Raw genomic sequence first — 72,089 nt, 5'->3', positions numbered from 1 at the left:
ATGGGCAATGGCAGACATTTAGAGATCGCATGGATGAACTACAACAATTGTACATTCCTGTCTGGCATAAAAATAAAAATGGAAGGTGGCTCAACCGTGGCTATCAAGGGAAATCAGGGATAGTATTAAAGCCAAGGAAGTGGCATACAAATTGGCCAGAAATAGCAGCGAACCCGGAGACTGGGAGAAATTTAGAACTCAGCAGAGGAGGACAAAGGGTTTGATTAGGGCAGGGAAAATGGAGTACGAGAAGAAGCTTGCAGGGAACATTAAGACGGATTGCAAAAGTTTCTATAGATATGTAAAGAGAAAAAGGTTAGTAAAGACAAACATAGATCCCCTGCAGTCAGAATCATGGGAAGTCATAACGTGGAACAAAGAAATGGCGGACCAATTGAACAAGTACTTTGGTTCGGTATTCACTAAGGAGGACACTAACAACCTTCCGGATATAAAAGGGGTCAGAGGGTCTAGTAAGAAGGAAGAACTGAGGGAAATCCATATTAGTCAGGAAATTGTTAACGGGAAATTGATGGGATTGAAGGACGATAAATCCCCAGGACCTGATGGACTGCATCCCAGAGTACTTAAGGAGGTGGCCTTGGAAATAGCAGATGCATTGACAGTCATTTTCCAACATTCCATTGACTCTGGATCAGTTCCTATCGAGTGGAGGGTAGCCAATGTAACCCCACTTTTTAAAAAAGGAGGGAGAGAGAAAACAGGGAACAGCCTGACATCGGTAGTGGGTAAGATGATGGAATCAATTTATTAAGGATGTCATAGCAGCGCATTTGGAAAGAGGTGACATGATAGGTCCAAGTCAGCATGGATTTGTGAAAGGGAAATCATGCTTGACAAATCTTCTGGAATTTTTTGAGGATGTTTCCAGTAGAGTGGACAAGGGAGAACCAGTTGATGTGGTATATTTGGACTTTCAGAAGGCTTTCGACATGTTCCCACACAAGAGATTAATGTGCAAAGTTAAAGCACATGGGATTGGGGGTAGTGTGCTGACATGGATTGAGAACTGGTTGTCAGACAGGAAGCAAAGAGTAGGAGTAAATGGGTACTTTTCAGAATTGCAGGCAGTGACTAGTGGGGTACCACAAGGTTCTGTGCTGGGGCCTCAGCTGTTTACATTGTACATTAATGATTTAGACGAGGGGATTAAATGTAGTATCTACAAATTTGCGGATGACACTAAGTTGGGTGGCAGTGTGAGCTGCGAGGAGGATGCTATGAGGCTGCAGAGTGACTTGGATAGGTTAGGTGAGTGGGTAAATGCATGGCAGATGAAGTATAATGTGGATAAATGTGAGGTTATCCACTTTGGTGGTAAAAACAGAGAGACAGACTATTATCTGAATGGTGACAGATTAGGAAAAGGGGAGGTGCAACGAGACCTGGATGTCATGGTACATCAGTCATTGAAGGTTGGCATGCAGGTACAGCAGGCGGTTAAGAAAGCAAATGGCATGTTGGCCTTCATAGCGAGGGGATTTGAGTACAGGGGCAGGGAGGTGTTGCTACAATTGTACAGGGCCTTGGTGAGGCCACACCTGGAGTATTGTGTACAGTTTTGGTCTCCTAACCTGAGGAAGGACATTCTTGCTATTGAGGGAGTGCAGCGAAGGGTCACCAGACTGATTCCCGGGATGGCGGGACTGACCTATCAAGAAAGACTGGATCAACTGGGCTTGTATTCACTGGAGTTCAGAAGAATGAGAGGGGACCTCATAGAAACGTTTAAAATTCTGATGGGTTTAGACAGGTTAGATGCAGGAAGAATGTTCCCAATGTTGGGGAAGTCCAGACCAGGGGTCACAGTCTAAGGATAAGGGGTAAGCAATTTAGGACCGAGATGAGGAGAAACTTCTTCACCCAGAGAGTGGTGAACCTGTGGAATTCTCTACCACAGAAAGTTGTTGAGGCCAATTCACTAAATATATTCAAAAAGGAGTTCGATGTAGTCCTTACTACTAGGGGGATCAAGGGGTATGGCGAGAAAGCAGGAATGGGGTACTGAAGTTGCATGTTCAGCCATGAACTCATTGAATGGCGGTGCAGGCTAGAAGGGTTGAATGGCTTACTCCTGCACCTATTTTCTATGTTTCTATGTTTTCTATTCCCCCGACACCATTCCTCACCCAACCCCACCTCTTCAGTATCATCACCTTCAGCTTCCAAAGCAGCTAAGCCTTTCTTCATTACAATGTTATGCAGTACACAAGCTGCAAGGATTCTGTAGATTCACTAGGGTAAGTGTGGGTTTGGGAATGGGTGGGGGAAATTGATAGCGCATCAGGGAGCAGCTCCAACCCGCCAACTTCTGCATTTGACAGCAGCGGTTTAGGCTGCGTGTGAGCAACCCCCTCGGGAGAGGCGGGTTGTCAATTTCAATGTGTTATTCGTGCAATTAAAGATATATTAACATGGCTTTTGGAATTTAACTGTGGGTAAGCGGGTTTCCCGGGCTTCCTGGAACTCACGTGAAAGCAAGCCGAGAACACAGTGGCAATTGCGGATCCTGAAGGCATGACAGGGAAATATGCAAATAAGTTTTTTATTATTCATTCATAGGATGTGGGTGTTGTTGGCAAGGCCAGCATTTATTGCCCAGCCCTGATTGCCCTTGTGAAGGTGGTGGTGAACCACCTTCTTGAACCGCTGCTGTCCATGTGGTGAAGGTACTCCCACAGTGATGTTAGGGAGAGAGTTCTAGGATTTTGACTGAAACCTCACAGTTTCTTTCTTGCTTGATTGTGTGAAAGGCTTTGTTTACAGCACTTGTGCTGAAACATTACTTTCACAACTTTGGAGATGACTTTCACAACTTTGGAGGTGACTTTCACAACTTTGAAGGTTTATATATCAGATCTCCACTTTGGAGCTGTGATCTATTACATCAGCATGGGCACTGCTTATGCGATTTTACTTTGGACCTCAGATGCGGACCAAGATGACCAGCAGCATCAACAGCACCAGCGGCAGCAGGAGCAGCGGCAAGAGAACCAGCTGGAGCTGCGACAGCCTGCACCTCACATACCATACAGGAGAGAGAGGATGAGTAGAAAGGTGCAGCTCGCAGGAGGCCGTACGCGCAACACAGGGTGTACAGGCAGAGGATAAGCTTCCTTGACACGTCGGAACACCAGTGTTTCAGGAGGCTCAGGGCCTGGCATCAGGTGGTGGCAGACATTTGCAGCCTGCCATAACAAAACTTGCTGCCAAGTGAACCATGGTGGCTATGCTTTATTAGTTGCTATCAAGGTCACCACTGCCCTCAATTTCTTTGCCTCCAGATCCTTCCAGGGCTCTGCCAGAGACATTTGCAGGACCTCGCAGTCAGCAGCCCATAAATGCATGAGACAGGTGGCTGGTGGCTTGTTTGCCAGGGCAGGCAATGGTGTCAACTTTGATACCAGTCAGACTGAGTGGACGCTGGGGTTTGCGGCTCTAGTTGGCTTCCCACAGGTGCATGGCGCCCTAGACTGCACACATGTGGCAATTAAGGCACCCTCATATCAACGAGGAGTATTCATCAATGTGAAGCTGGTGTGCAACTCCAAAAAGATGTTTATGCAGGTATGCACAAGTTTCCATGATGCAACTGCCATGATGCATTTGTCCTGATGTAGTCCATCCTCCCTGATCTCTTTGCACTTCGAAGCAGAGAGACAAGGGATACCCACTTAAAACGAGGCTGATGACACCCATGAGGAACCCAGCCAATGAAGCTCAGGAGCAATACAATGAAAGGCATATGACAACCAGATATGTCATTGAGCAAGCCATCGGCATGCTGAAGATGCGCTTCAGGTGCCTGGACAGATCTGCAGGTGCACTTCAGTATACACCAGCCAGAGTTTCCAGAATGGTTGTGGTGTGTTGCGTTCTGCACAACATTGTACAAGAGTGAGGTTTGGACCTTTCGGAGGAACAATGTACCGAGCATAGAGCCTTTTAGAGGATTCCGAGGAGGAGGCGGAACATGATGTGGTCAAGGCATGCCCGGGATGCCCTCAATATTGCAAGGCTCACTTCGGTTCCACCAGTCCACCCATCTGACAGCCACATGCAAAAGCCACTACCCTCCCTGTTCCTCTACACAATACAGTCCTGCAAACACCCACGCATCCCTTTCACAGTCCCCCATTGCTTGCCATTAGTTCTTGTCTTACCATTCATCACAAATGAAAAGCCCATATGCCAGATAGCAACCAAAAATGAGCAACACAGGAAAGTGGTGGAAATAAATAGATTTTGAAAGTAAACTAGCACAAAATATTTTTTTTAAAAAGCAAGAGTTTCAAAAGGTATATAAAAAGGAAAAGAGTGGCTAAAGTAAACGTTGGTCCCTTAGAGGACGAGACCAGAGAATTAGTGATGGGGGAACATGGAGATGGCAGATACTCTGAACAAATATTTTGTATTAGTCTTTATGGTAGAGGACACTAAAAATATCCCAATAGTCAAGAGGCCATAGGGGGGGAGGAACTTAACACATCACAATCACTAAGGAGGTGGTACTCAGTAAGATAATGGGACTAAAGGCGGATAAATCCCCAGGACCTGATGGCTTGCATCCTAGGGTTTTAAGAGAAGTAACGGCAGAGATAGTGGATGTATTCATTGTAATTTACCAAAATTCCCTGGATTCTGGGGAGGTCCCAGCAGATTGGAAAACTGCAAATGTAATGCCCCTATTTAAAAAAGGAGGCAGACAAAAAGCAAGAAATTATAGACCAGTTAGCCCAACATCTGTGGTTGGGAAAATGTTGGAGTCCATTATTAAAGAAACAGTAGCAGGACATTTAGAAAATCATAATTCAGTCAGGCAGAGTCAACATGGATTTATGAAAGGGAAGTCATGTTTGACAAATTTGCTGGAATTCTTTGAGGATGTAATGAACAAGGTGGATAAAGGGGAACCAGTGGATGTGGTGTATTTAGACTTCCAGAAGGCATTTGACAAGGTGCCACATAAAAGGTTACTGCACAAGATAAATGTTCATGGGATTGGGGGTAATATATTAGCATGGATAGAGGATTGGCTAACTAACAGAAAACAGAGAGTCGGGATAAATGGTTCATTATTGGGCTGGCAATCAGTAACTAGTTGGGTGCCGCAGGGATTAGTGCTGGGACCCCAACTATTTACAATCTATATTAACAACTTAGATGAAGGGATGGAGTGCAACGTAGCCAAGTTTGCTGACGATACAAAGATGGGAGGAAAAACAATGTGTAAGGAGGACAAAAACACCTGCAAAACGACATAGACAGGCTAAGTGAGTGGGCAAAAATTTGGCAGATGGAGCATAATGTTGGAAAGTGTGAGGTTATGCACTTTGGCAGAAAAAAATCAAAGAGCAAATTATTATTTAAATGGAGAAAAATTGCAGAGTGCTGCAGTACAGTGGGACCTGGGGGTCCTGGTGCATGAAACACAAAAGGTTAGTATGCAGCTACAGCAAGTGATCAGGAAGGCCAATGGTATCTTGGCCTTTATTGCAAAGGGGATGGAGTATAAAAGCAGGGAAGTCTTGCTACAGTCATACAGGGTATTGGTGAGGCCACAACTGGAATATGGCTTACAGTTTTGGTTTCCATATTTAAAAAAGGATATACTTGTTTTGGAGGTAGTTCAGAGAATGTTCACTAGGTTGATTCCGGAGATAAGGGGGTTGACTTATGAGGAAAGGTTGAGTAGGTTGGGTCTCTACTCATTGGAATTCAGAAGAATGAGAGGTGAGCTTATCGAAATGTATAAGATTATGAGGGGGCTTGACAAGGTGGATGCAGAAAGAATGTTTCCACTGATAGGGGAAACTAGAACTAGGGGGCATAATCTTAGAATAAGGGGCCGCCAATTTAAAACTGAGATGAGGAGGAATTTCTTCTCTCAGAGGGTTGTAAATCTGTGGAATTTGCTGCCTCAGAGAGCTGTGGAAGCTGGGTCATTGAATAAATTTAAGACAGAGGTAGACAGTTTCTTAACTGATAAGGGAATAAGCGGTTATGGGGAGTGGGCAGGGAAGTGGACCTGAGTCCATGATCGCATCAGCCATGATTGTATTAAATGGCGGAACAGGCTTGAGAGGCCAAATGGCCTACTCCTGCTCTTATTTCTTATGTTCTTATGTTCTCATGTTAAGGTACTGGATGGGGTGTCGATTAAGCGGGCTGCTGGATGGTGTTGAGCTTCTTGAGTGTTGTTTGAGCTGCACTCATCCATGCAAGTGGAGAGTATTCCATCACATTCCTGACTTGTACCATGTCGATGGTGAAAAGGCTTTGGGGAGACAGGAGGTGAGACACTTGCCACAGAATACCCAGCTCTAACCTGCTCTTGTTGCCACAGTATTTATGTGGCTGGTCCAATTAAATTTCTGGTCAATGGTGACCCCCAGGATGTTGATGATGGGGGATTTGGTGATGGTAAAGCTGTTAAATGTCAAGTGGTGATGGTTGGACTCTCGCTTGTTGAAGATAGTCATTGCCTAACATATGTGTGGTGCAAATGTTACTTGCCATTTATCAGCCCAAGCCTGAATGTCTCTAGGTCTTGCTGTATGCGGGCATGTATTAATTGTGCAAATAGATGTTAACAAATATGATGTGATTGGGATTACGGAGACGTGGCTCCAGGATGATCAGGGCTGGGAACTCAACATTCAGGGGTATTCAACATTCAGGAAGGATAGAATAAAAGGAAAAGGAGGTGGGGTAGCATTGCTGGTTAAAGAGGAGATTAATGCAATAGTTAGGAAAGACATTAGCTTGGATGATGTGGAATCTATATGGGTAGAGCTGCAGAACACCAAAGGGCAAAAAACGTTAGTAGGAGTTGTGTACAGACCTCCAAACAGTAATAGGGATGTTGGGGAGGGCATCAAACAGGAAATTAGGGGTGCATGCAATAAAGGTGTAGCAGTTATAATGGGTGACTTTAATATGCACATAGATTGGGCTAGCCAAACTGGAAGCAATACGGTGGAGGAGGATTTCCTGGAGTGCATAAGGGATGGTTTTCTAGACCAATATGTTGAGGAACCAACTAGGGGGGAGGCCATCTTAGACTGGGTGTTGTGTAATGAGAGAGGATTAATTAGCAATCTCATTGTGCGAGGCCCCTTGGGGAAGAGTGACCATAATATGGTGGAATTCTGCATTAGGATGGAGAATGAAACAGTAATTTCAGAGACCATGGTCCAGAACTTAAAGAAGGGTAACTTTGAAGGTATGAGGCGTGAATTGGCTAGGATAGATTGGCGAATGATACTTAGGGGGTTGACTGTGGATGGGCAATGGCAGACATTTAGAGACCGCATGGATGAAGTACAACAATTGTACATTCCTGTCTGGCGTAAAAATAAAAAGGGGAAGGTGGCTCAACCGTGGCTATCTAGGGAAATCAGGGATAGTATTAAAGCCAAGGAAGTGGCATACAAATTGGCCAGAAATAGCAGCGAACCTGGGGACTGGGAGAAATTTAGAACTCAGCAGAGGAGGACAAAGGGTTTGATTAGGACAGGGAAAATGGAGTACGAGAAGAAGCTTGCAGGGAACATTAAGGCGGATTGCAAAAGTTTCTATAGGTATGTAAAGAGAAAAAGGTTGGTGAAGACAAACGTAGGTCCCCTGCAGTCAGAATCAGGGGAAGTCATAACGGGGAACAAAGAAATGGCGGATCAATTGAACAAGTACTTTGGTTCGGTATTCACTAAGGAGGATACAAACAACCTTCCGGATATAAAAGGGGTCAGAGGGTCTAGTAAGGAAGAGGAACTGAGGGAAATCTTTATTAGTCGGGAAATTGTGTTGGGGAAATTGATGGGATTGAAGGCAGATAAATCCCCAGGGCCTGATGGCCTGCATCCTAGAGTACTTAAGGAGGTGGCCTTGGAAATAGCGGATGCATTGACAGTCATTTTCCAACATTCCATTGACTCTGGATCAGTTCCTATGGAGTGGAGGGTAGCCAATGTAACCCCACTTTTTAAAAAAGGAGGGAGAGAGAAAACAGGGAATTATAGACCGGTCAGCCTGACCTCAGTAGTGGGTAAAATGATGGAATCAATTATTAAGGATGTCATAGCAGTGCATCTGGAAAATGGTGACATGATAGGTCCAAGTCAGCATGGATTTGTGAAAGGGAAATCATGCTTGACAAATCTTCTGGAATTTTTTGAGGATGTTTCCAGTAAAGTGGACAAAGGAGAACCAGTTGATGTGGTATATTTGGACTTTCAGAAGGCTTTCGACAAGGTCCCACACAAGAGATTAATGTGCAAAGTTAAAGCACATGGGATTGGGGGTAGTGTGCTGACGTGGATTGAGAACTGGTTGTCAGACAGGAAGCAAAGAGTAGGAGTAAACGGGTACTTTTCAGAATGGCAGGCAGTGACTAGTGGAGTGCCGCAAGGTTCTGTGCTGGGGCCCCAGCTGTTTACATTGTACATTAATGATTTAGACGAGGGGATTAAATGCAGTATCTCCAAATTTGCGGATGATACTAAGTTGGGTGGCAGTGTGAGCTGCGAGGAGGATGCTATTAGGCTGCAGAGTGACTTGGATAGGTTAGGTGAGTGGGCAAATGCATGGCAGATGAAGTATAATGTGGATAAATGTGAGGTTATCCACTTTGGTGGTAAAAACAGAGAGACAGACTATTATCTGAATGGTGACAGATTAGGAAAAGGGAAGGTGCAACGAGACCTGGGTGTCATGGTACATCAGTCATTGAAGGTTGGCATGCAGGTACAGCAGGCGGTTAAGAAAGCAAATGGCATGTTGGCCTTCATAGCGAGGGGATTTGAATACAGGGGCAGGGAGGTGTTGCTACAGTTGTACAGGGCCTTGGTGAGGCCACACCTGGAGTATTGTGTACAGTTTTGGTCTCCTAACTTGAGGAAGGACATTCTTGCTATTGAGGGAGTGCAGCGAAGGTTCACCAGACTGATTCCCGGGATGGCGGGACTGACCTATCAAGAAAGATTGGATCAATTGGGCTTGTATTCACTGGAGTTCAGAAGAATGAGAGGGGACCTCATAGAAACGTTTAAAATTCTGACGGGTTTAGACAGGTTAGATGCAGAAAGAATGTTCCCAATGTTGGGGAAGTCCAGAACCAGGGGTCACAGTCTGAGGATAAGGGGTAAGCCATTTAGGACCGAGATGAGGAGAAACTTCTTCACCCAGAGAGTGGTGAACCTGTGGAATTCTCTACCACAGAAAGTAGTTGAGGCCAATTCACTAAATATATTCAAAAGGGAGTTAGATGAAGTCCTTACTACTCGGGGGATCAAGGGTTATGGCGAGAAAGCAGGAAGGGGGTACTGAAGTTTCATGTTCAGCCATGAACTCATTGAATGGCGGTGCAGGCTAGAAGGGCTGAATGGCCTGCTCCTGCACCTATTTTCTATGTTTCTATGTTTCTATGTTTCATTATCTGAGGAGTTGTGAATGGAACTGAACACTGTACAATCATCAGCGAACATCCCTGCTACTGACCTTAAAATGGAGGGAAGGTCATTAATGAAGCAGCTGAAGATAGTTGAGCCTAGGAGATTTCCCTGAGGAACTCCAGCAGCAATGTCCTGAGGCTGAGATGATTGACCTCCAACAATCACAACCATTTTCCTTTGTGCTAGGTATGACTCCAGCCAGTGGCAAGTTTTCCCCCTGATTTCCATTGACTTCAATTTTACAAGGGCTCCTTGATGCCACACTCGATCAAATGCTGCCTTGATGTCAAGGGCAGTCACTCTCACTTCACCTCTGAAATTCAGCTCTTTTGTCCATGTTTGGACCAAGGCTGTAATGAGGTCTGGAGCCGAGTGGTCCTGGTGGAACCCAAACTGAACATTGGTGAACAGGTTGTTGGTGAGTAAGTGCCACTTGATAGCAATGTCGACGACACCTGCCATCACTTTGCTGATGATTGAGAGTAGACTGATGGGGCGGTAATGGGCTGGATTGGATTTGTCCTGCTTTTTGTGGACAGGACATACCTGGGCAGTTTTCTACATTGTCGGGTAGATGCCAGTGTTGTAGCTGTATTGGAACAGCTTGGTTAGAGGCGCGGCTAATTCTGGAGCGTATGTCTTCAACACGACAGCCGGGATGTTGTCAGGGCCCATAGCCTTTGCTGTATCCAGTGCACTCAGCCATTTCTTGATATCACGTGGCGTGAATCAAATTGGCTAAAGACGAGCTTCTGTGATGGTGGGGACATCAAGAGGAGGCCGATATGGATCAGCCACCTGGTGCTTCTGGCTGAAAATGGTTGTAAACTTTGAGCACGGGGATATTCATGGAGACTCCTCCTCCTGTTAGTTGTTTAATTGCCCACCACCATTCACGACTGGATGTGGAAAGACTGAATAGCTTTGATCTGATCCGTTGATTGTGGGATCATTTAGCTCTGTCTATAGCATGCTGCCTTCGCTGCATAGCATGCATGTAGTCCTGTATTGCAGCTTCCCCAGGTTGACACCTCATTTTTAGGGATGCGTGGTACTGCTCCTGGCATACTCTTCTGCACTCCTCATTGAACCAGGATTGGTCTCCAGGCTTTATGGTAATGATAGAGTGAAGAATATTCTGGGCCATAAGGTTACAGATTGTGGAGTACTTTTCAGCTGATGATGGCCCACAGCGCCTCATGGACGCCCAGTTTTGAGCTTCTAGATCTGTTCTGAACCTATCCCATTTAACACGGTGGTAGTACCACACAACACGATGGAGGGTATCCTCAGTGTCAAGACCGAACTTTGCCTCCACAAGGACTGTGCGGTGGTCACTCCTACCAATTTTGTCATGGACAGATGCATCTGCAACAGATAAAATGGTGAGGATGAGGTCAAGTAGGTTTTTCCCTCATGTTGGTTCTCTCCAGCTGTGTCCTTCAGGACTCGGCCAGCTCAGTCAGTCGTGATGTTACCAAGCCACTCTTGGTGATGAACATTTAAATCCCCCACCCAGAGTACATTCTGTGCCCTTTCTACTCTCAGTGCTTCTTCCAAGTGGTGTTAAACATGAAGGAGTACTGATTCATCAGCTGAGGGAGGGCGGTTGGTGGGAATCAGCAGGAGGTTTCCTTGTCCATGCTTAACCTGAAGCCATGAGACTTCTTGAGGTCCGGAATCAAAATTGAGGACTCCCAGGGGCACTCACTCCCAACTGTATACTACTGTGCCACCATCTCTGGTGGATCTGTCCTGCCGGTGGAATAGGACATACCCAGGGATGGTGATGGAGGAGTCTGGGACATTGAATAAAAGGTATGATTCTATGAGAATTACTATGTCAAGCTGTTGCTTGACTAGTCTGTGGGGCAGCTCTCCCAGTTTTGGCACAAGTCCCAAATGTTAGTGAGGAGGAATTTGCAGGGTGGACTCGGCTGGGTGTGCCATTTTCGTGTCCGAAGCCAGTGCCAAGGTCGATGTCGGGTGATCCGTCGGTTTTATTCTTATTATTGTTTTCTGTCGACGTTTGGGGCTAATTGATGATTATTCTGATTTGAACTTGCCTGCAGGCACTAACCAGAAACCTGGGCCAAGAAATTGGCCTCCTTAGCGGCTCCCGTTATCGCCTGTGGTGGGGGCGCGATAACGGAGTGCTAACCACTTACCGAGTGGCCTGGGCGAGAAGATCGACTCTCGCTGAATTTGGCGGGAGGTTTGCAGCGACGGTTTGGCATTGCTCCCCGATCTCTTTCCCCTGGAGATCGTGACTTTATCACCATGCACATCGCCCCAGTAGCACCCCAGACCCGAACTTCGATTCCGCCCACGGCAGCATCGCCCCTGAAAACACAGGCAGCTGCAGCAGGCAGTTGTCGGGAGGCCTGGCGCATCAAGGGTGATACTTAAAGGTGAGGTGGCCGAGGTATATAAAAAAAATTCTGAAATGCTCTTTCTCTTTTTGTTTCCTTTGTCTTTGCCAGCGATCGATCAGCCCAACACTCTGTTGCAGTGCATCGGGCTGATCGGGTTGATCACAGCTGCCGTTAGGGACCAGATAAGTTTTAGCCATGCAGAGCCTACAGCGTTGGCTCTTCCCTTTAATGGAGGGAAGGAGCTTTCCAACACGGCAGCGCTGCATGGCCCGTTGTGCAGTGCTGCACGCCTACTGCCCGCCTGCTGCCTGTTGCGCTCCAGGAAGGAAGTGAAGCATTTGATTTAGCGCTCCACTTCCTCCCTGGAGCCCAACCCCAAATTTTTTTAAAGTTGATAAACAATAACGCCCAGTGCTAATTTTTCCAACTTTTAAAAGTTAACATCCCAAACGGGGCACTCCTGAATTTCTCCTCCCTGGACGTTTAGCACTCAAGTTCTGATTAGACACAATTTTCATGGAGTAGAATATGTGGGCTCCTCACACACACTTCCACTGAAGATGTGGAGTGCTGTGGCTGGCACATAGCAGCACATTGCAGGATGGCTTGGGAACGAAGAAGCGGACGCACAAGTTCTCAGAGATGACACTGAAGGCCCTCATGGAGGAGGTCCAGAGGAGGTATGTCCTGAACCCGCCACCTCGGCATTACTCATCATCGCCTCCTCTCTCCTGCAGCAACTGGTGCTGCTCTGCCTGGTCTCATGTCCTCCTCCCATTCCTCGTCCAGACCAATGGGGACCCCTAGCAAGATGCCCATGACCAAGCACTCCCTTTCTCCTGGTGAGTCATATAAGGTGGAGTAGCACAGCACTTACTCTTTTTAGGTGAAGTCCTCAGACAATTTCCAGAATAAATGTTGTTCGAGTGTTGGTGAAATCTTGATAAAGTGTCCCAGGAAGTCTTCCGATATGCTTCATACGTCCTCATCATAGCTCCAGCAGCAAGTGAACATGAAATTATATGTATCCCTTTAAGTGGAGTGTATTCCTTTAAGTAGCACTTGAAATGAGTGCTAGCAGGCATTTTAAGTGGCAATCAGCTGTTTGACAAGCCTGTGGACGGTCATTCCTAGTGATGGTTTCAACTCCTTTACCAAGAGGGCATCTTGCACTAAACATGGGCTAAACAAACATTACAGCTTAAGACCACATCTTGGCCTCCTTATCTCTTTAGTACCTAAAGTATTCAGTGAAAATCATCCCCTCTTTTTCTGTAACTCAGTGAGTGAGTACTTACTTGCATGTAGGGAACAGACATCTCCTGTCATACCTCACAGTAAGAGCTTCCAATCTAGCCTCTTCCATCTGTTCATCCTCCTCCTCCTCTTCTTCAGAACATAGGTATAAAGGGATTCGCAATGGGAAATCCATATCCAAGTTCAAAACCTCTATTTTCCATAGAGACTAAACAGGCTAGTGAAAATCCTGATAGTACCTCGAGAACACCAAATAACAAATTGTTATGCAGCCTAAGTAAAACCACCTTAATCAAATAAAGTACATTTCTCAAAGTGCTATCTGCCTGATGGATGCTACTCTGCAGATCATACTGCCACATAAATACTGGTGGTAATAATTTGGAGCAGAAGTTGAGGAAAGAGGAGCTGTGTTATTAGCGGGACAGCGTACTGACAAGCATTAAATGGGAAGGTCTTTTTTTATTCACTCATTCTCGGGATTGTGATATATTCCTCATGGCCTCACAACATCTGTCATCTGATGTCTTTATTGCATTTACAGCAATGGCTGCATTACCACAGTAGTCCACTGGGTGGAGCAGTAGTCCATTAGGTGGAATTATATTACACTTTTCCCTCCTTAATGAAGAAGTAATTATAACAACAATCATCATACATAACTTGCATGGTTAGACATAACAAAAGATATGGACTTATTTTGCCATATCGACAAATCAAATTTAACCACTGGTTTTCTGTTTCGAAGAGGATACCTTTGCTTGCGAACAGAACTTTCAAACATAGTGTTGAATTTAGTCTCATTCTAGGCTGATCCTGAGGAGAGTTTATCTCTAAGGGATGCCCTTGATTTACATTTGAACTCTCTACAACTTCAGACTGTTTGTCTGCCTGACTCGGACTCAGACTTAAATTATGACTTTTTCTTGGACTTGTTTCTAGTGCATCTGATGTAGGATATGCTTCTAGTACTCGACTTGTAATAAGGCTATCTGATGAGTCAGAAATAATCAAATCATTCCAACTTCCAACTCCTTCCACATCTGTAGGTAAAGCATGATCAATGTGAACAAACCTAACCTGTCCATGATCAAACATCTTGACCAAATATGTGCGAGGACCACATATCTTCCTGGTAACCACTTTAACCAGTTATGATGATGGTTCTTCACTCTCACCTTTTGATTTAATTTCACACTTCTCTCTCTTACTCTACCTCTATCATGATTCTCTTTAGATACGTCATAGTGAACTAACATGGTGCTCTCTACCAATTGGATTTTACACTCCTTGAATGCTGCGTCACATTCTTCTGACCACTTGCACTTGACCTGTTTTTTCAACAGCTTATTCTGTCGATGTAACACTGTAGCCAAATTCAAAAGACCCAAAAATGATTGAAGTTCAGTGACATTCTTGGGAGTGGGTGCATTTCTGATTGCATCCAGTTTTCCCTTGGTTGGATGTAAACCATCTTTGTCTACTCTGTATCCGAATTACACCACTGAGTTTTGAAATAACTCACACTTGTGAGCTCTCACTTGTACTCAGTGCTTCGCTAGCTGTTTGAACACTTTATTCAATATGTTATTATGAATTTACCTATTTGGTGCTGAAATTAGTATGACATCTAAATAACATATTACCCCTTCAATGCCTTGAAAAATCTGGTTCATCACCCCTTGGAATATGGCAGGGGTGGAAGACACTCAAATGGTAGCCTATTAAATTGATATAGGCCGAGATGAGTATTTATAGTCAAGTATGGCTTGGACTCCTCATCTAATTCAAGTTCTAAGTAGGCATTTGTAAGATCCAAACTTGAGAAGATCTGACCACCTGTCAGTGTTGTGAACAAATTTTCTACATTTGGCAATGTATTGGAGAGATTACCCTCCAGAACTTGGTTTACGGTTATTTTATAATCACCACACAACCTTACCTTACCATTTGACTTAGGTACGTACAACAACAATGGGTGTAGCCCAATTACATAGAACTATCTTAGAGATAATGTTCTCAGGGCTAAACTTTCAGGTTTTTATCATTCAATTACCACCCGATTTAATGCCCGTTTTATTGTTTGCATGACCTTACCGCCCGATTTTAGATCGATATGCAAATTTTCGCCCATACACTGCCCGATTACCGCCGGAGGTACTTTCGGGTTCAAATGATCGCCAGCGCTAAATCCAGCTAGCCGCCCAGCAGATGGTATCAATTTTCCCTCATGAATGTCGTGCACCGCCAGTTTACCGCCTGCAAGACCACCCAGCGCTATTTTCGGATTTTTAAAAAAAATCGCCCAGAATACCGCCCGCTATCAACATCGCTATGAAAAGGGTCCACTTAATGCCCCTGACCCAGCGATGTGGATGCCATTTTATAATCAGAGCTGCAGCTGTATTAAATTGCAGGTTAAACTTCCATCGTTTTGTGGAGCATTTTATTGTTGTTTTTCAGAAATACTTTTAATTTCAGGGATTTATAAAAATATTTTCTTTAAATTTGAGGAGAGATTAATTAAATTTGATTAATTTTAGAACAATTTACGGTAAATTTATCTTTAAAAAAATGGGGCCTGTAAATTCTCAACCAATGCTGGCTACTAATTACATGCTGCAGAGTGAATCTGGAAGAAGGTTTATTGGAGAGCATTCATCATCATCATAGGCAGTCCCTCGGAATCGAGGAAGACTTGCTTCCACTCCTGAAGTGAGTTCTTTGGTGGCTGGACAGTCCAATACGAGAGCCACAGACTCTGTCACAGGTGGGACAGATAGCCGTTGAGGGAAGGGGTGGGTGGGACTGGTTTGCCGCGCGCTCTTTCCGCTGCCTCTGCTTGATTTCCGTATGCTCTCGGCGTTGAGACTCGAGGTGCTCTGCGCCCTCTCGGATGCACTGCCTCCACTTAGATAGGTCTTGGGCCAGGGACTCCCAGGTGTCAGTGGGGATGTCGCACTTTATCAGGGAGGCTTTGAGGGTGTCCTTGTAACATTTCCACTGCCCATCTTTGGCTCATTTGCCGTGAAGGAGCTCCAAGTAGAGCGCTTGCTTTGGGAGTCTCGTGTCTGGCATGCGAACTATGTGGCCTGCCCAGCGGAGCTGATCGAGTGTGGTCAGTGCTTCAATGCTGGGGATGTTGGTCTGTTGGGGGTGGAGAACATTATGTGCCCACTCAAAGAGGTGGCAGACTGCTGAGGAGGAGGAAACCCTACCCACAATGAATTTACAAGGATAATCGATTAAACCTGACTTTTCCGAGAACACGTGCGTTAGAAGGCTGCGCTTCCGAAAGGAGGTCATCAGTGAGATATGCCAGCTCATTAAGGGAGATCTGCAGTCTACCAGCACCAACAAACCTCACTCTGTCCATTGAGGTTAAGGTGACTGCAGCAGTTTTATACCATATATCAGGCTCCTTTCAGGTATGAGCTGGTGACATACGCAGCATCTCTCAGCACTTCACACATTACTGCATTTGGCAGGTGACACTAGTGCTTTACGCACGAAGGTTTGACTTTATAAACTTCCGAATGACCAAGGAGGCACAGAGTGAAAGGGTTGTGGGATTCTCACGAATAGGAGATCAAAAGGAAAAGAAAAAGAAGAAAATCTACTTACCAATCACAAGCCAATCACTTACCCCCTTGGCTGTGACGTCATCCTTTGATTGCTTTTTACTTCTTTTTTGCCTTCTCTCCCTGCACCAGCTAGCCTCCTCGATCTCCTGCTGCTCCGACAACTTTGGGCCTTTTATAGGCCTCCCCCGAACTCCAGCGCCGCCTCCTCGATCTCCCGCTGCTCTGACAATGTTGGGCCTTTTATAGGCCTCGCCTGGACTCCCCCGCATCGCGTCCTCGATCTCCCGCGGTTCCGACAATGTTGGGCCTTTTATAGGCCTCCCCCGGACTCCGCACCTCCTCCTCGATCTCCAGCTGCTCCGACGATGTTGGGCCATTTATAGGCCTCCCCCAGACTCCCGCGTCACCTCCTCGATCTCCCGCTGCTCCGATGATGTTGGGCCTTTTACAGGCCTTGCCCGGACTCCCGCGTCACCTCCTCGATCTCCCGCTGCTCCGATGACGTTGGGCCTTTTATAGGCCTCCCCCAGACTCTAACGCTGCCTCCTCGAAGCGGGCGATTGAGGAAGTGGCGCGGGAGTCCGGGGGAGGCCTACAGTCGGAGCAGCGGGAGATCGAGGAGGCTAGCTTGTGCAGGGAGGCAAGGCAAAAAAGAAGTAAAAAGAAATCGAAGGGTGACATCACAGCCAAAGGGGTAGGTGATTGGCTGGTGATGAGTGAGTAGTTTTTCTTCTTTTTCTTTTCCTTTATCAGTGGGTAACCTTGACATTGTTGCCAAATTAAATTAATTAAGGGTTAAGTCATGGCAGGAGAGCCCAGACCCATGTCATGCTCCTCCTGTGCTATGTGGGAAGCCAGGGATGCTCCCAGTGTTCCTGACGACTACATGTGCGAGAAGTGTATCCAGCTGCAGCTCCTGACAGACCGCATTGCGGCACTGGAGCTGCACATGGATTCACTCTGGAGCATCCGCGATGCTGAGGATGTCATGAATAGCACATTTAGTGAATTGGTCACACCGCAGCTAAAGGTTACTCAGATAGATAGGGAATGGGTGAACATCAGGCAGAGTAGTGGAAGGAAGGTAGTGCAGGGGTCCCCTGCGGTCATCTCCCTGCAAAACAGGTACACCACTTTGGGTGCTGTTGGGGGGGGTGGGGTTTGACTCACCAGGGGAGGGCAGCAGCAGCCAAGTTCATGGCACCGTGGGTGGCTCTGCTGCACAGGAGGACAGGAAAAAGAGTGGGAGAGCTATAGTGATAGGGGGTTCTATTGTAAGGGGAGGTATAGATAGACGTTTCTCTGGCCGCAATCGAGACTGCAGGATAGTATGTTCCCTCCCTGATGCAGGGGTCAAGGATGTCTCGGAGCGGCTGCAGGACATTTTGGAGGGGGTGGGTGAACAGCCAGTTGTCGTGGTGCATATAGGGACCAACGATATAGGTACAAAATGGGATGAGGTCCTAAAAGCTGAATTTAGGGAGCTAAGAGTTAAATTAAAAAGTAGGACCTCAAAGGTAGTAATCTCAGGATTGCTACCAGTGCCACGTGCTAGTCAGAGTAGGAATTGCAGGATAGCTAAGACGAATACGTGGCTTGAGGAATGGTGCAAGAGGGAGGGATTCAAATTCCTGGGACATTGGAACCGATTCTAGGGGAGGTGGGACCAGTACAAACCGGACAGTCTGCACCTGGGCAGGACCAGAACCAATGTCCGAAGGGGAGTGTTTGCTAGTGCTGTTGGGGAGGGGTTAACCTAATATGACAGGGGGATGGGAACCTATGCAGGGAGGCAGAGGGAAGTAGAATGGGGGCAGAAGCAAAAGATAGAAAGAAGAAAAGTAAAAGTGGAGGGCAGAGAAACCCAAGGCAAAAATCAAAAAGGGCCACATTACAGCAAAATTCTAAAGGGGAAAAGTGTGTTAAAAAGACAAGCCTGAAGGCTCTGTGCCTCAATGCGAGGAGTATTCGTAATAAGGTGGACGAATTAACTGCGCAGGCAGCTATTAACGAATATGATGTAATTCGCATTACGGAGATATGGCTCCAGGGTAACCAAGGCTGGGAACTCAACATCCAGGGGTATTCAACATTCAGGAAGGATAGACAGAAAGGAAAAGGAAGAGAGGTAGTGTTGCTGGTTAAAGAGGAAATGAACGCAATAGTAAGGAAGGACATGATCTTGGATGATGTGGAATCTGTATGGTAGAGCTGCGGAATACCAAAGGGCAGAAAATGCTAGTGGGAGTTGTGTACAGACCACCAAACAGTAGCAGTGAGATTGGGGACAGCATCGAACAAGAAATTAGGGATGCATGCAAAAAGGGTACAGCAGTTATCATGGGCGACTTTAATCTACATATTGATTGGGCTAACCAAACTGGTAGCAATACGATGGAGGAGGATTTCCTGGAGTATATTAGGGATGGTTTTCTCGACCAATATGTCGAGGAACCAACGAGAGGGCTGGCCATCCTAGACTGAGTGATGTGTAATGAGAAAGGACTAATTAGCAATCTTGTTGTGCGAGGCCCCTTGAGGAAGAGTGACCATAATATGGTATAATTCTTTATTAAGATAGAGAGTGACACAGTTAATTCAGAGACTAGGGTCCTGAACTTAGGGAAAGGTAACTTCGATGGTATGATACGTGAATTGGCTAGAATAGACTGGCGAAAGAGACTTAAAGGGTTGACGGTGGATAGGCAATGGCAAACATTTAAAGATCACATGGATGAACATCAACAATTGTACATCCCGGTCTGGAGTAAAAATAAAACGGGGAAGGTGGCTCAACAATGGCTAATAAGGGAAATTAAGGATAGTGTTCAATCCAAGGAAAAGGCAACAAACCTGAAGACTGGGAGAAATTTAGAATTCAGCAGAGGAGGACAAAGGGTTTAATTAGGAAGGGGGGAAACAGAGTATGAGAGGAAGCTTGCTGGGAACATAAAAACTGACTGCAAAATCTTCTATAGATATGTGAAGAGAAAAAGATTAGTGAAGACAAACGTAGGTCCCTTGCAGTCAGAATCAGGTGAATTTATAATGGGGAACAAAGAAATGGCAGACCAATTGAACAAATACTTTGGTTCTATCTTCACGAAGGAAGACACAAATAACCTTCCGGAAATACTAGGGGACCAAGGATCTAGTGAGAAGGAAGAACTGAAAGAAATCTTTATTAGTCAGGAAATTGTGTTAGGGAAATTGATGGGGTTGAAAGCCTATAAATCCCTAGGGCCTGATAGGCTGCATTCCAGAGTACTTAAGGAAGTGGCCCTAGAAATTGTGGATGGATTGGTGATCATTTTCCAGCAGTCTATCAACTCTGGATCAGTTCCTATGGACTGGAGGGCAGCTAATGTAACACCACTTTTAAGAAAGGAGGGAGAGAGAAAATGGGTAATTATAGACCGGTTAGCCTGACATCAGTAGTGGGATAAATGTTGGAATCAATTATTAAAGGTGAAATAGCAGCGCATTTGGAAAGCAGTGACAGGATTGGTCCAAGTCAGCATGGATTTATGAAAGGGAAATCATGCTTGACAAATCTTAGAAACATAGAAACATAGAAAATAGGTGCAGGAGCAGGCCATTCAGCCCTTCTAGCCTGCACCGCCATTCAATGAGTTCATGGCTGAACATGAAACTTCAGTACCCCCTTCCTGCTTTCTCGCCATAACCCTTGATCCCCTGAGTAGTAAGGACTTCATCTAACTCCCTTTTTCAATATATTTAGTGAATTGGCCTCAACTACTTTCTGTGGTAGAGAATTCCACAGGTTCACCACTCTCTGGGTGAAGAAGTTTCTCCTCATCTCGGTCCTAAATGGCTTACCCCTTATCCTCAGACTGTGACCCCTGGTTCTGGACTTCCCCAACATTGGGAACATTCTTTCTGCATCTAACCTGTCTAAACCCGTCAGAATTTTAAACGTTTCTATGAGGTCCCCTCTCATTCTTCTGAACTCCAGTGAATACAAGCCCAGTTGATCCAATCTTTCTTGATAGGTCAGTCCCGCCATCCCGGGAATCAGTCTGGTGAACCTTCGCTGCACTCCCTCAATAGCAAGAATGTCCTTCCTCAAGTTAGGAGACCAAAACTGTACACAATACTCCAGGTGTGGCCTCACCAAGGCCCTGTACAACTGTAGCAACACCTCCCTGCCCCTGTATTCAAATCCCCTCGCTATGAAGGCCAACATGCCATTTGCTTTCTTAACCGCCTGCTGTACCTGCATGCTAACCTTCAATGACTGATGTACCATGACACCCAGGTCTCGTTACACCTTCCCTTTTCCTAATCTGTCACCATTCAGATAATAGTCTGTCTCTCTGTTTTTACCACCAAAGTGGATAACCTCACATTTATCCACATTATACTTCATCTGCCATGCATTTGCCCACTCACCTAACCTATCCAAGTCACTCTGCAGCCTCATAGCATCCTCCTCGCAGCTCACACTGCCACCCAACTTAGTATCATCCGCAAATTTGGAGATACTGCATTTAATCCCCTCGTCTAAATCATTAATGTACAATGTAAACAGCTGGGGCCCCAGCACAGAACCTTGCGGCACTCCACTAGTCACTGCCTGCCATTCTGAAAAGTACCCGTTTACTCTTACTCTTTGCTTCCTGTCTGACAACCAGTTCTCAATCCACGTCAGCACACTACCCCCAATCCCATGTGCTTTAACTTTGCACATTAATCTCTTGTGTGGGACCTTGTCGAAAGCCTTCTGAAAGTCCAAATATACCACATCAACTGGTTCTCCTTTGTCCACTTTACTGGAAACATCCTCAAAAAATTCCAGAAGATTTGTCAAGCATGATTTCCCTTTCACAAATCCATGCTGACTTGGACCTATCATGTCACCATTTTCCAGATGCACTGCTATGACATCCTTAATAATTGATTCCATCATTTTACCCACTACTGAGGTCAGGCTGACCGGTCTATAATTCCCTGTTTTCTCTCTCCCTCCTTTTTTAAAAAGTGAGGTTACATTGGCTACCCTCTACTCCATAGGAACTGATCCAGAGTCAATGGAATGTTGGAAAATGACTGTCAATGCATCCGCTATTTCCAAGGCCACCTCCTTAAGTACTCTAGGATGCAGTCCATCAGGCCCTGGGGATTTATCGGCCTTCAATCCCATCAATTTCCCCAACACAATTTCCCGACTAATAAAGATTTCCCTCAGTTCCCCCTCCTTACTAGACCCTCTGACCCCTTTTATATCCGGAAGGTTGTTTGTATCCTCCTTAGTGAATACCGAACCAAAGTACTTGTTCAATTGGTCTGCCATTTCTTTGTTCCCCGTTATGACTTCCCCTGATTCTGACTGCAGGGGACCTACGTTTGTCTTCACCAACCTTTTTCTCTTTACATACCTATAGAAACTTTTGCAATCCGCCTTAATGTTCCCTGCAAGCTTCTTCTCGTACTCCATTTTCCCTGCCCTAATCAAACCCTTTGTCCTCCTCTGCTGAGTTCTAAATTTCTCCCAGTCCCCAGGTTCGCTGCTATTTCTGGCCAATTTGTATGCCACTTCCTTGGCTTTAATACTATCCCTGATTTCCCTAGATAGCCACGGTTGAGCCACCTTCCCTTTTTTATTTTTACGCCAGACAGGAATGTACAATTGTTGTAATTCATCCATGTGGTCTCTAAATGTCTGCCATTGCCCATCCACAGTCAACCCCCTAAGTATCATTTGCCAATCTATCCTAGCCAATTCATGCCTCATACCTTCAAAGTTACCCTTCCTTAACTTCTGGACCATGGTCTCTGAAATTACTGTTTCATTCTCCATCCTAATGCAGAATTCCACCATATTATGGTCACTCTTCCCCAAGGGGCCTCGCACAATGAGATTGCTAATTAATCCTCTCTCATTACACAACACCCAGTCTAAGATGGCCTCCCCCCTAGTTGGTTCCTCAACATATTGGTCTAGAAAACCATCCCTTATGCATTCCAGGAAATCCTCCTCCACCGTATTGCTTCCAGTTTGGCTAGCCCAATCTATGTGCATATTAAAGTCACCCATTATAACTGCTACACCTTTATTGCATGCACCCCTAATTTCCTGTTTGATGCCCTCCCCAACATCCCTATTACTGTTTGGAGGTCTGTACACAACTCCTACTAACGTTTTTTGTGCTTTGGTGTTCTGCAGCTCTACCCATATAGATTCCACATCATCCAAGCTACTGTCTTTCCTAACTATTGCATTAATCTCCTCTTTAACCAGCAATGCTACCCCACCTCCTTTTCCTTTTATTCTATCCTTCCTGAATGTTGAATACCCCTGAATGTTGAGTTCCCAGCCCTGATCATCCTGGAGCCACGTCTCCGTAATCCCAATCACATCATATTTGTTAACATCTATTTGCACAATTAATTCATCCACCTTATTGCGGATACTCCTTGCATTAAGACACAAAGCCTTCAGGCTTGTTTTATTAACACCCTTTGTCCTTTTAGAATTTTGCTGTACAGTGGCCCTTTTTGTTCTTTGCCTTGGGTTTCTCTGCCCTCCACTTTTCCTCATCTCCTTTCTGTCTTTTGCTTTTGTCTCCTTTTTGTTTCCCTCTGTCTCCCTGCATTGGTTCCCATCCCCCTGCCATATTAGTTTAAATCCTCCCCAACAGCACTAGAAAACACTCCCCCTAGGACATTGGTTCCGGTCCTGCCCAGGTGCAGACCGTCCGGTTTGTACTGGTCCCACCTCCCCCAGAACCGGTCCCAATGCCCCAGGAATTTGAATCCCTCCCTGCTGCACCACTGCTCAAGCCACGTATTCATCTGCGCTATCCTGCGATTCCTACTTTGACTATCACGTGGCACTGGTAGCAATCCCGAGATTACTACTTTTGAGGTCCTACTTTTTAATTTAGCTCCTAGCTCCTTAAATTCGTTTCGTAGGACCTCATCCCTTTTTTTACCTATGTCGTTGGTACCAATGTGCACCACGACAACTGGCTGTTCTCCCTCCCATTTCAGAATGTCCTGCACCCGCTCCGAGACATCCTTGACCCTTGCACCAGGGAGGCAACATACCATCCTGGAGTCTCGGTTGTGGCCGCAGAAACGCCTATCTATTCCCCTCACAATCGAATCCCCTATCACTATCGCTCTCCCACTCTTTTTCTTGCCCTCCTGTGTAGCAGAGCCAGCCACGGTGCCATGAACTTGGCTGCTGCTGCCCTCCCCTGATGAGTCATTCCCCTCAACAGTACTCAAAGCGGTGTATCTGTTTTGCAGGGGGATGACCACAGGGGACCCCTGCACTACCTTCCTTGCACGACTCTTCCTGCTGGTCTTCCATTCCCTATCTGGCTGTGGACCCTTTCCCTGCGGTAAGACCAACTCACTACACGTGATACTCACGTCATTCTCAGCATCGTGGATGCTCCAGAGTAAATCCACCCTCAGCTCCAATTCCGTAACGCGGACCGTCAGGAGCCGGAGGTGGACACACTTCCCGCACACGTAGTCGTCAGGGACACCGGAAGTGTCCCTGAGTTCCCACATGGTACAGGAGGAGCATAACACCCGACCGAGCTCTCCTGCCATGTCTTAACTCTTAGATACACTTAAACTGGTAATAACAATGTTAAAAGTTACTGACCAATATAAGAAGAAAAAGAAAAACTACTCACCAATCACCAGCCAATCACTTACCCCCTAGGCTGTGACGTCACCTTTGTATCTTTGCCTTCTCCCTGTAGCTGCACCGGTACGCCTCTCGCCGACCCCGGACTCGCGCTGCTCCGAGCTCCCGCCTCCTCGACTGACTGCTCGAACTGCTCGACTCCCGCTGGCCTTTATAGGCCTCTCGCCGACCCCGGACTCGCGCTGCTCCGAGCTCCCGCCTCCTCGACTGACTGCTCGAACTGCTCGACTCCTGCTGGCCTTTATAGGCCTCTCGCCGACCCCGGACTCGCGCTGCTCCGAGCTCCCGCCTCCTCGACTGACTGCTCGAACTGCTCGACTCCCGCTGGCCTTTATAGGCCTCTCGCCGACCCCGGACTTGCGCTGCTCCGAGCTCCCGCCTCCTCGACTGACTGCTCGAACTGCTCGACTCCCGCTGGCCTTTATAGGCCTCTCGCCGACCCCGGACTCGCGCTGCTCCGAGCTCCCGCCTCCTCGACTGACTGCTCGAACTGCTCGACTCCCGCTGGCCTTTATAGGCCTCTCGCTGACCCCGGACTCGCGCTGCTCCGAGCTCCCGCCTCCTCTTCTGGAATTTTTTGAGGATGTAACTAGTAGAGTGGACAAGGGAGGACCAGTGGATGTGGTGTATTTGGACTTTCAAAAGGCTTTTGACAAGGTCCCACACAAGAGCTTGGTGTGCAAAATTAAAGAACATGGTATTGGGGGTAATGTATTGATGTGGATAGAGAACTGGTTGGCAGACAGGAAGCAGAGTCGGGATAAACAGGTCCTTTTCGGAATGGCAGGCAGTGACTAGTGGGGTGCCGCAGGGCTCAGTGCTGGGACCCCAGCTATTTACAATATACATCAATGATTTAGATGAAGGAATTGAGTGTAATATCTCCAAGTTTGTAGATGACATTAAGCTAGGTGGTGGTGTGAGCTGTGAGGACGATGCTAAGAGGCTACAGGATGACTTGGACAGGTTAGATGAGTGGGCAAATGCATGGCAGATGCAGTATAATGTGGATAAATGAGAGTTTATCCACTTTGGTGGCAAAAACACGAAGGCAGAATATTATCTCAATGGCGGAAGATTAGGAAAAGGGGAGGTACAACGAGACCTGGGTGTCATGGTACATCAGTCATTGAAAGTTGGCATGCAGGTACAGCAGGTGGTGAAGAAGGCAAATGGTATGTTGACCTTCATAGCGAGGGGATTTGAGTATAGGAGCAGGGAGGTCTTACTGCAGTTGTACAGGACCTTGATTCGGCCTCACCTAGAATATTGTGTTCAGTTTTGGTCTCCTAATCTGAGGAAGGACATTCTTGCTATTGAGGGAGTGCAGTGAAGGTTCACCAGACTGATTCCCGGGATGGCAGGACTGACAGATGAGGAGAGACTGGATCGACTGGGCCTGTATTCACTGGAGTTTAGAAGGCTGAGAAGGGATCTCATAGAAACATATAAAATTCTGACGGGACTGGACAGGTTCGATGCAGGAAGAATGTTCCCGATGTTGGGCTGTCCAGAACCAGGGGACACAGTCTAAGGATAAGGGGTAAGCCATTTAGGACTGAGATGAGGAGAAACTTCTTCACTCAGAGAGTTGTTAACCTGTGGAATTCTCTACCGCAGAGAGTTGTTGATGCCAGTTCGTTGGATATATTCAAGAGAGAGTTAGGTATGGCTCTTACGGTTAAAGGGACCAAAGGGTATGGAGAGAAAGCAGGAAAGGGGAACTGAGGTGATGATCAGCCATGATCTTATTGAATGGTGGTGCAGGCTCAAAGGGCCGAATGGCCTATCCCTGCACCTATTTTCTATGTTTCTATGTTTCTATATTAATAGCAAACTTTCCCAAGGTGCTGGGAGCAATAGACTGTGCGCACATCGCCCTGCGAGCACCTTTACAGGATGCAGAGGTGTTTCGTAAGCGAAAGGGATTCCACTCCCTGAACATGCAGCTCATTGTCGACCACAATCAAATAATCATGGCAGTAAATGCCAATTTTCCAGGCAGCATTCATGATGAGCACATCTTGCATGAGAGCACTGTCTCTGACCTCTTTAAAAGTCAGCCACAAGGTCAATGCTGGATGCTTGGTGATAAAGGATATGGCCTCGCCACCTAGCTCTTGAACCCCCTCCGTAAGCCTCAGACAGGAGCCGAGCATCGCTACAATCAAAGCCATATAGCCACATGCAATATAGTCGAAAAGACAATTGGAGTGCTGAAGCAGCGCTTCAGATGCTTGGACCATTCTGCAGGCAACTTACAATACCACCCGGAGCAGGTTGCAGAGTTCATTGTAGTGTGTTGCATGTTGCATAACTTGGCAATCAGAAGGGGGCAGGAAATGCTGCAGGGGACTGCAGGTCCACCTCAGGACATAGTGGACAAGCCAGTTAAAGAAATCGAAGAGGAAGTTGAGGAACAGGAGGTCGATGAGGAGTCTGGCGATGAAACCATGATACCAGCCACCCCAACACCGCTGGAGAAGACCTGTGGCACTTACGCAGTGGCAAAACTGTTACATCAGTAGCTCATAAATGAATACTTTGCTTAAATGGGTATGAGTTCAGTTAAAATGTCCATTGTTTGTAATCTTGCACTGATTGTATTGATTGTTGACCCCTCATTTAGCAAAAGTGAGTGAGACACATCACAAAAAATTAAGTTCAATAAAAGTTATTTTAATTTTGAAAAAGGCAGTGTGAGGTAAATTAACAAATAATAAATAGTTAATAAATAATAAATTATTATTAAATAATGAAAATGCATAAAATGAAAAAGATTACACAACACAACAACCGAAACAGTTGACAATTTTTCATCATAAACAACAACCCACACACACACTAACAGTTAATACAACAGAATGCATTTTTATATTAACAATAGACAACAACGCACACCAACCCACCCCGCCCCCCGCCCACAATCATTGACTGAAACAGGAAACATTTTTATTTCATTTGCGACCACTGCCATTCCCCCTTCCACTTGACACCCAAATGTTTATTTGGATTGCGCATACCCCTGTCCCTCCCCCTGTCTGAATCAATGCCAGGGCGTTGTGCAGCAGTGTCCTCCGAGCGCAGCTGCAGAAGGCGGGGTGACCGTGGCCGCGACAAGTGTGGGGAATGTGGAGAGGTGGTAGGGTCGAATGACCCGTCCTCGGAGTCAGAAGAATCTGCATTCTCCTGACCCCCATGTGCACCTGGCACAATCGGTATGCCACCTTGGGGTTCAGTGTCGTTCCCTGATTCCACTGGCCGCCTCAAGGTGTCCACTGAATCAGCGATTCGCTGCATCACCGCAATCCGCACCACCGCCTCCTCCGAATGGCGTGCTGATTGCAATTGCTACCACTTGTGTGAGTGCACCAATTGCCTCGAGGAGCTAGCAACCTATGTCGACCTTCGCCCTGGTCAGCGCAACCATGTCCCTCTGTGCGTCTTCCTGTCTTGCAGCACGGATCCCATTCCAAAGCAGCCTCCTTGGATTACGCACGGGGGCTACAACACTTGGTGTGCACTGCTGCACAACGCTTGGTCCGGCTACTTCCTCGGAGGCGAATCCATGAAAAATTGTTTCGGCTGAGGAAGAGGTGGTCGCAGGCATGAGGGGCCATTCAATGGATTGCAGCACCTCCTCGATGTCGATTTCCTGCGGTGGATCGAGCATTAGCTGCACTTGAGCAAGGTCATCCTCCTGCTCCAATGTAAACACTACTACGTGCTCTTCTTCAGCTATAAAGCAAGACAGAATAGGTACGCAAAAGGGTGAGGAAGTGAGGGAAGAGGGGGCGGGGAGGGTGGGGAGAGAGAGGGAGGGTGAAAGTTACATTTTATAGCTTACATTGTGCATGAATATGAGGAGTTACAACATTACTGCATTATATTTCACCAATATACACTACATGAAATGAACATGTACAGAATTTACATGGCATTCTGATAATATTTCATAATGGTACTAGCTTTAGAGTACAGTATAATTTATGCATTATGCACATCCCGGGGATCATGCGTTACTCACATAGCGCCAGCACCGGATCAGCATCACCACGAGTGGCTGAGCGATCATGCGCCCCAGTGAGGGCTGTGGCCCGCTCCTCCAGGTTGCTCAGCTCCTGCAGCTCTGCTGGTCCTCCCCCAGTGCAGCGACATTCGCCTCAGTTGAAAGCAATTTTTTTCTGAAAATACGACAAAGCCATGGTTTGATATAATTGCACAAGTACTAATAAGCACCCCCAATGCTTTTCAACACTGTCCCAGTAAGGCACCGTCATCTTCCAAGTTATGCATGATGAACACATCTTATTAATTAAAGCAAAACAATATAACATCGTTTATAGTAACTCCAAATTTAGCAATATTAAGAAATGCACATTATGGCACTTTCACATTTTAACTAATGAATCATTGAATGATTAAATTTATAAAAGTTTTTACTTACTCTTGCGACCGAAACAATGTCATTCCAGCGCTTTCTGCACTGGACTGGCCCCCGACGGATCTGAGCGACCGAGGACACCGCCTCAGCAATTTCTGCCCATATTCGCTGATACACTTGAGGGCTGGGCTTGCCGCGACCACCCCGGGTCAATTGATCCCAGCGTGCTTCCACCTTGTGGACTAGCGCAATTTGCGCTTCCATTAAAAAACGTTTAGCCCTTTTCCTCCCTCCAATGTTCGCCTCAGGCTCTACCTCCATTGCGACCATTAATTCTTGTTCCATTTTAATTTTAATAAGAATAATCGTCAATTGTACTCAAGTCTACTCTCTCTTTTTCCTTAGCCCTCCCTTACTCAATCGCGCATGCGTGGGATGACCCTTGACCCCAGAAACGCAGGTAAAAAAAATTTCACTTCGCATGTGCAAAAAAACCCACCAACCATTGTGCATGCACAAGAAAAACCCCATTGCACATGCGCACAAAGAGAGGGGAAAAAATTTGGCTCATGCGCAGTAAGGCCGGTCTGGATCAGGCCGGCCTTACACAAGGACTACGACCGCCCACTGCCGCAAACTGCTGCCCCCGCTAGCCCCGACATACATTAAGGTGAAAATTAAGGCATTAATTCTCGGTGCAGATTGGGCAGTATGGATGAATTCTTTTCTTCTAACCACCCAATTACCGCTGAGATACGGGCAATGGCGGTGCAAACTGTAAAGTCTAGCCCTCAGTCTCTAGTCTTTTGAGTTCTTGCTCAACTCTCTCCTTGAGTGCATATGGTATGGGACGTGGCTTGCAGTAAACTAGTGTAGCGTCCTTCTGTACCCTGACACTCGCCTTGAAGCCTTGGATCAGACTGCCTGTTTCGCAGAACACCTTCAGATACTTCTTAATGACATCATCCTTCAATGCAAATCTCATTTCAACACAAAAAATCTCACTCCAATCCAGCTTCAGTGATCTGAACCAATTTCTTCCTAGTAAGGCAGGCTTATCGCCTGCCACGACTAAGAAAGGCAAACTTTGAAATTGATCCTTGTATTTCACCGGTACAGTGATACAACCTACCATAGGAATGTTATCTCCTGAGTAGCCTTGCAGCTCTATCTTCCATTTCTCCAATGGGAAATCACGCAATTTGTCAAGATATAGCAATTCTGGTACTACGCTCACAGATGCACCAGTGTCGATTTCCGTGGTTATCATGGTTCCTGCAACATCTACTTGGATGACGATACTTCACGAATCGTTGTCAGATACCCTCATGCTCCCAATGACGAGTATCTCTTCATCCTGTTGCTTTTCTTCAATGCTATGTATTCTCTGGGGATTTCTACATGGCCTTGAAAGTTGGTTTATTCTTCAGTCGGTATGCCTTCACAAGATGCCCAGTTTTCCTGCGGAAGAAACTCTGCCTTCAGATATGGACAACTTTGAGCAATGTGTTGTTGCAGGCACCGATAGCATGACTTCAATGTATTGTTACTAAAATGTCCTTACGAAACAGTATAAATGCACACGAGGCCCATACTTGAGAGAACGTCACTCTGTGACCATTACCTTTATTAGTCAGCACTGAAATGAAGAAGGTCCAGGTTAGGAGTGTCTCCCACAAGTTCACCACCTAGTGGTCAGTGTTCTCACGGTATACAACTTAGGTCAGCTTATACACGGGTTACAATGACAGTTGAATACATGACATCACCTCCCCCCCAAAGTCTTATTGGGATCACAGGTTAAGTCTCTCTGGTGTGTTACACTACCTTGTAGAGCGTCTGAATTGGGGCTCCGGTGTTGGGTGCTGGCCTGAGTGTCTGCTGTTTGCGGTGCCTCAGGGCTGTCCGGACTGCCCACAGTGACTGGGCTCTCCTCCACTTGGTTCCGGTGTTAGGTCACCTGTGGTGGAGTGAACTCTACATCGTGCTCTTCCTCTGCTTCTTCTATGGGGTTGCTGAACCTCCTTTTTGTTTGATCCACGTGTTTGCGACAGATTTGTCCATTGGTAAGTTTAACTACCAAAACCCTATTCCTCTCTTTGGCAATCACAGTGCCTGCGACCCATTTAGACCCTACAGCTTAGTTGAGGACAAAGACAGGGTCATTGACATGAATTCATCGCTCCCTCGCATTCTTGTCATGGTAGTCACATTGTGACTGGCGCCTGCTCTCAACAATTTCTTTCATGGTGGGGTGTATAAGGGATAACCTGGTTTTGAGCGTCCTTTTCATTAGCAGCTCTGCAGGTGAAACCCCTGTGAGCGAGTGTGGTCGGTATCTATTGGCCAACAGGAGGCATGATAAGCGGCTTTGTAGGGAACCCCCTTGGATTCTGAGCATCCGCTGTTTGATTATCTGCACTGCTCGTGCCACCTGGCCATTTGAGGCCGGCTTGAACGGTGGCGTTCTGATATGGTTGATACCATTTCCTGCCATGAAGTCCTGGAATTCAATGCTTGTAAAGCACAGGCCATTGTCGCTGACCAAGACGTCCGGTAGACCATGGGCGACGAACATTGCCCATAGACTTTCTACCGTGGCAGAGGATGTGCTTGAATTGAGAATGTCACACTCGATCCATTTGGAGTTGGCGTCTACTACAACCAAAAATATTTTTCCCGTGAAAGGACCTGCGTAGTCCACATGGATGCGTGACCATGGCTTGGCGGGTCAGGACCAGGGGCTAAGGGGGGCTTCCCTGAGCGCATTGCCCAGCTGGGCACACGTGTTGCACCTGCGAACACAAAGTTCCAGGTCTACATCTATCCCTGGCCACCAAATGTGTGACCTGGCAATTGCTTTCATCATGACAATGCCCGGGTGCTCATTGTGGAGTTCTCTGATGAACACCTCTCTGCCCATCTGGGGCATGACTACTCGGTTTCCGCATAGTAGGCAATCGGCCTGAATCGAGAGTTCATCCTTGTGCCTGTGAAGTGATTTGAATTCCTCAGGGCATGCCCCGTACGTGGCTGCCCAGTCCCCATTCAGAACACATTTCTTGACTAAAGACAGTAGCGGGTCTCTATTTGTCCAGACTTTAATCTGATGGGCTGTCACGGGTGAGCCTTCACTTTCGAAAGCTTCAAAATCCATGACCATCTCAGCAGCATGCTGGGTTGCCCCCTCGGTGGTGGCTAGTGGGAGCCTGCTGAGTGCATCGGCACAGTTTTCAGTGCCTCGTCTGTGCCGAATTGTATAGTCGTAGGTGGCTAATGTGAGTGCCCACCTCTGTATGCGGGCCAACGCATTTGCATTTATGGCCTTGTTGTCGGCCAAAAGGGACGTCAGGGGTTTGTGATCTGTCTCCAGCTCAAATTTCCTGCCAAACAGGTACTGGTGCATTTTTTTTACTGCATATAAACATGCAAGTGCTTCCTTTTCTACAATCCCGCAGCCTCTTTCTGCCTGGGACAGAATTCTGGAGGCATAAGCAACCGGCTGTAACTGACCCTTGGCATTAACATGCTGCAACACACACCTGACCCCATAGGATAACGCATCGCACGTTAAAACATGTTTCTTACATGGGTCATATAGCGTTAACAGATTGTTGAAGCATTACAAATTGCGTGCTCTATTAAAAGCCCTTTCCTGGCTGTCCCCCCAGACCCATTCACGACCTTTGCGTAGGAGCACATGTAGCGGCTCTAACAGCGTGCTCAATTTGCGAAGAAAGTTACCAAAATCGTTCAGGAGCCCCAGGAACGAATGCAGCTCCGTCGTGTTATGGGGTCTGGGTGCTCTCTGGATCGCTTCCGTTTTGGATGCAGTCGGTCTGATCCCATCTGCTGCTACCCTCAGCCCCAGGAATTCTACCTCTGGAGCTAGGAAGACGCACCTCGCCTTTTGCAGTCTCAGACCTACCCGGTCCAGTCTGCGTAGCACCTCCTCCAGGTTGTGGAGGTGTTCTTCAGTATCGCAACCCGTGATGAGGATGTCGTCTTGAAAAACCACCGTCCTTGGAATCGACTTGAGGAGGCTTTCCATATTTTGTTGAAAGATCGCGGCGGCCGAGCGAATCCCGAACGGACATCTGTTGTACTCAAACAACCCCTTGTGGTCATGATGGTGGTCAGCTTCTTCGACTCACTCGCCATCTCCTGGGTCATGTAAGCTGAGGTCAGGTCTAATTTTGAAAAAAGTTTGCCACCGGATAGTGTCGCAAAGAGGTCCTCCGCTCTCGGTAGCGGGTACTGTTCTTGGAGTGACACCCGATTGATGGTGGCCTTGTAATCACTACATATCCTGACTGGCCCATCCGCCTTGAGCACCGGCACAATCGGGCTCGCCCAGTCACTGAATTCGACTGGCGAGATGATGCCTTCCCTCAGCAGGCGGTCCAATTCACCTTCTATCTTTTCCCGCATCACGTACGGCCTTGTGGTGTACTGGCCTGGCGTCCGGGTTTATGTGAATCACTACCTTGGTCCCCATGAAAGTGCCAATGCCAGGTTGAAATAGTGAGTCAAATTTGTCCAGGACCTGTGAGCATGGTATTCGCTCCACAGAAGAAATTTCATGGACATCGCCCCAGTTCCAGTTCATGACAGCAAGCCAACTCCTCCCCAGCAGTGTGGGACTGTCCCCCGGGACAATCCAGAGTGGCAACCTGTTCTCCGAATCTTTGTGGGTCACGACTACCGTGGCGCTGCCTAGCACCGGAATGATATCCTTTGTATATGTCCATAGCTGTGCGTCAATCGGCAATAATTTTGGCCTCCTGGCCTTGGACGCCCACAACTTGTCAAACTGTTTGATACTCATCAGGGACTGGCTGGCCTCCATGTCTAGCTCCGTTGATACTGGGATGCCATTGAGGAGCACTTTCATCATTATCGGTGGCATCCTGGTGTATGAACTGTATATGTGCTCTACATGAACTCGCTGAACTTCAGCTTCCAGTGATTTCCCCCAGTGTCCATTTGGCCTCATAGGGCTTACATCGGGCCCGTCCTCCTCGTACATCAACCTGGCTGCAGGCTTCCTGCACATACGCGCTAAGTGACCGCTGACGTTGCAGATTCTGCAGGTATATTGCTGATACCTGCAAGCTCTGGCTGGGTGTTTGCCTCCACACCACCAACATGAGCCATTGTTGGAAACGAAAGGTCCATTACCAGTCGATCGTCTCTGACTGTCTATGTAACTGTCCTTAAGCGCACCATTGACAGGTGTTGATGGCCCCATTACTGGCCGCATTGTCCCCTGTGCTGGCATGAATCACCGTTCAGCTAGCCATTGTCTCTGTTGAATTCCCCCTTTGGGTTCAACTACATGCTCGGGCATGTCCAATTGCCCCTGTCTGCCTGGAGAACTGTGTGCCGCGTTAACAATGTTGACTCCCTGTCCATTTGCTGCATTTAAACCATGATTTTTGTCAAACATCATTCTGGTCTCTTCCACTCCTGAGATAAATGTCTGGGCCATCAAAGCCGCCGTTTCCAGGGTCAAGCCTTTGGTCTCAATCAGTTTGCTGAAAACCCCAGCGTGCCCGATGCCCTCAATTAAAAAAGTCTCGCAGCATCTCCGCTCTGCATGCATCTGGGAACTTACATAGGCTTGCCAGTCCCCGGAGGTCTGCCACGAAGTCTGGAACGCTTTGTCCTTCTCGCCGCTGGTGCGTGTAAAACCGGTGTCTCACCATGTGCATGCTGCTCGCCGGTTTAAAGTGTTCCCCGCTCAACTTACTGAGCTCTTCAAAAGTCTTGTCCGCCGGCTTCTCTGGCGCTGGAAGGTCCTTCATCAGGGAGTACGTCCTGGAACCACAAACCATCAGGAGATGAGCTGTGCGTTTGTCGGCTGAATCCTGTCCCAGCCATTTCTTAGTGACAAAACTTTGCAGTAGTCTCTCAATAAAATCATCCCAATCATCACCAACACAGTACCTCTCATCTGTGCTGCTAGTGGCCATGCTCGCATGGCTTAAATCCCAGTTTCTCATTGCCAATAATATGTCCTTACTATACAGTATAAATGCACACGAGGCCCACACTTGAGAGAAGGTCACTCTGTGACCAGTAACCTTTATTAGCCAGCACTGAAGTGAAGAAGGTGGGTGGAGCTTCCCCTTTTATACCTGAAAGTCCAGGTTAGGAGTGTCTCCCACAAGTTCACCACCTAGTGGCCAGTGTTCTCGCTGTACAACTTAGTACAGTTTATACATGGATTACAATGACAGTTGAATACATGACAGTTACCTTGGCCAGTTGCTGAGGCCTTGGGGCCCAACTGCCGTTTACTTTTAACCTGCAGGCGATTTACCTCAGTTGTCTGACAACTGGAAATGGTACGAAATTCTCAGGAGTATTAGGTGGCCATATACATTGACCTGGTTGTCTGACAAACTAAATCAAAAGTCAAGTTAGGGGTTGTCAACAACTTTCTCCTGATCACTTCATTTTTCATCCCACAAACAAAGTGATCACGCAATGCTCAGTCCTGAAATTTTCTGAAATGACAGTGCATGGAAAGCTTCTTTAATGCTACAATGTACTCACTGATACTCTCATCATGGAATTGATCTCGTATTCCAAAACGATAACTTTCAGCAATTTCCAGGGGCTCAGGAATGTAGTGCTGAATCTCCGTAAGTGATGTGTCCTTAGGCTTGATGGGAACAAGCACATTTTTCAGGGTTTCATACACCTCGGGGCCTGCTTCAGTTAAGGATATCGCTCGTTTTCTTTCCAACACCACCCAGTTACGGTTTTCATCGTTGGGGACTTCGATGATACTATTCATGATGAAAAATATTTTGAGCCGCTCGACATATGCTTTGAAAGTTTCACAGTCGTGATGGCATTCACTCAAGTACCCTTTTATTCCCATAGGCACAGCCATCTGGACCCTGGCAGTTCAGTCAAGTGTGCTTGTAATTTACCTTGAATTTTTAGCTGTTCTGCAAACAAACGATCTCTCTAGTCTCTCTGTTGTTTCGCTGGAATCATCCACCAACAAAAATTTCAGCTAGGGAATCCGATTATCCCATCCTTCATCGCCAATGTAATATATGCCTCATAACCTCACAACACACACAGACTTCAAAGATGGCTGTTAACTCAGGAACTTGTCAGGTGATCTGTCACCTGATGTCTTTATTGCATTTACAGCAATGACTGCATTATCACAGTAGTCCACTGGGTGGAGCAGTAGTCCATTAGGTGGAACTATATTACAGGGATGTAGCTGTCACAGGCAAGATTTTTGCCCAGCTCTCGTTGCCCTGAGATATTTTGATACAAATGAGTGGCTTGCGAGGCTATTTCAGGTGGTGTTGGACTAAAGTCACAAATAGGCCAAACCAGGTAAGGATGGCAGGTTTCCAGCCCAAAAGGACATTATTGAACCAGTTAGATTTTTACAACAATTCAACAGTTTCATGGGCACTTTTAATGATTACAGCTTTGTATTTCCAGATTTTCTTTTAACTGAATTCAAATTCTCAAACTTCCATGGTGGGATAACGAACTCAGGCTCTCTGGATTACTAGTCCAATAACTTAACCACTACACTACTGTATCAATTTCTGTACAATAATTCTCATGCAAATTTTTATCAGCGAAGTTGAGGTGTTAGCCATTATTGCCACATTTTACTCAGCTTTGTGTTCCAAAACTGTTCAAAAAAAAGACAGTAAATCAAAGGAAAACCCAGCCCCTGCTGTTAATTTCTGTATTTACATGGATAGTTCTTTTTGCTGCTTGAATACCATAATTTTGAATAAGTCCTGAAGGCACTGAAAAGGCTGGTGTCTGAGCATATTTGAGAGACAACAAATCACTTACACTATTTATTATTAATAATAATGTTAATTTATTGTAAAATATTTTGCAGCAAATTTTATGAATTATCATTGCCAGGCAGAGAGCTTCATGTGAAACTCAGGTGTGGAGGTCAGCATAAATCAACTCTGGTCATGTACCCTAGTTGCACAAAGCTCTGCCTCAGAAGTGCTAATTCATCTATCATAGTCTATCATAGTAACTGTTGCTGATGACTTTCTTGAAGACATTAGGGTAAAAATCCCACTGCGCAATTGCACCACGAAGGAATTGCGGTAGGATAACTTCCACTCCTCACTTTCACCTGGTGGTGATCCTGCCTTAAATCGCAGAGACAAAATCATCTAAGTAGCAAGGCCTATTAGTGATGCAGGTGAGATAGCTCCTCCCACGTAGGTTCTGTTGAGCTGATCAGGGAGCATCTAGCAGGTTCCTGTTCTAGACTAGACATGCCTCCACACTACTGTAAGTGGAGCAGGCTATCCAATCTAAATGGGGCCAAAATGCAGCCGCAAATTCTGTGCCCTACCACAAGTTTGACAGAAGTCTGTCTCTCAGGAGGTGGAGTTGTTCCCCTTTTAGTTCATGTGCTCGGGGTACTAGTAAAATTAGGGATTAAGCATGTATTTCAAGCATTGGGCTCTACCAAGCTTCTTAAAAACGTTTTTTTTTAGTTTATTAGGGTAACACCAGCAGTTAGTTCCATTGATCAGCTACCGTAATTTTGATGGAGGACTGCGTGTCTATTGGGAGTTTCCGCCGAAGTTACAGTAGCCAATCAGCAGAAGCGTCGAGGACATTCCCGGTGTTAATTTTAAGGAGAGTTTTGACAATCCAGTTTTGGACTGCACTAAATTAGTTCATCTCAACTAGGATGACAAAAGGGGTGTTACAGTAGGCCTCAGTACACTGGCTTCATAAAAGGAAAAAACAGTCAGCGTTCCTGTTTCTACTTGCTATCTAGTGATCCCTGCTGGACAATATATAGATAGGACTTTGTTGTGCCCGACTTTGGTCAAATAACCTGTTGATGCTTATTGTCTCAGCTCACACATGAAGAGGCACTTAAGGAAGGTATTGAACAGTAACCAATGCCCGTGAAAGTGTACCCCAGCTTGAGGCATCCAGGAGATCAGAAGATAAGTTGTGAAAAATGTTTTACTGTGTGACACCTTAACTGTGTGTCCTCAGGAAGAAGGAGAAGGTATAGGAGAGCAAATCTCCCCACAGTGTTCAGTGTACTAATTCTTATGTTCTTTTGTTCAGAGCACCATTAGTAATGGACTGGAGACAAGTCACCTAAATGCCCCATATTGGGCAACCTGTTGTGGTGGGGGAGGGAACAGATAAGAAGAAAACTAGCACAGTAATTGGGTGCATGTCATAAAAGGCAGTATTACGTACAACTTACAGCACAGAAAAAGGCCATTCAGCCTAACTGATCTATGCCGGTGTTTATGTTCCACTTAGCCTCCTCCCATCTTACTTCATTTCACCCTATCAACACATTCTTCTATTCCTTTCTCCCTCTTACTTATCTATCTTCCCCTTAAATGCATCTATGTTATTCATCTCAACCACTCCATGTGGCAGTGAGTTCCACATTCTCTGAGTAAAGAAGTTTTTCTTGAATTTATTATTGGATTTATTAGTGACTATTTTATATTTTTGGCCCCTAGTTTTTTAGGCTCCCCACAAGTAGAAATATCTTCTCTACCTCTACCCTTCATAATTTTAAAGACCTCTATCAGGTCACCTCTCAGTCTTCTCTTTGCCAAAGAAAAGAGCCCCTGTCTGTTCAGTCTTTGCTGATAGTTGTACAATAATTGTTCAATAAAAAGTGATTAATAGTGATTAACTGAAGATTGGTATAATAGTCTGCCATTGGTCTGTGGATTGAAAACAGATCTTGTAATTTTAATTGAAGACATTCAGAAAGATATATTAATTCTTCTGCAATTCACTGCTGCTTCATATAGCCTATCGGAGGATTTTTTTGACTGTAACTTTAAAAGTAATTGAACATTTCTCTAATTTATCTCCCAGAAGTATGGATGTTGAAATTGTCCTGTATGACAGTAACAGCACATGTGCTAACATATTCTTATGAAAACCCTTTCAGTATTTTAACAAAGGTGTTAATCCACTTAAAATAAAGAGGCTTATATCCCCATTAAAATAACGAACAAAGGAACTCCATAGGAATGTGTTAATACATTCATTTCTCATACTGCACAGCACAATTTCAGCTGGCTGATTTCTTTCACATTTCTCATGTTAAATAATATTAAAATAGATTTAGTAAAAGCACACATGCACAGAACATATCTCAACTTTTGCTAACATACCTTATTTTAGCATTTAATTTGTATTTTAGTGTGAATTGTCAGAAAACAGCCAATTGAATAATATTACTCCATAACCCGATGCTCAGAATTCTCTCAGAAGTGTAGAAGTGCGAATCAGATGAAACACATTATTTTACTGAAAATATATATTTTATTGCATGTTTCCCAAAAAGCTGTAAATTCCAGGAATTTTGAAATAAAACTTAAGCGCTAGAAGACCCCTCACAGTCTTCTTGGTTAGCATACAGTATGTGTCATGCAGAATGTTTAAGTAGGCTGGGAATGTCCTCTCAAAACCAGTGGTTGACACTGGAAGTTAAACCTTTTTGCCAGCACAGGAGATAATTGGAAGGTACATTGAGTTGGATGTGCCTTCAGCTTTCCTTTCTAAAAACACTTATTTTCTCTTTCGAAGGCCTTAAAATTACACTCTGCAAAGAGTAGCAAACAATATGTTATGTAATTCTGTTGTTAATGGAAGCATTAATGCTTTTAAGATAAATGAGTACTATGTTCTGTGCTTTTAGTCCAGATTTTTTTCATATCACACATCTCTGATCACTCCCTTCTCACTCCCCACAGATTGGAATGTGTCTTTACCTGCCCAATATCTCATCATCATAGGCAGTCCCTCGGAATCAAGGAAGACTTGCTTCCACTTTTAAAATTAGTTCTAAGGTGGCTGAACAGTCCAATACAAGAGCCACAGACTCTGTCACAGGTGGGACAGATAGTCGTTGAGGGAAGGGGTGGATGGGACAGGTTTGCCGCACGCTCTTTCCATTGCCTGCGCTTGATTTCTGCATGCTTTCGGCGATGAAGTGCTCAGCGCCCTCCTGGATGCACTTCCTCCACTTCGGGCGGTCTTTGGCCAGGGACTCCCTGGTGTCAGTGGGGATGTCGCACTTTATCAGGGAGGCTTTGAGGGTGTCCTTGTAATGCTTCCGCTGCCCACCTTTGCCTCGTTTGCCGGGAAGGAGTTCCGAGAAGAGCACTTGCTTTGGGAGTCTCGTGTCTGGCATGCGAACTATGTGGCCTGCCCAGCGGAGCTGATCGAGTGTGGTCAGTCAATATCTAGGTAACTAATCAATCTCTTGTGGCATCACTCATGATGAGTTGTTGGATACGTTGTTTTATAGTAAAAGGGGTTGATTGCATTCCCTCCCAGTACTCCCTAGTTTGTGATTCCTGTGTAACAGTCATTCTCCTGCACTCCTCTCCATTCTCTCTTTCTTCCTTGCTACTGTCTACCTCCCATCACCTTCCTAACTCTTCCCATTTGCGCTAACTCCCTTCTTTTCAGCACAGCCATGGTCCCAATCCAACCCCTTCCCAGTACTGTCTTACACCAATATCCTGTGATCCCCATCTTCCTGCCTCCATTACCCCCTATTATCCCACTGAATCTAATTACAACTCAGACCTAATGCATGATTTTCATGACAGGCCTCTTAGCTCTACAGCCCTTATTCCCCAGTTCCCACTTTCATCTGACCTGACCTACTTATGACCTCTATTGCACCCCTATTCCCCAGATCTGCATAATGTCCTTCAGGTTTTACCTTCCATATTGTCCCACTCGCACTGATCCCTTATCTCACACTCTCTGGTTGTCTCCTTATTTAACGTATTCATCACTCTCTAGCTTGTCTTCCTCCCTCTCCCGCTATCTTCTTTATCTCTCCCACTAACTGCAGGAGGGAGCAGGATGGCATCGGCGGGGAACTTGCCAAAAGTAAGGCAGGCCAAGGCCAGTGCAATAGGAAAAACGGAGAGCAGAAGGTGATGTTTCTGTGGGGGGCCCTCCCAAGCAGATGAGGAATTAAGGTCTGAGAAGGATGGAATAAAGGCTGGAGGGCAGGAAAATTAAAGCTTTAAAAATAGCATTGCAATATACGAAGTTAGAGAAAGAGCAGGTAGGGCTGTACAATTCAAACTGCGGAAACAGAATTTTTTTTAAAAATGAGAACGTGAGGAAATACTTGAAGTTAGACCGTTGTGGTGGGTGAACTGGACAATGTGATGGCTCTAAGGCTCCATCTGCTGTACAACTGGATCTGCCAGTGTGACAGGGAATGCGACAGTTAACGGGACTTGTATTTATATATAGCTCAGCTTAGAATGGGATATTTTGTTCAGGAAGACTCTCAGGCCTGACGGGGAATGGTGATAGCAAACTGTTGACATTTTAAAATGTAATAATTCTAATTTTAGTATAATGTAGATTGGTAGGGAGCCCAAGGGTCGAACAGAAAACCCTTGTTACTGTATTTGGCTTCCTGCAAATTTCTATTATTTTGTGCTGGAAAAAGTACTCCACTAGACCATGGCTTAGGCTATAAACTGTTAAGCATCAGTTAATCTGAATGGTTGTATGTAGCTTGATGAATGAGTTAAAGCCTGCCTAAAAATAACACTGGCAACAAATTGATGCAATCACATCAGCATTTGCATCAAAAGGTCAAAAATTCCCCCAACTTCATTCCAATCCTGATAATGTCATCAAACCTACCGATGACAAAGTGCTGTTGTGTGTTGCAAGGATTTCAGTCTGGCTGAGGTCAAATGGCCGCTGTCTGACTCCTCTTCCTATCTCTCCCTAATCATTATTACAGCAGTCCTGATGAAGTGTATACACTAATTATTAACCTACATTTCTTCTACAAACACTGATGACCTGCTGTACATTTCCAGCACTGTTTGAGTTTTTTTTGAATTGTGTTCTCTAAGCTAGTTGGCAAAGTTAGCACTGGAATGATTAAAAAAATAAACTGTCAAAACTCTCAAATAAAATCAATTCACTGCGGTGACCATAAGCAATGAGGCAGCCACATGATTCTGCAGTGGTAGTAACTGAAGAGGAATTGGTAGGGCAACAATTAAAAAGCAGAACCACAAAGGTAATAATCACTGGATTACCACCTGAGCCACGAGCAAATTTGTACAGGGTAAATAGGATTAGAGAAATGAAGGTGTGGCTCAAAGATTGGTATGGGAGGAATGGGTTTCAATTCATGGGCCACTGGCACCAGTACTGGGATAGGAGGGAGCTGTTCTGTCGGGATGGACTTCATTTGAACCAGGCTGGGGCCAGTGCCCTGATGAATCAAATAACTAGGGCTGTAGATAGGGCTTTAAACCTAAATAATGGAGGGGTAGGGATCCGGTGAGCGGAAATTAAAAAAGTCAAAGGGAAAGGAGAAGACTAAAGTGCGGGGTAACAATAGAGGTAATGACAACCAGAATGTGACAGGAAGGGACAGAGCGTATACACATAAGACAAAATTAAAAGCTCTGTATCTGAACGCACAAAGCATTTGTAATAAGATAGATGAGTTGAGGCACAAATAGAAATAAATGGGTATGATCTGATTGCCATTATAATGTGGTTGCAAGGTGACCAAGGCTGGGAACTGAATATTCAGGGGTATTTGCCATTTTGTAAGGATAGGCAGAAAGGAAAAGGAGAGGGGGGTGGGGTAGCTCTGTTAATAAGGGATGAGATCAGTGCAGTATTGAGAAATTATATTGGTTCAGAAGATCAAGATGTAGAATCAGTTTGGGTAAAGATAAGAAATAATAAGGGGAAGAAATCACTGGTGGGAATGGTCTACAGACCACCAACAGTAGCCATACAGTAGGACAGTGTACAAATCAAGAAATAATAGAGGCTTATAAGAAAGGTACGGCAATAATCGTGGCAATCAAATTGGCAAAGGTTGCCTTGAGGAAGAGTTCATAGAGTGTATGCGGGATGGCTTCTTGGAACAATGTGTTGTGGAACCAACCAAGGAGCAGACTATTCTTGATCTGGTAATGTGTAACAAGTCTGGATTAATTAATGATCTCGTAGTGAAGGATTCTCTTGGGAAGAGTGATCATAGCATAGTAAAATTTCAAATTCAGTTTGAGGATGAGAAATCTAGGTCTCAAACTAGTGTCCTGAACTTAAATAAAGGTAATTACAAAGGTATGAAGGCAGAGTTGGTTAAAGTGGACTGGGAAAATATATTAAAGGGTAAGACTGTAGAAAAGCAGTGTCAAACATTTAAGGAGATATTTCATAACTCTCAGCAAAGATATATTCCAGTGAGAAAGAAAGACTCTAAAAGAAGGATGAACCATCCGTGGATAACTAAGTAAGTAAAGGATGGTATCAAATTGAAAACAAAGGCATACAAGGTTGTGAAGAACAGTGGAAGGCCTGAGGATTGGGAATTTTTTAGAAACCAGCAATGGATGACTAAAAACATGATAAAGGCAGAGAAGATTATGAGAGTAAATTAGCAAGAAACATAAAAAAGACAGTAAGAGCTTCGACAGGTATATAAAAAGGAAGCAAGTAGCTAAAGTAAACATTGGTCCCTTAGAGGATGAAACTGGGGAATGCATAACGGGAAACAGGAAAATGGCAGAGACTTTGAACAAATATTTTGTATTGGTCTAAAATACACTAAAAACATCCTAATAACTGAGAATCAAGGAGCTACTGGGGGGGGGGGGGGAGCGGAGCGGGGAAGGGGGGATTTAAAACAATCACCATCACTAAAGAAAAAGTACTAGGCAAACTAATGGGACTAAAGGTGGACAAGTCCCCTGGGCCCGATGGTCTGCATCCTAGGGTCTTAAAAGAAGTGGCTGCAGAGATAGTGGATGCATTGGTTGTAATCTACCAAAGTTCCCTGGATTCTGGGGAGGTCCCAGTGGACTGGAAAATCGCAAATGTAACACCTCTATTAAAGAAAGGAGGGAGACAGAAAGCAGGAAACTATAGACTAGTTAGCCTTGTCTTTGGGAAAATGCTGGAGTCCATCATTAAGGAAATAGTAGCAGGACATGTAGAACATCAAAATGCAGTCAAGCAGAGACAGCATGGTTCTATGAAGCGGAAATAACGTTTGACAAATTTTGCTGGAGTTCTTTAAGGATGTAATGAGCAGTGTGGATAAAGGGGAACCAGTAGATGTAGTGTATTTGGATTTCCAGAAAGCATTCGATGAGGTGCCACATAAAAGGTTACTGCACAAGATAAGAGTTCACGGGGTTGGTGGTAATATATTAGCATGGATAGAGGATTAGCCATCTAACAGAAAACAGAGAGTCGGGATAAATGGGTAATTTTCTGGTGGTCAAACTGTAACTAGTGAGGTGCCACAGGGATCAGTGCTGGGGCCTCAACTCTTTACAATTTATATTAATGACAGTAATTTATATTACTGATGTTACAATGATCAGAAAGCAAGTTGTGAGGAGGTCGTAAAGAATCTACAAAAGGATATAGATATGCTCAGCGAGTGGGCAAAAATTTGGCAGATGGAGTATAATGTGGAAAAATGTGGGGTTATCCACGTTGGTTGGAAAAATAAAAAAGCAAATTGCTATTTAAATGGGGAGAGATTACAAAATGCTGCAGTACAGAGGGATCTGGGGGTTCTTGTACATGAAACACAAAAAGTAAGCATGCAGGTACAGCAAGTAATCAGGAAGGTAAATGAAATGTTGGCCTTTATTGCCAGGGGAATGGAGCAGAAAAGCAAGGAAGTCCTGCTCCAACTGTACAGGGAGTTGGTAAGACCGCACCTGGAGTACTGCGTACAGTTTTGGTCTCCTTATTTAAGGAGGGATATTCTTGCATTGGAGGCTGTTCAGAGAAGGTTCACGAGGTTGATTCCTCAGATATAGGGGTTGTCATATGAAGAGACGTTCAGCAGGTTGGGCCTAAACTCATTGGAGTTTCGAAGAATGAGAGATGATCTTATTGAAACATATAAGATTCGGAGGGGGCTGGACAGAGTAGATGCAGAGAGGATTTTTCTCCTCATGGGGGAATCTAGAACTAGGGTTCATAGGGCTAGACTTTCCACTTTACATCGCCCATCTAAGGCCCATCTATCACCCAAAATTGACCTCGATCGCCCATTTTGTGCAAAAAGTGAAAACTAGGCACAAAACATCGTCAGAAAAACAGGTGCCACGTGTCCACTTTGATCGCCAAGATGATCGCCCAAATGATCGTCCACAAAAGGCCCATCCCAAGTTTCGGCACCTAGCATGTACTTCGCTGGGCTGATGTAAGGCCCAAAAGAGTGCTGAGAAATAGTTGCTTTTTCTGGGCCTAAGAGAAGGAAATGTGCACTACGGATGCCATTTTGAACTTCGGAGGAAGGGTGGAGGATTAGCTGTGAGTTAATTTAAAGTTAATTGGACTCAGAATATTGGAACAGAGAATATAAAGAGGTATTATCAAGTTATTTTTGGTAAATAGGTTTTATATATTGAAATTATTTTGTAAATAGCTTTTACAGTGAAGTTATTTACTGATATTGTTTGTGCCTATCAAACTGGTATACAGCGTAGAGAGTACAGAGAGTGCAGAGTTCAGTGATTAGAGAGTATAGAGTAGAGAGATTATTAAAATTAGTGAAAGTAATTATCAAAGTAATGGGTCTCATGCTTTCCCTGCCTTTAATTGCAACTACTCACACACTGGTTACTGAAAGGATCAATCGAAGAGGTGGCAGAGTAATGCATAGATGGAGACGAAAACAGAGGAGGAAACCGTACAGCCAATGAAGGTACTTTGAAAAGCAATCTTACCTGAACTTGTCTGAAAATGCTTGTCTTAGGAGGCTGCGATTCCGGAAGGAGGTCATCGATGAGATATGTCAACTCATCAAGGGTGATCTGCAGCCTTCCAGCACCATCAGAACCGCACTGTCCGTTGAGGTGAAGGTTACTGCTGCCCTCGCCTTCTACGCATCGGGATCTTTTCAGGCTTCAGCTGGTGACATCTGACATATCTCTCAGCACGCTACACACTGCTGCATTCGACAGGTGACTGAAGCCCTTTACGCTCGCAGGATGGACTTCATAAGCTTCCCAATGACCAGGGAGGCACAGACCGAGAGGGCTTTGGGTTTCTCGAGAATAGCAGACTTTCCCAAGGTGCAGCGAGCAATAGACTGCACGCACATTGCCCTGAAAGCACCCTTAAAGAACGCGGAGGTGTTTCGGAACAGAAAGGGGTTCCACTCACTAAATGTGCAGCTTGTTGTCGACCACAATCAAACAATTTTAACAGTGAATGCTACATTTCCTGGCAGTATCCATGATGCGCACATCTTACGTGAAAGTGCTGTCCCTGACCTGTTTGTCAATCAGCCAGAAGGTCACGGTTGGATGCTGGGGGATAAAGGGTATGGCCTTGCAAGTTGGCTGATGACCCCTCTGCATAATCCCATCATTAAAGCACAGAAACGGTATAATGAAAGTCACATAGCGACTCGCAACATCGTTGAAAAGACAATTGGAGTCCTAAAGCAGTGCTTCAGATGCCTGGATTATTCTGGACGCAGCCTGCAGTACCAGCCTGATCAGGTAGCAGAGTTTATTGTGGTGTGTTGTATGCTGCATAGCCTAGCTATAAAGAGAGGACAAATAATGCCAGATCATGCTGCAGGTCCACCTCCAGAAGGAGATGAGACAGAAGAGGCAGCCGGCGAGGATGAAGAGGAGGAACAGGCAGGAGAGGATGCGGGCGAGGACATAGGGGAGCTTAATCATCCTGGCGATCTAGCACCACCACACTTCTCCCGAAGACCAGTAGCCAGTGGCAGTTACACGGCCGCTAAGCTTTTGCGTCAGCAGCTCATTAATGAACGTTTTGCAAGAACTATTAATTGTGGATATTCAAATGTTCAATTACAGTAAGGGTTAATCAAAAGTTTCATTTGCGTGGGGTTTCCTTGTTGTCTTCCCTGTACTGGCCTATCATCTGAATCAGTTTAAGTAAAGTTTAAAGTACTGGCAAAGTAAAAGTACTGGTATAATAACAGAATAAACAAACAAATATGCATGAAAAACTGCACATTTGAAAACTAATGTAACTAAGAGAGAAGGCACAAAAGTTGATGAATAAATTATTTTTTATTAACAAAGATAGAAATGTTTTAATAAATTAATGAACAACTAATGAACAATTGGCTGGAGATTGGTGAGTAGCTTTTCTTTTTCTTGCTTTATCAGTAAGTAACATTTAGCATTGTTGTTGCCAACTTAAGTGTATCTAAGGGGTAAGTCATGGCAGGAGAGCTCGGACATGTGTCATGCTCCTCCTGTACTATGTGGGAAGTCAGGGACGCTTCCGGTGTCCCTGCCGACTACATATGCGGGAAGTGCAACCGCCTGCAGCTCCTGACGGACCGCATTGCTGTACTGGAGCTGTGGGTGGATTCACTCTGGAGCATCCATGATGCTGAGAATGACGTGAATAGCACGTTTAGTGAGTGGGTCACACCGCAGGTAAAGGGTAGTCAGCCAGATAGTAAATGGGTGACCAGCAGGAAGAGCAGTGTAAGGAAGGTCGTGCAGGGGTCCCCTGCGGTCATCCCCCTGCAAAACAGATACACTGCTTTGGGTACTGTTGAGGGGGATGACTCATCAGGGGAGGGCAGCAGCAGCCAAGTTCATGGTACCGTGGGTGGCTCTGCTGCACAGGAGGACAGGAAAAAGAGTGGAAGAGCTACAGTGATAGGGGATTCGATTGTAAGAGGAATAGATAGGCGTTTCTGCGGCCGCAACCGAGACTCCAGGATGGTATGTTGCCTCCCTGGTGCAAAGGTCAAGGATGTCTCGGAGCGGGTGCAGGACATTCTGAAAGGGAGGGTGAACAGCCAGTTGTCGTGGTGCACATAGGTACCAACGATATCGGTAAAAAATGGGATGAGGTCCTATGAGACAAATTTAGGGAGCTAGGAGCTAAATTAAAAAGTAGGACCTCAAAAGCAGTAATCTCAGGATTGCTACCAGTGCCACATGCTAGTCAGAGTAGGAATCACAGGATAGCTCAGATGAATACGTGGCTTGAGGAGTGCTGCAGAAGGGAGAGATTCAAATTCCTGGGGCATTGGAACCGGTTCTGGGGGAGGTGGGACCAGTATAAACAGGACGGTCTACACCTGGGCAGGACCGGAACCAATGTCCAAGAGGGAGTGTTTGCTAGTGCTGTTGGGGAGGAGTTAAACTAACATGGCAGGGAGATGGGAACCTATGCAGGGAGGCAGAGGGAAATAAAAGGGAGACAGAGGCAAAAGATAGAAAAGAGAATAGTAAAAGTGGAGGGCAGAGAATCCCAAGGCAAAAAATAAAAAGGGCCACATTACAGCAAAATTCTAAAGGGGCAAGGTGTGTTAAAAAGACAAGCCTGAAGACTCTGTGTCTCAATGTGAGGAGTATTCGGAATAAGGTGGACGAATTAACTGCGCAGATAGCAGTTAATGGATACGATGTAATTGGCATCACAGAGACATGGCTCCAGGTTGACCAAGGCTGGGAACTCAACATCCAGGGGTATTCAACATTCAGGAAGGATAGACAGAGAGGAAAAGGAGGTGGGTGGCGATGCTGGTCAAAGAAGAAATTAATGCAATAGTAAGGAGGGACATTAGCCTGGATGATGTGGAATCTGTATGGGTGGAGCTGCGGAATACCAAAGGGCAGAAAACGCAAGTGGGAGTTGTGTACAGGCCACCAAACAGTAGTAGTGAGGTTGGGGAAAGCATCAAACAAGAAATAAGGGATGTGTGCAATAAAGGTACAGCAGTTATCATGGGCAACTTTAATCTACATATAGATTGGGTTAACCAAACTGGTAGCAATGCGGTAGAGGAAGATTTCCTGGAGTGTATTAGGGATGGTTTTCTTGACCAATATGTGGAGGAACCGACTGGAGAGCTGGTCATCCTAGACTGGGTGATGTGCAATGAGAAGGGACTAATTAGCAATCTTGTTGTGCGAGGCCCCTTGGGAAAGAGTGACCATAATATGGTAGAATTCTTTATTAAGATTGAGAGTGACACAGTTAATTCAGAAACTAGGGTCCTAAACTTAAGGAAAGCTAACTTCGATGGCATGATGCATGAATTGGCTAGAATAGACTGGCAAATGATACTTAAAGGGTTGACGGTGGATAGGGAATGGCAAACATTTATAGATCACATAGATGAACTTCAACAGTTGTACATCTCTGTCTGGAGTAAAAATAAAACAGGGAAGGTGGCTCAACCGTGGCTAACAAGGGAAATTAAGGATAGTGTTAGACCAAGGAAGAGACATATAAATTGGCCAGAAAAAGTAGCAAACCTGAGGACTGGGAGAAATTTAGAATTCAGCAGAGGAGGACAAAGGGTTTAATTAGGAGGGGGAAAATAGATTATGAGAGGAACCTTGCCGGGAACATAAAAACTGACTGCAAAAGCTTCTGTAGATATGTGAAGAGAAAAAGATTAGTGAAAACAAACGTAGGTCCCTTGCAGTTGGACTCAGGTGAATTAATAATGGGGAACAAAGAAATGGCAGACCAATTGAACAAATACTTTGGTTCTGTCTTCATGAAGGAAGACACAAATGACCTTCCGGATGTACGAGGGGATCGAGGGTCTAGTGAGGAGGAACTGAAGGATATCCTTATTAGGCGGGAAATTGTGCTGGGGAAATTGATGGGATTAAAGGCCGATAAATCCCCAGGGCCTGATTATCTGCATCCCAGAGTACGTCAGGAGGTGGCCCTAGAAATAGTGGATGCATTGGTAAACATTTACCAACAGTCTATCGACTCTGGATCAGTTCCTATGGACTGAAGGGTAGCTAATGTAACACCACTTTTTAAAAAAGGAGGGAGAGAGAAAACGGTTAATTATAGACCGGCTAGCCTGACATCAGTAGTGTGGAAAATGTTGGAATCTATTATTAAGGATGAAATAGCAGCGCATTTGGAAAGCGGTGACAGGATCTGTCCAAGTCAGCATGGATTTATGGAATGAAAATCATGCTTGACCAATCTTCTGGAATTTTTTGAGGATGTAACTAGCAGAATGGACAAGGGAGAACCAGTGGATGTGATGTATTTGGACTTTCAAAAGGCCTTTGACAAGGTACCACATAAGAGATTGGTGTACAAGATCAAGGCACATGGTATTGGGGGTAATGTACTGGCGTGGATAGAAAATTGGTTGGCAGGCAGGAAGCAGAGAGTCGGGATAAGCGGGTCCTTTTCGGAATGGAAGGCAGTAAGGAGTACCGCAGGGCTCAGTGCTGGGACCCCAGCTCTTCACAATATACATTAATGATTTGGATGAAGGAATTGAGGGTAATATCTCCAAGTTTGCAGATGACACTAAACTGGGTGGCGGTGTAAGCTGTGAGAAGGATGCTAAGAGGCTGCAGGGTGATTTGGACAGGTTAGGAGAGTGGGCAAATGCATGGCAGATGCAGTATAATGTGGATAAATGTGAGGTTATCCACTTTGGTGGCAAAAACACAAAGGCACAATATTATCTGAATGGTGGCAGATTAGGAAAAGGGGAGGTGCAACGAGACCTGGGTGTCATGGTTCATCAGTCATTGAAAGTTGGCATGCAGGTACAGCAGGCGGTGAAGAAGGCAAATGGCATGTTGGACTTCATAGCTAGGGGATTTGAGTATAGGAGCAGGGAGGTATCACTGCAGTTGTACAGGGCCTTGGTGAGGCCTCATCCGGAATATTGTGTTCAGTTTTGGTCTCCTAATCTGAGGAATGACGTCCTTGCTATTGAGGGAGTGCAGCGAAGGTTCACCAGACTGATTCCAGTGATGGCTGGACTGACATATGAGGAGAGACTGGATCAACTGGACCTTTATACACTGGAGTTTAGAAGAATGAGAGGGGATCTCATAGAAACGTATAAGATTCTGACGGGATGGGACAGGTTAGATGCAGGAAGAATGTTCCCGATGTTGGGGAAGTCCAGAACCAGGGGACACAGTCTTAGGATAAGGGGTAGGCCATTTAGGACTGAGATGAGGAGAAGCTTCTTCACTCAGAGAGTGGTGAATCTGTGGAATTCCCTGCTGCAGAGTCGTTGATGCCAGTTCATTGAATATACTCAAGATGGAGTTAGATGTGGCCCTTACGGCTAAAGGGATCAACGGATATGGAGAGAAAGCGGGAAAGGGGTACTGAGGTGAATGATCAGCCATGATTATATTGAATGGTGGTGCATGCTCGAAGGGCTGAATGGCCTACTCCTGCACCTGTTTTCTATGTTTCTATGTTTCTACCCTCCTTCCAACACCCCACCCCCCACACCAACCCATCCTTCCCTCAAATCCCCAAAACGTTATAACATGAAGAAATTGAACATTTAACTAATAATAACAAGTGAACATTTAAGTAATAATAACATTTTCGGAATTTTTGAAAAACACTCCCCCCTCCCTATCAGCAGCTATGTTTCCCTCCAGATCCTGTCCCACCCCTTGTTCGCACCCCACCCGCCCGTTTTGATCTCCGCAGACCGACACCAAGACATCGTGCAGAGTGGGACGGCAAGACTTCCTGCCGTGGTGGAGGTAACGGAGCGGAAGCAGAAGCCTCAGGCTCCACTTCTGAGTCAGGAGGAACTGTGTCCTCCGTACTCACTTGTGTGCTTGGGGTCTCGCTGTGAGTGGACACGACATCTTGGGGTGCAGCGCCCTGTCCAGCCAGCAACGCATGCCGTTGGGTATTTGTTGCGACTGTCTGCTGCCTAATCGCCTCCAACGTCTCCCGAGCAGTCTGTGACTGCTCAGAAGACCAGCTGGAGAAGCGCGTGCAGAACTCGCTCCAGGTTGTGGAGAACTGGCTCCAATTTGATGAGAAACCCGCGAACCTCTGGATAAGGTCACGACCGATCACGACCGTCTCCCTGCACAGGGTTAGTAAGCCTCCGTCTGGTCCTCCGTGGTCGGCGATTGCATAGCACACTGACCAGACCTCCGTGGGGTCGGCGTGTGCAATGTCACGCGCCTTGGCATCACCAGCTGCACACCGCTTGGTCCTGGTGCCTCATCCATCTCAAAAGAGATGTCCGCAGGTTGTTCCCCCCCCACAAAAAAAATATCTTCTTCCTCCTCCTCCTCCTCCTCCTCCTCCTCCTTCTCCTCCTCCTCCTCCGTCTGCAGTGGCTCCTCTTCTGCCTCTTCCTCCTGCGAAGTTCCTGAAGGGTCAGTGGTGACTCCACGGACACTTGACCTTTGAAAGACAAATGAATTTATAAACAACGTTTAAACAATTCAAAAATCAATACATCTCAATTTTTCAAGAACTCCAAACTTTACAATGTTATCCATTACCCCATATGCACAAGGGATCACCAGGCCTAGCATGACCTCATTTGAAGATCAATAGTACATCACAATTATATATCAAATTATATTATAATTGCATAACATTACATGCATAACTAAGATATATGTAGTATTTACTAATGATTCACACATTGCACAATGCACAGTTCTCATTACACACGTGATTCAAGGGTGGGTTCGGCCACACCACGGGTTGTGACCGAACAGCTTTCAGGCCCCTCCAAGGCCACCGCAAGTTCCTCGTAAGCACTTAAAGACTGCAGCATGACAGAGCCCCCGCCTGTCCTGCATTGCTCTCGGTGGTTGATAGATATCTTCTTCTGTAAATGATAATGTCATAAGCAAATGGATTTGGCAATAAACATTTAAGACTGACAGATTTAAATGTTCAATGAAAGATTTGCATTACATTGCATAGGAATAAAATATTTCATACTATAACATTCAACTTTATGCTGGGGTGCATAAATTTATCCATAATTTAGTTATGTTTAAATGTAACAAAATAACATTGCCGATTCTAGTTACAATTTCCATTCATCATTAAATAATACATTTGGATGATTTCAAATATAAATTTCAACTTACTCTGGCAGCTGCCAGTAGGCTGTTCCATCTTTTGTGACACTGGTCGGGTGTGCGCGCTTCATTCAATGCCAATGCAGATGATATATTTTTTAATTAAATTCTAAATAGTATTATCACTGTACTTAACAGTATTTAAAATTTGTTAAAATCAAAAAAAATTCAAAATATGTGTAATATTAGAAGATAAATTCAAACAATCCAGAAAATCCTTTCTCCTGTCTCCTTTCTCCTTTCTCCTCTCTCTCTCTCTCTCCCCGACCCTCAAAGAGCTTCTGAGCATGACCCCTAACCTCTCAAAACACGGCAAAGAAAATCAACCTAAAAAAAACTCAAGCTACACATGCGCAATATTGCGTTGCTCGGGAAACTTTTTTTTCTTCATTGACTTCTGTTTTCTTTGGGCGATCGAAGAGATCGCCGAAAAATCAGATTGCCCATTTGACATTGCCAGGGTAAGGCCGAGTGGAAAATCGCAAAAAGAAAATGGGCCGTGTGCCGACGATCAGCACAGGCGATACGTCCCACATCGCTGGAACAAGGCCCATTTTTGGGGGCATTAGCCACCTAGTAGAAAGTCTAGCCCAAATGTTTCAGAATAAGGGGTCTCCCATTGAAGACAGAAATGAGGAGGAATTTCTTCTCTCAGAGAGTTGTGAATCTTTGGAATTTTCTTCCCCAGAGAGCTGTGGAGGCTGGGTCATTGAATATATTTAAGTTGGAGCTAGACAGATTTTTGAATGTTAAGGGAGTTAAGGGTAATGGGGAGCACGAGGGGAAGTGGAGTTGAGGTCAGGATCAGATCAGCCATGATCTTATTGAATGGCGGAGCAGGCTCGAGGGGCCAAATGGTCTACTTCTGCTCCTATTTCTTCTGCTCTTATGTACTTATATTCTAACACAGGGTCAGCAAGGAAAAGAAGGATACTTAAGCACATTCATGATTACAATAGTCATTGCAGTTTTATGGAGAATGAGTGCAATACTGGAGACACTGTGCTTCGGATGAGATGCTAAAATGTTCTAATGTTAATAAACATTCCATGGTCTTATTGACAAATAAAAGGAGCTAAACCCCGCTCCATAACCCCCAAGAAAATCCTCTTAAGTATCTTGCTGCCCCAGGTGATCTAATGCTATAAAGATGCCCCATGTTTTGGGTTATCCTATTTACATTTTTAAAACAAATTAGTAAAAGGCATTTTCTCATGTAGAGTTCAGTAAGATATATGATAACAGGAACTGTGCAATTTATTTAATTGGTCCTTAATAAGCCCAAACTGTCACTCTGCCCCTACTTATTATTACTTACATTTGAGGTCATTTTTCCTACTTAAAGTCATTATCCACAAGTGCATGGATTTTAATCTTCCCATCCAGCTCCCCACTTGTGGCTGTGGAGGACAGCAGATAATTGTAGTATTGAAACATTGTTATACTTTAAGATGATAGAATTGAACTTGTTTTTATTTGAGGAAAGACTGAGAGAAGGCATAATCCAGATCCTCCAAAATAATGAAAGGCACAATAGATAAAGCAGACATAATCAGTTTATTCAACTTAAACTGTGATTGCAGGATGATGGAACAATAGAACATTCAAAGAATCGTAAATGCATTGTATAGTCTACCATCAAAAGTAATTAACGCTATTTTGATTATCTCCTGCAAAAATATATTGATGAATAGCTTGTATATCTAGAGAACTGAAGGTTATAAGATAAGTATAGACAGATACCACCGATCAAATTTTGCCCTGAAATTCCTGGACTCTTGGAGGGTATAAATGATGATCGCCACTTGAGGATGGCAGGAGGGAGGGGTGGTGGAGGGAGGGGTGGTGGAGGGAATTGGGTGGAAACCAATTTCGCTAGGAATCCACCCCCAGTTACAGTGCCCCCTTAAATTTTAGTGGACAAGAGAAGAAGGTGAATCTTCTACTCTTCCTCTTTCATCCCCCATGTCAGAAGGGTATACCTGGGGGGAGCCCCTGGGCTTCGCTGGGAATCCTACACATTTGGCCCTTATAAGACCTAAACAAAACTCTTGCTAGCAAATAACTGGCATGAGTCCCATTGAAACCATTTGAAAGGCTCCAAACCTTACCCAGAAGGGGTCAATCGGCCTTCAGAGGAGAACACTGTAATGGAAAGGCCTCGGCGTTTCAGACTATGTGTGGGCTATTCTGCCTTACTAAGTTGGATCAGATCAGATGCTGCTGAAGTGACCTTGCAAGCACTAGCATACCATCCCATCCTTGTCCCAGCAATTTGGGATGAAGTCTCAGCCTACTGCAGGGGCAGATGGGAGTCCCACTGTGACGCACTTGCACCAGTGGAGGTTAACTCCAAGGCTCCAGTCCAATTGGAACATCATTTGTGAAATGCAGCTGTAAAATTGACTAAAGTAGATTATATTTTTAGATGGATATAGAGTTCTCCCTCAATCATCTTTGAGGGTTAGCAAGAAATTTATCTTCTTGAAATTTTAATAGCAGATTATTCCTGTCACTCAAGAGAATAAATAAATCGTTTAGTGCCCATAGCAGTGTAAATCATATTTTATGTGTTTGTTATCTGAATGGTGACACATTAGGAAAAGGGGAGGTGCAACAAGACCTGGGTGGCATGGTACATCAGTAATTGAAAGTTGGCATGCATGTACAGCAGGCGGTGAATAAAGCAAATGGCATATTGGACTTCATAGCGAGAGGATTTGAGTATAGGAGCAGGGAGGTCTTACTGCAGTTGTACAAGGCCTTGGTGAGACCACACCTTGAATATTGTGCAGTTTTGGTCTCCTAATCTGAGGAAGGACATTCTTGTTATTGAGGGAGTGCAGCGAAGGTTCACCAGACTGATTCCCGGATGGCAGGACTGACATATGAAGAAAGATTGGATCGACTAGGCTTATATTCGCTGGAATTTAGAAGAATGAGAGGAGATCTCATAGAAACATATAAAATTCTGGTGGGATTGGACAGGTTAGATGCAGGAAGAATGTTCCCGATGTTGGTGAAGTCCAGAACCAGGGGTCACAGTCTAAGGATAAGAGGTAAGCCATTTAGGACCGAGATGAGGAGAAACTTCTTAACTCAGAGAGTTGTGAACCTGTGGAATTTTCTACCACAGAAAGTTGTTGAGGCCAGTTCGTTAGATATATTCAAGAGGGAGTTAGATATGGCCCTTACGGCTAAAGGGATCAAGGGGTTTGGAGAGAAAGCAGGAAAGGGGTACTGAGGTGAATGATCAGCCATGATCTTATTGAATGGTGGTGCAGGCTCGTCGGGCCGAATGGCCTACTCCTGCACCTATTTTCTATTTTTCTATGTTAGGCAGGATAGCCTACTTAAGTTTTACACTTAAGTTCTTATAAGATAAGAAAGGCAGAGAGAATCATATTGATTTAAGGAAACTTAGTCAATGATTTCTATTTTCCCTTCGAAAGTATGTTTTTTTCAAATCAGCAGGTCTTCTTCTATACTTTGTCAAAGTCTAGGGCACTCAAATAATAAACAATCTTTGTGAAAACTGGTAAAATAGGAGGTAAAATTGGCACGAACATCCAGGGGCATATGACTCTGATGGATGTGTCGGGATTTTCCAGCCAGAAACCTTTACTGGTGATCACACCGGAGTATGTGGGGTTAAGCGGAGGTTGCCTATTTTAAATATTCTTGGCCGGTACTCATATCATTATGTGTGTACCCTATATCTTGGACACCCGCAATAGCAGAGAACAGGAGAAACAGTGTAGACCAGTTGCTCGTGAGTTCCATCTCCTCCGATGTAAGGCACCATGGCAGGGAAATTGGAGCCATTAGAGCCAGCTGTTAATGCCGGTTTTGAAGAAAATATGGCGGCCACTTCACAACCGCCTGCTTCCGGCATGGAACATGCAACCGCCATTTTGGGCAGGTCGGCAGTACTGATGCTGCCTGCACTCGCTTCCCATATTTAAATGATCAAGATTGTGACAACAATTTGGCAAAGATTTGGCAGATGGAGTATAATGTGGGAAAATGTGAGGCTTTCCACTTTAGCAGAAAAAGTAGAAAAGCAAATTATAATTTAAATGGAGAAAAATTGCAAAGTGCTGCAGCACAGAGGAATCTGGGGGTCCTTGTGCATGAAACACAAAAAGTTAGTACGCAGGTACAGCAAGTAATCAGGAAGGCCAATGGAATTATTGCAAGGGGGATAGAGTATAAAAGCAGAGAAGTCCTGCCACAACTATACAGGGTATTGGTGAGGCCACACCTGGAGTACTGCATAGTTTTGGTCTTTGTATTTAAGGAAGAATATACTTGCATTGGAGGCTGATCACAGAAGGTTCACGAGGTTGATTCCGGAGATGAGGGGATTGACTTATTGTTATATATGTGGACTTGTATTTATTCTGTACAGCCACCAGAGGGCTCATCCCCGGAGTCCCAAGGGATCCCATAATCTCTTGGGAGCACAGGTATTTAAGGAGGCTTCACAGGTTGGAGAGGCACTCTGGAGACCTGCAATAAAAGACTACGGTCACACTTTACTTTGAGCTCACAGTGTTCAGTCTGACTCTTTCTCCATACACAACAACTGACGACGAGATACAGATAGTGAACCCAAAGATGCAGAGAACAGTGGGCATCCTGGAGAAATTCTCGGAGGGAGATGATTGGGAAACTTTGTGGAGCGACTCGACCAATACTTCGTGGCCAACGAGCTGGATGGGGAATTGAGTGCTGCCAAACGAAGGGCGATCCTCCTCACAATCTGTGGGGCACCAACGTATGGCCTCATAAAGAATCTGCTCTCTCCAGCGAAACCCACGGAGAAATCGTACGCCGATTTGTGCACATTGGTCAGAGAGCTTGAACCCGATGGAAAGTATTCTGATGGCGAGGTACCGGTTCTACACCTACAAAAGGTCTGAAGGCCAGGAAGTGGCAAGTTATGTCGCCAAGCTAAGACGCCTTGCAGGACATTGTGAATTTGAAGGACATTTGGAGCACATGCTCAGAGACTTTTTGGTACTTGGCATTGGCCACAAAACCATACTTCGCAAACTTTTGACTGTAGAGACTCCAACCTTGAGTAAGGCCATAGCGATAGCCCAGGCGTTCATTGCCACCAGTGACAATACAAAGCAAATCTCTCAGCACACAAGTGCTGTTACAAGTACTGTGAACAAAGTGATGTTGTTTTCGAGTCGTAACATACAGGGCAGGTCACACATACCTGCAGCTGTACATCCGCAGATGACTCAGAGTCCACCATCAAGGATGATGAATGCACCTTGTTGGCGCTGCGGGGGTGATCATTGTTTCCATTCATGCCGATTCAAAGAGTACGTTTGCAAGGGCTCTGGAATAATGGGAAACCTCCAACGAGTGTGCAAGCGAGCTGCAAACCCTGCTAATCCTGCAAACCACTGTGTTGCAGAGGAGGACAGATCCATGGAGGACCACGATGAACCAGAGCCTCAAACCGAGGTGGCAGAGGTAATGTGCACAGAATGCAGGGTGTGCTGTTGGATGTTTCCAAGGTTTTTGGGGGAGAAATTCAGGAGCGCCCCATTTGTGGCACTGACTTTTGAAAGTTGAAGAAATTAGCGACAGGTGCTAATGATTTAAGCAATTTGGTGTTTGCACTCCACTTCCTTCCTGGAGCCCTAGAGGACGCAGGCGGGGCAGTCGCTGTGTTACGCTACCGTCTTCCAAGGCTCCATCCCTCCCTTAAAGGGAAGGGCCATCGCTGCAGGCTCTGCATTAGACCAGTGAGCTGGTATCTGACAGCAACCGTGATCTGGCCCGATCAGCCCCATGCACTCCAATAGTGTGCCGGGCTGATCGATCGCGGCTCAGAAGTATTAAAAATGTTGCTACTTACCTCGGCAACCTCTCCTTTAACTTTTGGCCCTGAAGCGCCCGACCTCCCGAACAACGCCACCTGCAGCTTGGCAATGCTGCAGGGGACAGAACCAAAGTTCGGGTCTGGGGTGCTACCGAGGTGATGCGCACGGCAATGATGTCACGATCTCTGGGCAAAGGAGATTGGGGCATAATGTCTTACCGCTGCCACAAACCTCTCGTTGAAGTTAGCGGGAGTCGTTCATTTCGCCGCGCCCGGTCGGTAAGTCATTAACCTTCCGTTCGCGCCTCCCGCCGATAACGGGAGGCGCTAAGGAGGCCAATTTCTAGGCCTTTGTCTCTTAAAGGAAGGCATCTGAGAACACCACTCTCTCCCAGTCCTGGGGTCTTGAGTTGCAGTCACCCCCCCTCCGGGACTGCTGCATCACATGGAGCAGAGGCAGCAAAGGAAATAAAAGCTGCTCGCAGAGGGAGGAGGAAGCAGAAGGGAGGAGGCAACCCAGACAGACCCTTTCTGGCCGGGATATCCGGGAGCGAATCATCCGCCTGCAGTACCAGTGGCTACAACCCCAATTCCCCTTTCAACATTTGTCCTACACCTTACCTTCTCTCTGTTACTGACCATCACAGCGTCCTCCTGGCCACATTGCTGAAATAAAAGCCACCACAAAGCAATCTTTCCAATCCAACTTTTTCCATATAAGCATCCAATATTACATAAAAAACTCACTAATCGTCCTTGTGCATTCCCTTAGTGACTGTCTTCCATGTGCCTTTGCCTATGCTAGTGCTGGAAGCAATGCTATCCCAGTGGCTTCAGCACGACTGGTAGAAGGCTGTTGACTTTCAGTGGGGGAGACAGTGGATAGCCTTGCAGGATGACCACAAGAATCTGGTGACTGAGAGTTTGAAATCGAGTGATGGTATTTCTTCTTCTTCACTCTCCTCTCCATCTTCTTGGTCAAACACTGGCTGGGCAGGCTGGATTTCTTGGGTGTCTGAAATGAGGAAGGCACAAGGGTAGGGTTGTGGTGAGGGGAGGGTGGGAAAGCAAGAGGTGCAGACTTACACTATGTGCAGCTTGTAAATCAGAAGAGATTGTGAGATGGGAGGAAGTGGGATGTGAGCAGGAGGATTGTTATATATGTGGACTTGTATTTACTCTGTGCAGCCACCAAAGGGCTCATTCCCTGGAGTCCCAAGGGATCCCATTATCCCTTAGGGGCACAGGTTTTTAAGAAGGCTTCACAGGTTGGAGAGGCATTCTGGAGACCTGGAGTAAAAGACTAAGGTCACACTTTACTTTGAGCTCACAGTATTCAGTCTGATTCTTTCTCCGTACACAACAACTGGCAATGAGATACAGATAGCGAACCCAAAGATGCAGAGAACAGTGGGCATCCTGGAGAAATTTTCAGAGGGAGATGATTGAGATGGAGCGACTCGAACAATTCTTTGTGGCCAATGAGCTAGATGGGAAAGAGAGCGCTGCCAAACAAAGGGCGATCCTCCTCACCGTCTGTGGGGCACCAACGTATGGCCTCATGAAGAATCTGCTCTCTCTAGCAAAACCCACAGAGAAATCATACGACAATTTGTGCACACTGGTCCGAGAGCATTTGAACCCGAAGGAAAGCGTTCTGATGGCGAGGTACCGGTTCTACACCTACAAAAGGTCTGAAGGCCAGGAAGCGGCGAGTTATGTCGCCGAGCTAAGATGCCTTGCAGGACATTGCGAATTTGAAGGACATTTGGAGCACATGCTCAGAGACTTTTTTGTACTTGGCATTGGCCAGGAAACCATATTTCGCAAACATTTGACTGTAGAGACCCCAACCTTGAGTAAAGCCATAGCGAAAGCCCAGGCGTTCATTGCCACCAATGACAATACGAAGCAAATCTCTCTGCACACAAGTGCTGCTACAAATACTGTGAGCAAAGTGATGTTGTTTTCGAATCATAACGTACAGGGCAGGTCAGACATACCTGCAGCTACACATCCGCAGATGTCTCAGAGTCCACCATCAAGGGTGATAAATGCAAGGCCATTAACATCTTGCTGGCGCTGCGGGGGTGATCATCGTTTCCATTCATGCCGATTCAAAGGATACGTTTGCAAGGGTTGTGGAACAATGAGACATTTCCAGTGTGCAGGCAATATTGTGCAGGCGAGCTGCTAAGTCTGTTAAACCTGCAAACCACCATGTTGCAGAGGAGGATCACGACGAAACAGTGCCTCAGATAGAGGAGGCAGAAGTACATGGGGTACACACATTCACCACGATTGTCCCCTGATAATGCTGTATGTTGAACCAAATGGACTCCCAGTGTCAATGGAGCTGGACACGGGCGCAAGCCAGTCCATCATGGAAAAAGACTTTCGAAAGATTGTGGCGCAACAAGGCCTCAAGGTCAGTCTTAACTCCAATTCGCACGAAACTAAGAACATACACAAAAGAACTGATTCCTGTAATCGGCAGTGCTACCGTAAAGGTCTCCTACGATGGAACGGTGCACAAGCTACCACTCTGGGTGGTACCGGGCGTTGGTCCCACGCTGTTTGGCAGGAGCTGGCTGGGAAAGATACGCTGGAACTGGGACAACATCCGAGCGATATCGCCGGCTGACGATACTTCGTGTGCCCAGGTCTTAAACAAATTCCCTTCGCTGTTCAAACCAGGGGCATCGGGAAATTTCAAGGAGCAGAAGTGCAGATCCACCTAATTCTGGGGGCAAGACCCATCACAAGGCGAGAGCAGTACCATAAATGATGAGAGAAAGGGTAGAGATCGAGCTAGACCGGCTGCAACGAGAGGGCATCATTTCACTGATCGAGTTCAGCGAGTGGGCCAGTCCTATTGTCCCAGTCCTCAAGGGAGATGGCACCGTCAGAATCTGTGGCGATTACAAAGTAACTATCAATCGTTTCTCCCTGCAGGACCAATACCCACTACCAAAAGCCGACGACCTCTTTGCAACGCTGGCTGAAGGAAAGACGTTCATGATGTAAAGTCCTGTCCCCTCAGTACAGATTCACACGAGGCATGTAGTGAAGTCAAGGTCACTCTGGACCTGCACCTTTTATTTCACAGCTCTGGAATGCTGCACTTGCCTGAGACCTGTGCTTATATACCTGTCTCTTGCAAGTGCACCCCCGGTGGTAAGGTATGCTGGTGGTTACAGGTCATATCTTATTACAGTCATGTATAGCATGTTGGGATACAGTTATATATAATAATGTAAGATACATGACACATGAAGCTGGATCTGACTTCAGCCTACATGACGGAGGAACTGGAGGAATCATCGCAGGCCCTCACCTGCATCAACACACACAAAGGTCTTTTTGTTTATAACAGATGCCCATTTGGAATCCGATCAGCAGCGGCGATATTCCAGAGAAACATGGAAAGTTTACTGAAGTCGGTCCCGCACACCATGATCTTCCAGGACGACATCTTGGTCACAGGTCGGAACCCAGCCGAGCATCTGCAGAACCTGGAGGAGGTTCTTAGTCGACTCAACCAAGTGGGGCTCAGGTTAAAACATTCAAAGTGCATTTTCCTGGCGCCTGAAGTGGAGTTCCTGGGAAGGAGGATTGCGGCGGACGGCATCAGGTCCACCAACGCGAAGGTGGAGGCAATCAAGAATGCACCGAGGCCACAGAACGTGACGGAGCTGCGGTCATTTCTGGGACTCCTAAACTACTTTGGTAACTTCTTACCGGTTCTCAGCACACTGTTAGAACCACTACATGTCTTACTATGAAAAGGGGATGAATGGGTTTGGGGCAAAAGCCAAGAAAATGCCTTTGTAAAAGCGAGAAAATTGTTATGCTCAAACAAATTGCTTGTGTTGGATGACCCACGTTTGGTACTAGCATGTGATGCATCGTCGTATGGCGTCGGGTGTGTATTACAACAAGCTAATGATTTCGGGAAACTGCAACCGGTTGCTTATGCATCCAGGAGTCTGTCTAAGGCTGAGAGAGCCTACAGCATTATTGAAAAAGAAGCATTAGCGTGTGTCTATGGGGTAAAGAAGATGCATCAATACCTGTCTGGGCTAAAATTCGAATTGGAAACTGACCATAAGCCACTTATATCCCTGTTTTCCGAGAGTAAAGGGATAAATACCAACGCATTGGCCCGTATCCAGAGATGGGTGCTCACGTTGTCCACATACAACTATGCCATCCGCCACAGGCCAGGCACAGAAAACTGCGCCGATGCTCTCAGTAGGCTGCCATTGCCCAATACGGGGTGTGAAATGGCGCAACCCGCAGATCTAGCCATGGTTATGGAAGCATTTAAGAGTGAGCAATCACCCATCACTGCCTGGCAGATCAAAACCTGGACAAGCCAGGTCCCCTTATTATCTCTAGTCAAAAGCTGTGTGCTTCACGAGAGCTGGTCCAGTGTCCCCGTGGAAATGCAGGAAGCGATAAAGCCGTTCCAGCGGCGCAAAGATGAAATGTCTATACAGGCAGACGGCCTTCTGTGGGGCAATCGTGTAGTGGTTCTCAAGAAGGGCAGAGATACCTTCATCAATGACCTCCACAGTACCCACCCAGGCATCGTAATGATGAAAGCGATAGCCAGATCCCACATGTGGTGGCCCAGTATCGATGCGGACTTAGAGTCCTGCGTTCACAGATGTAATACATGTTCGCAGTTAAGCAATGTACCCAGGGAGGCGCCGCTAAGTTTATGGCCTTGGCCCTCCAAATCGTGATCTAGGGTACACGTCGACTATGCAGGCCCGTTCTTGGGTAAAATGTTCCTTAAGGTTGTAGACGCGTACTCCAAGTGGATTGAATGTGAGATTATATCGGCTAGCACGTCCGCTGCCACCACTGAAAGCCTGCGGGACATGTCTGCCACACACGGCTTACCCGATGTCCTGGTGAGCGACAATGGGCCATGTTTTACCAGTGCTGAGTTCAAAGAATTCATGACCTGTAACGGGATCAAACATGTCACATCTGCCCCGTTTAAACTAGCGTCCAATGGTCAGGCAGAGAGAGCAGTACAAACCATCAAGCAAGGCTTGAAGAGGGTAACTGAAGGCTCACTGTAGACTCCCCTATTCCGAGTCCTGCTCAACTACCGCACGAGACCCCACTCACTCACTGGGATCCCACCTGCTGAACTGCTCATGAAAAGAGCACTCAAGTCAAGGCTCTCGTTCGTTCACCCTGATCTACATGAACAGGTAGAGAGCAGGCGGCTTCAACAAAGAGCATACCATGATAGCGCAAGTGTGTCACATGAGATTGAAGTCAATGATCTTGTATTTGTATTAAATTATGGACAAGGTCCCAAGTGGCTTCCCGGTACTGTCGTGGCCAAAGAGTGGAGCAGGGTATTTCAGGTCAAACTTTCAAATGGACTCATTCACCTGAAACACTTGGATCAAATCAAACTCAGATTCACGGACTATCCTGAGCAACCCACCTTGGACCCTACCTTTTTTGATCCCCAAACACACACACCAGTGGCAATCGATACTACGGTTGACCACGAAGCAGAACCCATCATCCACAGCAGCCCTGCAGGGCCCAACACACCAGGCAGCCCAGCAAAGCCAGCTGCACAGCAGCCCAGCGAGGGCCCAACAAATGATTCAACAACACCAGTTTTCACACCGAGACAATCAAACAGGGCAAGAAGGGCCCCAGATCGACTTACATTGTAAATAGTTACACTATTGACTTTGGAGGGGAATATTGTTATATATGTGGACTTGTATTTACTCTGTACAGCCACCAGAGGGCTCATTCACCGGAGTCCCAAACGAGCCCATAATCTCTTGGGAGCACAGGTATTTAAGAAGGCTTCACAGGTTGGAGATGCACTCTGGAGACCTGCAGTAAAAGACTAAGGTCACACGTTACTTTGAGCTCACAGAATTCAGTCTGACTCTTTCTCCATACACAACAGGGATAACATATGAGGATACTGGAATCTTGTACTCTTTCAGCCCCACCACTGGCCAAGGGCTCAGTCATGCCCCTGCCAAGAATGGCCAGGTCTGTCTCCTCCAAGGGAGTGAGGTGAAGCAAGGAATATGAGGTGTGCCTTGTGTTTGGTGGAGATTGTTGGTAGGTGAGTGATGGGGGTGGCATGGGGTCATGTATTGATCAGAGTGTGAGGCTAGTGGTGAAGTTGTTATGAGATGTCTTTTGAAGATGCATTCACTGGCTTTGACCACTGGTCTGAGGTCATGAAACATCTTTGGGCACTAGAGCCTGGTCCTGTGGGCAGTGACCATCTTGATGATCTGGTCCCACATCCTTCTTTCTGGATGGCCTCCTGGCCCCGTGTGGGTAAAGTACCTCTCTTTCAATATTGAGCTCCTGTACAAAACACGAGTGCTGCATCCGAGACCCCTGGGTGTCGTTTCCCTGGCCTGTTGAGTCAATTGTGCTGGTGCTGAAGCACTTTTATCATTTTTGATCAGCAGAAGGCAGCTTCAAACTGCTTAGGGCTTAAGCAATTCTAAAAGTTTTTATTTGGAGAAGGCAGCTCAGCTTTAAGAGCTGCAGGCTGCCATGAAGAGGAGCAGGCTAGATTTAAGTAAAGCCAACCTCTCTCCAGCAACACGAACTTCTGCCCCCTGCTGAGCGCACAACCTGTCAGCAGTGTGGTTACTACGAGGCTGTGCGCTAGAATCATGGTAATTAGCAGGCAGCACAAAGCTGATGTGCTGCCTGCGCTTTTTGAACGAGCACTGGACATATCTCGTGTCGTGGTGCCTGTGCCCATTTTCCAGTGGTATCGAATTTTCCGGCCCATGTTTTGGCTGAGCAAAAGTTCCATCCTAAACAGGCCACAAGGAAATTAGCAGTGAAGGCTGGAAACCTAATTGACAGGCCTCCCTCCCAATTTATAGTGGAAGTGTTGGGTCCAATATCTAACTTTATGACAGAAATTAGTTTGCAAAACACAAAAAAACAATGACTAACGTTGCTTCAGTTGTGCCAGCCAAGTTATAAAAACAAAAAAAACAGTAACAAGCTGTGTCACTACTGTCCCTGCGAATCATTTGTGGAATGACGGGAGGAAGTCAAGAGAAAACCTTTGAAGTAGCTACAACTGAAATCTCCAGTTCTAGCTAGCCCACACATTACTTTTAGCTCTGATTATATAAAAATTTTCACGCCACATTTACAATCATAGCAGCATAAATGATTTCAAAGTCCTAGTGCAAAGCTACAAGAATGCACCCTCAGTTATTTCCTTTCATTGAAAGGTACTCAAAGTGGGAATCTTCTTCTCTTCTTAGGCAGTCCCTTGGAGTCGAGGATGACTTGCTTCCACACTAATATGAGTTCTCAAGTGACTGATGAGTCCAATGCTGGATCTACAGTCTCTGTCACAGGTGGGACAGATGATGGTTGGAGGGATGAGTGGGTGGGGTGCTTGAATAATCGTGCGCCCCTTCCACTGTTTGTGCTTGGCTTTCATGTGCTCCCGGCGAAGAGACTCAAGGCGCCTTCCCGGATGCTTCTCCGCCATTTTGAGAGGTCTTGCGACAGGGATTCCCAGGTGTCGGTGAGGATGTTTCACGTTTTCAAGGAGGCTTTAAGGGTTTCCTCTGCCCACCTGGGGCTCACTTGCTATGTCGGAGCTGTGAGTAGAGTGATTGTTTTGGGAGTCTAATATCAGGCATGAGGACGATGTGGCCGATCCATCGGAGCTGATCGAGCGTGGTCAGTGCTGCGATGCTGGGGATGTTGGCCTGAGCAAGAACACTGGCATTGGTGCACCTATCCTGCTAATCGAGGTATGGAGAATGGTTCACGTTGTCCAAGGCCTCGTCATGGATCTTGATAATCGGGGGTAGTACTGTGTGACGGGGACAGGATGGTAGAGGACCTTTGTCTTACAGATGTTTAATGTAAGGTCTATGCTCTCGTACACTTCGGTTGACGATGGTTTGGAGTTCGACCTCCGAGTGTGCGCAAACACAAGCATCGCTTGCATACTGTAATTCAATGACAAAGGATGGGACAACCTTGGATCTGGACTGGCGACGGAGGTTGAACAGTTTCCTGTTTGTTCTATAGATTAGCTCCGCTCCAACGGGGAGCTTATTGAGGGTGAGATGGAGCATTGCAGCAAGGAAGATCGAGAAGAGCATTGGTGTGATGACACAGCATTTCTTGACTCTGGACCGCATGTGTATTGCGTCTGGGGCAGATCTGTTAGTCAAGATCATGACTTGCATGTCATCATGGAGCAGGCGGAGGATTGTGACAGACTTTTGAGGGCAGCTAAATTTGAGGATGACACTCCATATTCCCTCCCAGTTGACAGTGTTGAAGACCTCTGTGAGGTTAAAGAAAGCCATGTACAGAGGCTGGTGCTGTTCCCTGCATTTTTCTTTAATTTGACGCGTGGTGAAGATCATGTCCATTGTGTCCCTTAGTGGGCGGGATCCGCTTTGTGTCTCTGGGAGGAACTCTTCAACCACTGGGAGAAGGTGATTGAGGAAAATTCTTGCGATGACTTTTCCTGTGGCAGTCAGCAGGGAATCTCCTCTGTAATTACCACAATCGGACTTGTCGCCTTTCTTGAAGATGGTCACGATTACAGCGTCTCTGAGATCCCCTGGCATGCTTTCCTCCTTCCGAATAAGAGAAATGAGTTAATGAATTCTCAAATGGAAATGTTGCTGTTGTGTCAGCCCCACTGTAAAACAGGGATCACGTACAATGCTCAACAAATCATTGTGCATTCTGGCATATAAATGCACTTCAATACAGCCTTTAATGTCTACCAATGGCCCCAAGCCTGACTCCTTGAGTTGAGAGGATCCAGTGGTAGATAAGTATAAAGTGCCAGTCAGGTTATACTCTGGGTGCTCTTTCCTCCTGTGACATTTGGAACACTGTAATTGTGGAGCAACATGACTCATAGGGCACATGCCAGTGTCTGCAAAGCAGTGCTGTGAGTTTTTATAACAGTCTGATCACATTATGTGCATGACCAATATTACTTGGCTGGCACAACTGAAGCAACATTAGTCATCGCACTTTCGAACTCATAACTTGTGTTAGCAAGTTAAATATTAAAACAACTTAAAGATTCTATTGATCAAAGTGTTGTGGCAAAACAATCAATTTTCCCCAGTTATCTGCGCTGTTTTTTTGGCGCATGGCACTTTTTTTGGCCTAAATTAAAATATTCAAGTTTCCCCAAAGTTTCTGTGCCAGCGTAACTCAGTTAGTTACGATTTTTTTTCGGTTAGTTTTTTTTTGCATCATAGGAGGCGCCAGTTTTTCTAATTTATGCAAGTTTGGCCAACTTACATTTTTCCTAGGACGACGTATGTGACCACTCCCAAAAAACTTACTGGGCACATAAGAAAAAACAGCACACATTAAAAAATTGGTGCAGAAAGACGCCATTGTTTTTATGCAAAGTTTTGGATGAAGTCAAGAAGACAAAGATTATGCATCATGAAGCTTAATTTTTTTCAAACTTAAAACGGAGAAAATGGAAGTTTAATGCAATCCTTTAATTTTGGATTTATTTTCAAAGTGCCATGCAACTACCGAACGTCTCCTCACTGGGCTCAAGTGTCGGAGCGTCGGCTGGCAGAATTGCTCCCTTGCCCAGACACGGGGGCTCGGGGCTCGGCTTCAAAAGAAGCCTGGGGGGGGTGGGGGGGCGGTGGTGGGGTGGTGGAGTGGGGTGGAAGTTGAACTGTTGGCATGAGAAGCCTTACACAATGCAGCAGCATCAAAAGAAGACTGGGGGGGAGGCGGGTGTTTGCCGAGCCCCTGTGTCTGGGCGAGGGAGTGATTCTGCCGGCCGACCCTCGAGCCTGGTGAGGAGACGTTCTGTCGGTGGCGGGGTGGTACTTTGAAAAAAAAAAATCAAAAATTAAAGAATCGCATTAGACTTCATTGCCCCAAATGTCCTCATTTGAATGCCTAGCTTCCCGTTCTAAGCAAGCCTATTGCGCCTGCGCAGACCTGGGTGTGGTCCACACTGGGGCATTGACCTTGGGGAGACAGAGAGCAAAGAAGCTTTAACTTCTTGTCCTGCTGTTTTGAGCTTCTTGCAAAGCTACAATTTAATTATGGGGGCAATGTTGACAATGCCATATCTCGTGCAAGCCATCTGCATAATGGTGCTACGGAGGAGACGATTGATTCGACGTCATCGCATGAGGAACCTCAGAGCACGTAGGATGATGGGCAGGAGGCCTTACCCACGTTGAATATATAGAGACAGGCATTCGTACCTGCACCTGAGTGATGCAGACTTTGTGAGAAGATTGTGTTTTTGAAAAGAAGTTATAACTGAGATCTGTGGGTTAATAAAAGGAGACCTACAACCTAGAAGCGTCAGGAGGATTGCTTTGTCAGTTGAATTGAAGGTTACAGCTGCACTTTCATTCTATGCCGCTGGATCATTCCAAGCCACAACTGAGGATGTGTGCACCATTTCTCAACATGCAACACATATCTGCATTCGGCAGGTCACTGCTGCACTATATGCCTGGAGGAATGACTACATAAAGTTCCCCATGACCGCCCAGGCAATGAGTAAAAGGGCTGTGAGCTTCTCCAGGATTGCTGGCTTCCCAAAGGTACAGAGCTGCATTGATTGTACCCACATTGCCTTGCGAGCACCTTTGGAGGAACAGAAAAGGCATCCACTCCATGTGCAGCTCGTGTGTGATGACATGCATCGCATAATGTCAGTTGATGCGAGATACCCTGGGAGCACCCATGATACGTTCATCCTACGCGAGAGAGCTATATCTGCCATGATTCAGCAGCAGCCAGAACGGCAGAGCTAGCTGCTGGGAGACAAAGCGTATGGCCTTGCCACCTGGCTCATGACGCCTCTACGTGTAACATGGACGGAAGCTGACCAGGAATACAACATGTCGCACATTGCGATGCGCAGCACAATAGAGAGGACCATTGGCATCTTGAAACAGCATTTCCGATGCCTGGACCATTCCGGAGGTTACTTGCAATACTCCCCTGAGATTGTCGGTCAGTTCATTGTTGTGTGCTGCATGCTGCATAACTTAGCCACCATGAGGCAGCAGCAGCTGGTAGTAGATGACCCACCTGAGGTGATAGTGGCTGATGATGAGGAGGAAGATACAGATGATGATGAGGAGGACGAGGACGAGGACGAGGAAGCCATGGAACTACCGGAAGCTGAAGCACGACAGCGGAGGAGGGCGGGCAGTCGTGCCCCTTTAACGATTGCTCGAGCCTTGCGTCATGAACTCTTTGCTGCCTGAAGGCTCCTATTCCAAATGAACCATGTTTACTGTTTGGTACTGTTCTGTAATGTTGTGTTGTTTTAAAGGAACAAGTAATGGAAATGACTCTTCTTTAGTTCAAAAAGTTGTGTTAATAATGGAACAAATAATGGAAATGATTCAGTTCTAATTTAAAATATATTTTATTCAAAAGTTTAACACGTGTTTGTAATTAACTTAACTTTAATAAAAATATTCTTGTATCAAACTTTAAAGTTTTCAGTTAAGATCACTTACAAACTTTAAGATCATTTACAAACTCTAAGATCACTTAAAAACTTTAAGTTCACCTACAAACTTTTAAACTTGTAAATTTACATAACTTACAAAAAACGTTTAATTTGAGAACAGTTACAACAGTAACAACAACAATAGCAGCAAAAAAAGGCTGCACCCATCTCTCCTCCACCTTATTCTACGACCACCCGCTGCGCTTGGTCTTGTTGACTACACTCTTGCCCACATGCGGTGGCGCAGCGTTTCTCGGGTTGCGACCAAGCTTATTCTTTCCAGCATCTCGGGTAATGCGCACTTCCTGATGGGGAGCATGGGGCGGGGAGGGTGGGCGGGCGGTAATGTGGAAGGTCCAGCTTGGGCCTCTTCAGAGGCTGGTCTGGGGATTGGAGTGGGAGTGGCAGTTGATTCTGTCAATGGCCATGAGGTCTGGGCATGTTCCCTTATTGCAGCAGCTAACTCCGACATTCCCTCCCTCATGTTCACCAACAGTGTATCAGTTGCCTGCGACATTCCCTCCCTCATGTGCACCGACAGTGTATCAGTTACCTGCGACATTCCCTCCCTCATGTTCACCGACAGTGTATCAGTTGCCTGCGACATTGACTCCCTCATGTGCCTGGTCAATGTTCGCATTTCTCGTGAGAGTGTTGTTACTTCTCCCGACAGTCCCAATACCTCATTTCCCACTCCATTGATGGTGTCCAGGAGTGATTGCGTATGTTCAATGCTCTCCGCTCTCATTGCCATCATCTGAACCACATCTGTTAGATCCTGCACCTCAGGAGAGCGCGATCGAGCTCTCCTTCTCCTCCTCACCCTGGGTGTTGCTCACTGCATCCCACTGGGACCCACAGCCTCGGACAGTGGGGCCCTGGGTGTGTCTCGCTGCATCCCACTGGGACTCATAGCCTCGGACAGTGGGGCCGTAAGTGTGCCTTGCTGCACCCCACTGGAATCCCTAGCCTCGGACTGTGAGAAACCATGCAAGGTCCCAACACTCATACTACTCAGGAAAGGGCCTGGCACCTCAATGGGCACAGCTGCACCTCCTCCAGAGTGAGTTCAACAGTGGGGGCTTCATCCATCCCCCTCCCCCTGCCCCTCCTCCTCCCCCTCACCCCCATGCTCCTGGTCTGGAAGGTGGGATTGGAAGATGTTCTCCTCTACAGGCTCGTCCGTGTCTGAATCTTCTTCTGCATCAGCTTCAGGGTTGGCCTCAAGTTCTGCAAAATATAACAGAACAGACAAATGGTTAGCAGCAGAAGAGGGGGCAGGGTGGCATGACACAGCTCAGGCAGCAACCTGATTTGAAGGACCACGATGAATGATAGCCCATTGCATCAACCGAAGCGTAGCTGACGGAGACATCCCCATGAACCGAAGCATAGCTAGCCCATGCAGTACTTAACATTTAGCAAAGCCAGACTGTGGAATTTGCAGGACTTACCCTCTCCCTCGAGCGTGGGCCCAGCTTATGCAGTGATGATTGCTTTTCTCCAGGCAGGACCCATCAAAACAGTGATCCTCTCTTCCAAGGGTGTTAGTGGCTGCAGATTTGCTGGGCCTCCTCCTGTTCGAGTTCTTTCCCTTTTGTTGTGTGCCACCTTCCTCTGCAAAGATGAAAATATAACTTTTTAGAGAGGGTGTCTTTCTGCTATGTGGATACAGACGGTCACATTTACAATTGCAATTCCAGTGAATAAATGAAAATATTATTTACATTAACTACTTACCAAGGTCCTGCCACTTATTTTTGCACTGGCCTCCAGACCTCGGGGTGGTCACCATTGCACAGTAATCTTCTGCAAGTTGGTTCCAGCGTTTCTTCTTTTCTTTTGGTGAAACTTTTATGTGACCTCTGCTGGTGTCCAGCTCGTGCCATCTCTCCTCAATTACAGTAACTAGTGCCTCCACTTCATCCTGTGAGAAATCCTTGGTCCTTGTGCCGCATTGCATATTGTATTGTAGCTCCAATTTTTCCAATGAGAATTAAAGT

The sequence above is a fragment of the Pristiophorus japonicus genome, chromosome 1 (assembly GCF_044704955.1).
Source record: "Pristiophorus japonicus isolate sPriJap1 chromosome 1, sPriJap1.hap1, whole genome shotgun sequence".
In the NCBI taxonomy this organism is placed as follows: domain Eukaryota; kingdom Metazoa; phylum Chordata; class Chondrichthyes; family Pristiophoridae; genus Pristiophorus; species Pristiophorus japonicus.
Note: the sequence above shows the minus strand (reverse complement) of the source record.